This window comes from Hordeum vulgare, chromosome 4H (genome assembly GCF_904849725.1).
Source record: "Hordeum vulgare subsp. vulgare chromosome 4H, MorexV3_pseudomolecules_assembly, whole genome shotgun sequence".
Taxonomy (NCBI): domain Eukaryota; kingdom Viridiplantae; phylum Streptophyta; class Magnoliopsida; order Poales; family Poaceae; genus Hordeum; species Hordeum vulgare.
The window spans coordinates 333,567,901-333,639,989 of NC_058521.1; the positions used below are offsets into that span (position 1 = coordinate 333,567,901).

General features: G+C 44.7%; 1 protein-coding gene across 1 annotated transcript; it reads right to left on the bottom strand.

Moving 5' to 3' along the window:
• Nucleotides 1-22,994: 22,994 nt before the first annotated feature.
• Nucleotides 22,995-24,604, bottom strand: LOC123450501 (peroxisomal adenine nucleotide carrier 1-like). Its single transcript, XM_045127714.1, has 3 exons — nucleotides 24,368-24,604; nucleotides 23,420-23,649; nucleotides 22,995-23,309 (listed from the first exon to the last, which is right to left on the bottom strand). The coding sequence occupies exons 1-3, from the start codon at nucleotides 24,602-24,604 to the stop codon at nucleotides 23,012-23,014; spliced, it is 765 nt and encodes a 254-aa protein (XP_044983649.1). The 3' UTR covers nucleotides 22,995-23,011.
• Nucleotides 24,605-72,089: the final 47,485 nt, after the last annotated feature.

Genomic DNA, 72,089 nt, shown 5'->3' on the forward strand with positions numbered 1-72,089 from the left:
CACCTGTATCACATCCGTCAACACACAACCAGAATCTCAGACCTTCATCTACAACAGACCCTCGTGACCACAACGATACAAAGTATGGCAGTACTCCCGAACAATCTGCACCAGTAATGGGGACACCGGGGTTATCTCGCCACTACTAGTATTGAAGCAATTACGAACATCATTCGTCCTGAGATACTAAGAAATCTGAATGATAACGATGTGCTCAAGAATCCCTTGGAGCTCAACTCCCCGGAAGAAAATCAAGTCAGACAGGAGGCACCAAGACAGAACTCCGTCACATCGGCATCATATAGTTTCCAAAAATATCCGCGTGATCCTAAAAAAAATTTGAGTGAGAAGAGGAGTAGAATTAAAATATTACGTCAAGATTCCTCACCAGAGCATAGAAGAGGAGAAAACAAGAATCCTACTCTCCGATATATAACTAAAACTCAAATAGTTTTTCACTAGACTCGACTCGGCCAAGTTCGATCAAGCAAGGGGGCTCCTAGGTCGGTACTTCTCTGATACCAACTTGTCACGCCCAAGATACGACCCTATCCTCAATTTGGCACGAGGGCCTCGTCAGGGATAGAAGCGCATCTCGTCGTGTCGCAAGAATGGATATCGTTACAAGTACATGTACTGAAAAGAAGAGATATAAAAAGAGTTTGGCTTACACTCGCCACAAGCTACAACAGAGTCACATCAGTACATTACGTAATCATCAAGAGTAAGAGCAGGGTCCGACTACGGACGAAAACAAACGAGAAAATGAAACGACGTCCATCCTTGCTATCCCAGGCTGCCGGCCTCGAACCCCTCCTAGATCGATGAAGAAGAAGAAGAAGAAGAAGCAACTCCAAATGGACAATCAACGCGCTCGCGTCAAGTAACCTTTACCTGAACCTGCAACTGGTGTTGTAGTAATCTGTGAGCCACAGGGGACTCAACAATCTCATTTCCAAAGGTATCAAGACTAGCAAAGCTTAATAGGTGAGGCAAGGTTAAGTGGTGAGGTTGCAGCAGCGGCTAAGCATACATTTGGTGGCTAAACTTACGAGTACAAGAATAAGAGGGGGGAGATCTACGCATAACGGACGTGAACTACAGGTGATCAAATGAATGATCCTGAACACCTACCTACGTCAGCCATAACCCCATCGTGTCCTCGATCGGAGAAGGAACTCACGAAAGAGACAGTCACGGTTACGCACACAGTTGGCAAGTTTTAATTAAGTTAACTTCAAGTTACCTAGAACCAGTGTTAAACAAAGCTTCCACGTTGCCACATAACCACGGGCACGGCTTTCCGAAAGATTTAACCCTGCAGGGGTGCTCCAACTAGTCCATCACAAATTACCACAAGCCGCATAGAAATCCTCAATCACGAAGCTCGCGATCTCGTCAGATTCCCTAGTGGAAAACCTCAACTCTGAGATTACCCAAAGCATCACCGGAATCCCGATGCACAAGATATCTCGTCAAAGGTAAAACTAATCCAACAAGGCCGCCCGACGTGTCGACGATCCCGATGGGAGTCGTGTACCTCGTTCTCAGGACACGACGGATGAGCGATGGTTACCACGCCAAATGCCGAGTTCCCCGGGTAGCGTTAATAAGCTGCTCTGTTTTGGACCAACACTCATGAGGAGCACTGGCCCGGGAGTTGATTAAAATAGTCCGCGGGTGCCGGCGGGTCCCTATGCAATTTTATTAGGTTATTAGGCAAATGTAGTACCAATGTTGGGCCTTGCCAGACCAGCTTTAATCTAAAACGAATTATCAAGGGGGTCCCCATAACAACCCCGATCGTGTTAGGAGCGCTCGATTATGGAACATAACACCGGTAGCCGGAAACTAAGAGGGGCAAAGGTGGAACAAAACATCATGCTAGAAAGGCCGAGCCTTCCATCTTTTACCAATTATATAGGTCCATTAAATTAAATAGCATTAATATGGTGATATAACAAGGAACCCATGTTTACACATGGAAGCATCTACACCTGCAACTAGCAACGCTAACACAGGGTTAAGCAAGCAGTAACATAGCCAATCAGTGGTTTGCTAGGTCGTACAGGTTGGAGGTGATCATGGCATTGTTGAGAGGCTAATATTTAACAGGTGGTAGGCAACGAGGCATAATCGATAGAAACGGTAAAACTAGCATGGCATGATAGTAATGGTATCTGGGGAAATGATCATCTTGCCTGAGATCCCGCTTGGAAGAAGAATGCCTCCGTGAAGCAGACGAACCGACGTAGTCGAATGGGTCCTCACAATCCGGCATGTTGTGGAACTCTATCGAGACGGGGAAAACCGAAAACAAGCATCAACACATGATACTCACCACACGATGCACAACACAAATGACGCATGAGCAGCTGAATACATGCAAGTCACGACATGACAATTCACACAATAAAACACTACACATTAAGTGAAGTTCAATATGCAACGAGTTGCATATTGACGAAACTCCACATTTAATTGGTTAGTTCACTCCCGATTAGGTACACGGCAATATTAATTGTGGTTAAACATGCAAGAGGTTAAGCGGAAATTAAACTACCTATCTAACTATTTTAAATGAGGTCGGAAATGTCATATAGCACCTCCGAAACGACCTCACATGTTAATTTACAATTCTGTCCAGATCTGAACTAACACATTTAATTAGTTGTTAAACAGAAAAACAAATAGGTTCACGTGATTCTACGCGTCAAGGCAAGCAATCTACACATAAAGAACATCTCCAACGGAGCTACAGATCAAAAGATACAAGCATCGCAAGATATGATGGCATGAATGCAATATGTGTGCAACGACGGTCACGAACACTTCAAAACAAGCGAACAGCACGAGAACATGAAACTACGCGAGATTCTAAGCAAGTTTCATGTAGGACACGATCAAATCGGAGCTACGGTTCAACAACTACGGGAAAAACAAGAAATTACTACAATCTGCCAAAATCAGCCACATATCATTTTCTACGCCCCACAACTACGGCTACACAACTCCGATAAACTCAAGCAAGGCATGGCACGAAAGAGGGCAAGAAGCGAACAGCTAACAACAACTAGCATGGCAGCAAGGAGCACTAGAACAAGAAGACACAAAACGGCATCTCACACACTATTTCAGACTTTGTGAAAATTACACCTCATGAAAGTGCAGTTTTCGATCTGAAGCTATATTGACAGCAGAAATACTATAATATACAGGCCTCCAAATGGCATGAAAATTCACAGTATGCTAGAGAAACACAAGGGGTACAACTAACTCCATTGGACCAACCTCAAAAGAGCTACAGAGCACAAGATACAAGCAAGACAAGACAACAACAAAATATAACAGATTCCAGACTTAGAAATATTTCAGCACGTCCAAAACAGCACTATTTCTAGCAACTTGAGGGCAATCAAAACACACCTAAACATGCATTTCTATTGCAACTAAAAATACCAGGGGCTAGTCTAAACACCCAAGAACAACTCCCTAGTTGACAACTTCGTCAAACGAAGAACGGAATAAATCCTACGAATTAAACAAAAGGGCAACATGGCAAAATATCTCGCGAACTAACTTGCTCTAATGCTAAAACTAATTGCACAGGAAAATCCATGGGATTTTTCTACCCCGGAAACATATAAAATATGTGGGGTTTGCAACACAAAATAATGCCGCATATTAATGCGAGATAAACACCTAGATACAGGAAAATAAACTACCGGCAAATCCTACGCGCAAAAATATAATTGACCGCTCTAAAATACATGCAAAAATGATTCCTAAAACATGGGCATTTAATCTACGGTATACGGGCAGTCCGGACACGCACGAGAAATTATACGGGTCGGAGACATAATAGGACAGCATGTGTTTCTAGGAATCCGGCACGCCAAACGACATCAAACAATTATGCATGTTTCAAATTCGTATTCTACGCGCGAAACTACCACAAAACCATATAAGATACGCCTCGTTCCGACTTACGGATTAAAAGATACGCGCGTTTTAATATCGTAATATTTTCTAGAATTTAATTACAATTCAGAAAATACCTAATAAACTATTGGGCCGAACAGGGGCGCAAAACAACAACATGGTGCACAGGCGCTAGATAGCATGAGGGAGGAGCTGCTCACCCTTGGGCTTGGCCCAGATCTGGGGAGGAGGCAGGCCTGCTCGGAGGCGCTGCTGGGCCGAGGCGGGAGGAGGCCTGCCTGGGCGAGGTAGGTCCTGGGCCGGCTCGGCTTCGTGGCCAGCTGGACCTGGGGGCGCGGCCCAGCGCGGGGGGAGCGCTGCTCGCGTCGTGCACCTCCGCGGGACGAAGGCAGTAGGCACGGCAGCGGCATTTGGCTGCGGCGGCGGGGAAGGCGAGGTGGAGGGGCGCAGCACCGGGGAAGATGGTGGGATCGCCGCATCTAGCCGTGGGGATCCCATTCCCTATGGCGGCGATTCGAGGCAACACCGGGGCGAGGAGATCGGGAGCTCGGGATCTCGAGGTCCGGCCATGGCGCTGGGTACCTGCGGGGAGAGAGAGAGAGCCGGGTGAGGGAGAGAAGAAGAGAGGAGAAGAGAGGAGGGAGGAGGGAGCTCCGGCCTAGGTCCGACGGGGTTCTCCGGCGAGGCGCGGGCGACGGGGCTGGTGGCGCAGATGGCTTGGCGGCGGCGCAAGCGGGAGGAGCTCGGGCAGGGAGGAGAACGGGGGCGGCGGCCGGATGGGCTCGGCGGGCCCGATCTGGGCTCGGCGGGCCGCGGCGGCTGGGGGGAGGAGACAAGGAGGCTAGGGTTTGGTGGGGTGGCGCAGAAAACGAGGAGGGATTAGGGAGAGGCTGTCTAAAATGCACGGGGAACTATATATAGACAAATGGGGGGCTAGGTTTAGCGAAATTTCGACCCGGTTCCAACCGTGCGGTCGAATTCGGACGTTTCCGAACGCGGGAATGGGTATGCGGCCGTGTAGAGGGGATATCCGGAGACGAGAGGGAGAACGGGCGACGCGGCACGAATTTTAAAACACCGACAAACGTCCGACGGTAGACCGAATACGGTGCCGCTACGGGCGACCGTTCGGGTACCAGACGGTCTCCGATCGCGACGAATTTTGACAGGCGGCCTAGCTATAACTAATCACGACCGCATGCCGAGTTTCACCTCGATCAGAGAAAGTTTAACGCACACTTTTAAAACAGGGTTTCGACGGTGCCGCGGGCGCGTGCGTGTGCGGTCAGGCTCGGAACGAACAACGACGAACGCGAAGAGAAGCGACAACTAATAACGGATGCAAGTTTTGAAAACTGGCGGCAATGGGATGCCGATGCAATGCTGATGATGCGCATGATGCGATGTGACAAAACAAAATAGACACACGACGAAAACGGAAAGAAGGGGGAATCTTCTGGAACGTCGGCATCGGGCTGCCACAGTTCCGCCGCCGCAGCGCTTCCGAGATCGGGAGCGTTAGGAGAACTCTTCCTGGCACCCTGCCGGAGGGAGGGTTAACCTCCGGGAGCTTCTCCACCGCCATGGACGTTTCCCGGACGTGCCGTGAGTAGTCCTCCTTGGACCATGGGTTCATGACCAGTATCTATGTGATGTCTTCTCTCCAATATTGTGCTTCAATGGTTAGTCATTATGAGCTGCCCTACATGATCAAGGCATCTATGTATTTCTCTTGCTATTGCTATGCTCGGTTTGCTGGGATCCGATGAATAATGAGATTACGTTCAGATTGTTATGAGTTATATATTTGATTATCCTTTTATATTATGTTCCTTGGTGATTCATGCATGTTCTCCATTGTTATTTATTACTTTGACCGAGTAGTAGATTGTAACTCCAAGAGGGAGTGTTATGCCTAATTGTGGGTTCATGCCCCTCGATGTCTAGCTTAAGTGACAGAAACCTGAGACTAGGGGATGTGCTCTTGCCACCAGGGAGAAAACAACGGTGCTTGTGACCACGGTTTGCAAGGATTGTTTACCTTACGCATAGTTCGTTAATGTAGTTGTCCGTTGCTTTGAGTTTACACTTTGGGTAGGGCTCGCAACTTAATACCGGAGAGATGTTCTGGATAGATATCTCAAGGTGGACGATAAGTAAGTAGATGTTGTTGAATAAACGGTCTACTTGTCTTGGCGTACTACCCATTACCATTGAACCTCTAACTATCAAGTAGCATAATTAGCATTGCGTTGCGTTCATAATTCTGACAACTGCTCAACTGTGATTTGTTTACCCAAGCATAGTTTTTTATTGTCTTTTGGGAGAGAGACATCACTACTGAACATCATGTGGCTCCGGTCCATATCACCATCATTGTTTACACCTCCATCATTTACCGCTTTCATTTACTTTTCCGTTGCAATCACTATTACTTTCCCGCTTGTGTTTTGATCCTTTGCAAACTACAAGGCCTAAGAGATTGACAACCCCTCTGTACTCATTGGGAGCAAAGTTATTTGTTGTGTGTGCAGGTCCACGTCTTCTACTAGCGCCAGGGTGTAAGACACCTACTTGTTCATCCTAGGAGTCCTCCTGGTTCGATAAACCTTACAGTTCCCGTGTGAAGGAAAACTTGTTGCTGACTAGATCTCAACCTTCCACTTGGGGTAACCAACAAGGTGCGAGAAGTATATACATCATCTCGTCATCAAGCAAAGTTGTCTGGCGCCGTTGCCGGGGACTCCAGTCTTCAAGATAGGGGAGTTGCACACTATCTTTTACTTTTGCTTCTTACCCTTGTTAGTTTGCTTTCTAGTTTTTGGTTTAGAGTCTTATACCAAAAACCACAAAAATTTAGTTGCTTTGTTCTTTCTTGTTGCCGCTGCTACGGGTTCCACTGAGAACACCAAGTTGTGTGACTTCACTAGTCACAACAACAATGACTTTATCTGCACTCCTATTGCTGCTCCCGCCACTGGAGCCACGTCCTATGAGATTAAACCTGCTTTACTGAACCTAGTTATGAAAGATCAATTCTCCGGTGCTGGAGATGATGCTGCCTTGCACTTGAACAATTTTGTTGAGATCTGTGATATGCAAAAATATAAAGAAGTAGACGGTGATATTGTTAAACTTAAGCTTTTTTCCTTTCTCCTTGAGAGGAGGAGCTAAAGTGTGGCTTCAATTTGTGCCTAGGAATAGCATAGATTCTTGGGATAAGTGCAAAGATGCTTTTATTGAAAGTATTACCCGCCTGCTAAAATTATGCAGTTGAGGAGTAACATTATGAATTTTAGGCAATTGGATAATGAACATGTCGCTCAAGGTTGGGAACGTATGAAATCTCTTATTAATAATTGCCCTACACACGGTTTGACTACTTGGATGGTTATCCAAACTTTCTATGCAGGATTGAACTTTACCTCGCGGAATCTGTTAGACTTGGCCGCGGGAGGAACCTTTATGTCAACTACACTTGGTGCTTCCACAAAGATATTGGATGAGATGATGACAAATTATTCTCAATGGCACACCGAGAGAGCTCCAACAGGTACGAAGGTAAACTCTGTTGAGGAGATCTCCTCCCTTAATGATAAGGTTGACATGATCATGACTCTACTTACTAAGCAAGCTCCTATTGATCCTCATGATGTCCCTTTAAATTCTTTGGTTGCTCAAGAAAGAGAGCAAGTGGATGTTAATTTTATCTCTAGGAACAACTTCAATAATAATGCCTATAGGAGTAATTTTGGTAGCAATCCTCGACCGTTTCCATCCAACAACTATGGGAACAACAACAATTATCCTAGCACCAAAAACTCCACTTCTAAATTAGAGAGCATGCTTAAGTATTTTATCACTTCTCAAAAGGCCTTCAACAAGAGTGTAGAAGAGAAACTAGAAAAAATTGATAGTCTCTCTTTGAAGGTGGACAACATAGCTCATGATGTAGAGATGCTTAAAATTAGAACTCCCCCCCTTGAGGAAAGGAACACCACACCCATGAATGCTATCCAAGTAGAAATTAATGAGAACATAAGAATGCTAGCCAAACTTAAAGATAGATGGGCTAGGGAAAAAGAAGAGGAAGAGGGAATTAAGAGCCTTCCTACACACACTACAATTGCTACTATACAAGTTGTTGAGGACCTCAAAAATTTTAGCACCCATCGCACTCCTAGTCCCAATAGACCTATTAATGTTGATGCTAATACCACAAATATAGGAAAAGAAGGTCCTATGAAGTTACAGACTACCAAAAGAATGAGACTAAATGACATTACTACCACTTTAATTAATGGTAGTAACTTTGATTTTGACAATTGTAGTCTTTCCAAAGTCATCACCTTTTTGCAAAGAATGGCTAAACACCCCCACACTAGTACACTCAATATTGCCTTCACCGAGCATATTACCAATGCTCTTATCAAAGCAAGGGAGGAGAAGCTCAATCTAGAGACTTCTATTCCTAGAAAACTAGAAGATGGTTGGGATCCTATGGTCAAAATAAAATTGAATAATATCTCTTGCTTTGCTTTGTGTGATGTTGGAGCTAGTGCTTCCGTTATGCCCAAAAGAATGTATTATATGCTTGATTGGAAATCTTATGATCCATGTTCTTTTGGTGTTCGTATTTTGATTCTTCCATAAAGAAACCTTTAGGGAGAATTGATGATGTGCTTATTGTTGTCAACGAAAATTAATTTCCCATTGATTTTATTATTATGGACATTGAATGTGATCCTTCATGTCCAATTATTCTGGGATGTCCTTTTCTCCGCACCATTGGTGCTATCATTGACATGAAAGAGGGAATCATTAAATTCAAATTTCCTCTTAAAAAGGGAATGGAACACTTCCCTCGAAAGAAGATTAAGTTACCTTATGAGTGTGTTACTCGGGCAAGTTATTCTTTCGGAGTTGATAACACTTGATCTTCTTGCATTATGCCTAGCTCAAAGGCATAAAAGAAACCGCTTGTTGGGAGGCAGCCCAATTTTTTTTACTTTCTGTTTTAGTGTTCTTCATGCTTGTTACTACTATAGCAACATCATTGTATCTTTATTATTAAGCTTTGTGTCAAGTTATAGCCTTCGATTGCAAGAAAGTTCAAAAGTTGTGACATGCTACCGAGAAACAGATTTTGTCTGCATGACGGAAAAAATCGCCAAAAATCACCAGATCATCCATTTGATCTGAATTTTTTTACAGTATGATATATATAATTGCCTTTCTAGCATCTATTCTGAGATTTTTTACTTGAGTTTCATAAGTGCCTCGAATAAATTATTTACTACATGATGTTCTGTTTTTCACAAATTCTGCCATGTTTTGCGTTTCCATTGTTTTGCAAACCTTAAGCTTACTTTTTATTTGCAAAAACCTTTTGCCAATCATGATAAGAAGTATCTTTTCATGAAAATATTTATTTCCAGCAGGTAATGAATTATTTTCTTAAGGGTACTAACCACTCTAATCAGCTTATGATGAGTTTCGCATGAAGGGAGTTTTCAAGTATGCGATGGGAGATGATGAAAGAAGATACATGAGTGTCAAGTGCTCAAGATTGGGGATGAACCCATGCACCCCAAGAAATATTCAAGGAGACTCAAGCGTCTAAACTTGGGGATGCCCCCATGCATCCCCTTCTCTATCAACAATCATCAGTTCGTGCGTCTCCATGCTATATTTTTATCACTTCATATGTTATGTTCTATGCTTGGAGCGTCCCGCTATTTGCTTTTTAGTTTGTTTTAGTTTTGCTTGTTTTTCATAACAAGTTGGAACCTAGCCTACCTTGTTTGGGAGAGAGACACACTCCATTCCACTCTAGAACACAACATAGGTTTTCATGCTTACCTTTTTGTGTGTTCTCTATCTTTTCGTAGCTATTGTCATGCTTAGCTCTTAGTTTTCATGTTTATCTTTTTAAGAGCTTTTATTTAGGTTGCTTTTGGAACTCTCTTTTGTTATCATGCTTATCATGTTTAGAGAGTTGGCTCGTTGCACTGAGTTGTGTGTCTTGCATCAGTAGGTAACTGAGGTTGCTATTTAAGTATAGTAGTAACTTGTAATAATTTTGAGGTATTGATTTGAGTAATGTTTGGACTATTCGTGCCAAGAGCTTGAGCCTATTAGTGATAGATGCCGTATTTTTGGAAATCTGTGTGTTTTTCGAAAACTAAAAATTAGTTGAGAACTCTAGCTACTAAATTGATCGCTAACCTCTGGAGGGGTTGGAATATATAAAGTACCCTCACATTACCATGAGTCGAGGATGCGCAAGGATAACCAAACCCCCAAACACTCCTCCTCGGGGTACTTGTCTCTTTATGAATTTCCTAATTAGATAGAGAGTTACCGATAATAAGTGTATGAGTTCTTCAGACTAATGCGAGTATTCGATTGTTGGCACTTCCACCATCCATATTTTGCTAGCCTCTTCGATACCGTGCATTGCCCTTTCTCACATTGAGAGTTTGTGCAAACTCCGGCGGTGCGTCCAAACCCATGACATGATACGCTCTGTCATACATAAGCCTCATTATATCTTTCCTCAAAACAGCCACCATACCTACCTATTAAGGTATTTCCATAGCCTTTCTGAGATACATTGCCATGCAACATCCACCATCTCATGACTTGATCTTCATGTCATACATGTTTTTTCTTGATCATAGAGCCGCATGATAGTTGGGCCTTGCTCCAATTATTGCTACATGACGCGCTAGTGTCATTGCATATCCTGCTACACTGGCAGAGGCATACATTTGCATACATCATGATGGTTTTCACTTGTCTTTATGTTGAGTACTTCCTATAAAGTGTGATGATCTTATTTTTATTCATGTAAAACATAGAGTGTTGCCCTTAAATGAGGAAAAGATCCCAAAGAGGACAAATGAAAAGATCCCAAATAGAACAATTAGAGATAAATAGAAAGAGCCAAAGAGGCCACAAAAAAAATAAAAAATAAAAGAAAAAGAAAAAAATAAATAAAAAGAGAGAAGGGAGCAACACCACTATTCCTTTTGAAAGATCCACACTCGTACTCCATTGTTATATTTGTACTCCATAGAGATTATTATTCATGCATAACTATGTGGGGACCCCAACACTATAGAACTTGGCTTGTATATTCCAATGATGAGCCTCCTCAAATGAGCTCTAAGTATTCATGAGCAAGCAAGTTGGATGCACCCCCACTAGTTCCATTGGAGATCTTACCTTAGCTCATATGTGCATCCATTGCATGGCAATCCCTACTCCTCACATCATATCTATCATTTGGCTTTCTCTCGCCTATGGTTGTCCTCATTGATGTGAGCCTTTCACACCCTTTTTGTCTTCCTTCCCCATCATTATTCTCTTTGCCATGCTAAGTGCCAACATATCTTGCTTGCGCTCATCCATTGCATGAGTGCTCAAAATCAAAAGGGAGAGGATCATTTTGACTTGTGCCTGACTAGTGGTCTGGGGATGAGTCAAAATAAGATTCCAAAGGAGACCAAGTGTGAAGTTTTAGTAGATTGAGTTCTCGATTAAACTATAACATTTTTATGATCTAAACCCAACTCCCACTTATTGCACGCAAACACCATTTGGAGACATTCGAGTCACGGACAACGAGAGCTCTTGCACCTTTATGTTCTTACTTTGCGATTTTCAATACTAGATATAGACTCTTGCTTGTTATTGTCTTGACTTGAATTGCATATCTTACTTGCTTTACTTTGAAGTTCTTATATGTGTGTTAGCATGTCACCACAGAAATTATTTGTGTTATCATTTACCTACTCGAGGATGAGCAGGAATTAAGCTTGGGGATGTTGATACGTCCCAAACGTATCTATAATTTTTGTTTGTTCCATGATGTTTTGGTGACATTGTTATATGTTTTGCTACACTTTTATACCTTTTTACACATATTTGGACTAACCTACTAACTGAGTGCACCCAGTTCCAGTTTCTCTCTACTAATTTCTTTTTTGCACGGACTTTTACCCCAATTTACAAAGCCCCTAAAATCCCGAGAAAAATATATAAAAATCAGTGTGATGGAAGCTTCACGAGGCAACAAGGTGGGCCATAGGGGAGCCACGGCCTATTCAGGCAGCCTCCCTGCGCGGCCCCCTCCTGGCCGCGCCACCAAGTCACCTGGGTGGGGCCCACATCCTTTGGTGCCCTCCTTCGGCCTATATTTACCTCTCCGACCGAAAACCCTATCATAATATCCAGAATCGCAAATTTCTCCATAGTTCCGCCGCCTCAACGCTTCCGAGATCGGGAGCGTCAGAAGTCCTCTTCCCGGCACCCTGCCGGAGGTAGGATTGACCTTCGGGAGCTTCTCCACCACCATGGACGCTTCCCGGACGTGCCGTGAGTAGACCTCCTTGGACTATGAGTCCATGACCAGTAGCTATGTGATGTCTTCTCTCCAATCTTGTGCTTCAATGCTTAGCCCTTATGAGCTGCCCTACATGATCAAGGCATCTATGTAATTTTCCTACTGTTGCTATGTTTGGTTTGCTGGGATCAGATGGATTATGAGATTATGTTCAGATTGTGATTAGTTATATATTTGGTTCTCCTTTTATATTATGTTCTTGAGTAATTCATGCATGTTCTCCGTTAACTTTTATTGCTTTGGCCGAGTAGTAGATTGTAATTCCAAGAGGGAGTGTTATGCATGATTGTGGGTTCGTGCCCCCTGTCTAGCTTGAGTGACAGAAACATGAGACTAGGGGATGTGCTGTTGCCACCAGGGAGAAAACAACGGTGCATGTGACCACGGTTGCAAGGATTTTTTACCTTACACAAAGTTTGTTAATGCAGTTGTCCGTTGCTTTGAGTTTACACTTTGGGTGGGGCTCACAACTTAATACCAGTGAGATGTTCTGGATAGATATCTCAAGGTAGATGATTAGAGAGTAGATGTTGATGGATAAACGTTCTACTTATCTTGGTGTACTGCCCATTATTTTTGAGCCTCTAACTTTCTAGTAGAATGATTAGCATTGCGATGCGTTTATAATTCTGTCAATTGCCGAGGTGTAATTTTTTTACCCAGCATAGTTGTTTATCGTCTTTTCGAAGAGAGACATCACTACTGAACATCATGTGACTCAGGTCCATATTTCCACCATTGTTTACACCTCCACCATTTACTATTTTTATTTACTTTTCCGTTGCAATCACTATCACTATTCCTCTTGTGTTTTGATCCTTTGCAAACTACAAGGCCGGAGAGATTGACAACCTCTCTGAACTCGTTGGGAGAAAAGTTATTTGTTGTGAGTGCAGGTCCACGTCTTCTGGTAGCGCCAGGGCAGCGGACTGCTACTTGTTATTCCTTGGAGTCCTCCTAGTTCGATGAACCTTACAGTCCACGTGTAAGGGAAATCTGCTGCTGACTACATTTCCACCTTCCACTTGGGGTAACCAACAAGGGGCGAGAAGTATATCCATCAACTCGTTATCACACATGAACGGACGTGAACTAATAATTATCAAGAAGTAAGCCTTAGCACCCACTTATGAGTCAAACATAACCCCACGATGTTCCCTTCTTGGTTCAAACCTCACTAGAAAAGATGGTCACGGTTACACACACAGTTGGTGTATTTAATTTGAGTTTACTTAATAGTTGTTATAACCGGATGTTAAACAATGTCCAATTTGCCACATAACCGTGGGCATTACTCTCAGAAAGATTGAACCTTGCAGGTGTGCTCCAAGTCGTCCATTATAAACTAGCCACAATATGCGGTGAAAAACCTGAACCTAAAGATAGCCCAAGGTATCCTCAGATTCTCCGTGGACAAGACATTCGACAAAGGTAAAACAAATCCAGAAAGGCCTCCCGGCATGCAGAAAATCTCTTTACGAGCCTCGTATCTCATTCTCAAGGCATGACCAGATAGGCAAGACGTTGGGTTGGCTGAGACCCCGGGTGACCACGGGCTCCGGACATCGCTCAGGTTGGACCAACACCCATGAGGAGTAGTGGTCTGGTTTGTTCATTAATTATCCGTGGGTGCCGGTGGGCCCATATGCCATTTTAGTAGTTTTTAGGAAAATGTAGTACCAATGATGGGCCTTGTCGGAAGAGTTTTATCCAAAAACGAATAATCAAGGGGTTCCCCATAACAACCCCAAGCATGTTAGGAGTGCTTAATATGGAACATAACACCGGTACACAAGTAACTAGGGTGGAAAATGTGGAACAAAACACCGAGCAAAAGGCCAAGCCTTCCACCTTTTACCAAGTATATATGTGGATTAAATTAAATAGCAATAATATTGTGATATACCAAGATATCCGTTATCATATGGAACAACCTGCACCTGCAACTACCAAAGCTATAAGAATAGCTGAGCAAGCATTAACTTAGCCAAAAATGGTTTGCTAAGATATGGAGGGTTAGAGGCTTATCATGGCATTTGGTAGGCTTGACAAACAAGTGGTAGGAAGCGAGACATAGTGATAGAAATGAGATAACTAGAATAAAAATGATAGTAGTGGTATCAAGGGAAATGATCATCTTGTGCGAGATCCCGCATGTAAGAAGAATGAAGCCATGAAGTAGACAAACGGGACATAGTCGAATGAATCCACACACTCTGAATTGGTTTTGGAACTCTATTGAGAAGAAGCAAACGAGAAACAAACAAATGAGACGGTAAGCACACAACATATTCTTGACATTTTGCACAAACATGGATGATGCTATTAATGAAACTCCACGTTTGAACCTTTTAATTCACTCGTTTAATTACATGAAAAGTTTAATGTTGTTAAACATGGCAAGAGGTGAAGCATTAATAAACTGCATATTTAGGGAAATTGAAATGTGGCAGGAACAACAAATAACAACTCCAGAAAGTCCCACATGTATTTTTCGAAATTGGTCCAAATCTGTCCTAAATGTATTTTATATTTATTAAACATTAAAATAAAGTGCACCATGTTATTATACACATTTTCCTCATCAAGTTACATACGCGAATCATTTTAATCGGATCTACTATTATTTAGTTATGAAATAAATCATTTTAACATGGCATTTATGCAAATTAATGCAAACAATAGGTTTAAGCATTTTAAACATGCATGAAAGTTGGATATTGTGAATCTACACAAAATTCTAATTATTTTATATATTTAAATCATTTCGATCCGATGCACGGTTCATGAGTTATTAAATGCATGAGGTCTAGGTTTTTTTCATGCAAATCTATTATTCACTTGATAATTAGGCAAATTATTCATCAACCCGTGTGCGTGCACGGGCTAGCCTACTATTTAGATAGATGTTTATGAGTTTTAGTTTTATTAATATTTACTGCATGTAATATTTCTAAGAAATGGATTTTGAAATACTCCCTCCGGTCACATTTATAAGACCTTTTAAATAGCTTAGACAACTCCCAAAACAGTTCAAAATCAGCTGTCTAAAACGTCTTATAAAAAGGAACGGAGGGAGTAATGATATTTATTTAGGTTTAAATTATTACAAACACTGAAAAATGCATATTCTATATCGCATGGAAAAATAATAATAATATTTGTATATTTTACATAAATCTATGCTTTACATAATTTTGTTAGAGTAATGTTGTGTTGTCTTCATCAATATATAAATATAGTACACGACAACATGACAATATCCACCAATATATTCATCGGTATATTTACTAAATGAGTGTCCTGAAGCCCAAAATTATTAATTAACATACTTTAGAAAGGATATATTTTGTCAAACACAAAAAATATTATCTTTGTCGTAACATTTGACATATGATGTGAAATGTTGTGTGCTTGCCACAACAATTTTCTAAAACACAATGACACTAATGTATCATGATATCATGTAGAAACCCCAAGTTTCCCATAAATGTTGTTCTACATGTGTACTCCCAAACTTTACACCATATCATAAAATATGTTTAGTTCTATGTTACACTCGAAGACCAATGTATATACAGTTTTATCTACTGTTTGATAGTATTTCACATCCACAATAAGTAGTTTTGTTCCGTAACCCACAAATAAAGTATTGTTTTAGTTGAATGTTTTATTAGGGGGGTCTAGTTGAATATTACATACACATGGACATTCGCATGTTCCAAAAATCTATATTTTCCATATTTAACAAAGGGATTTCCTTTTTTTATGTTTTGGCTAAGCCGAGTAGCAAGAAAATTGCTCTCTACCTGGTGTTACAATTTTCTATGAAAGCTAATGGAGAAAACTAGTATGAAAAGTTAATATAGAAAAAAATATTTTTCATAAAAAAATGCCATCATGTGTTTCTCCCTGCATTAATAACCGCACAATCTTATTTCACTTATACCCAATTAAACTGGAAGAACGGACAATCTCTCATCATCCTAGATTATTCTATGCAATATAAATTATAAGGAAAAACTACTCGCTTTAACAAAATGTGATTACTTGGTTTTTTCATTCAGATCATGCCTAGTGTGTTCTGTAAATGTTCATTTCTTCGTTTCTAATTCGTGAAATAATGTTTAGGCTTGTAATCATGAAGTATATGCATATGTGGTTGTTTAATCTGTTAAATTACTTCCGTAGATTTTTTTAAATAAGGGTACATTTGCACATCGCATCGGTATAGAATTCCATATAGCTATCACGCACGCATGTATTACTACTACGTAACATGTTGCATAGTACATCTATGAGGAGCGAGTACCTGTGGTGAGTGGCTGAGTGCCAACCACATCACCATACATGAACGATGTCATAGCTGGACAAAACGGTGTCCTCTTATTATTGTTTCGTTAACAATACAGCAGCAAACCGAGCAATAGCAATTAACGAAGTACTGCTTTTGTCCGGCGGTTAGGTGTGCTTGCAATCCTCTTGTATGTCCCAATAAGTAGGACTTTGCTCCTGCAGTAAGTATCTGTGCAATGTCCACCTGACAAAACTGAAGATCATTGTGTTTAGGGACAATATAGTAGAAAGAGAAGGGGGGAGACGAAATTTGTCAAGAGAGAGAGAGAGAGAAAGAGAGGATTGCTGGCAGCCATGCAGACTTCCCAAGCAGCAGGTTAATCGAGTCCGGCTAAAAGAGAAGCATCGCTTCCCACGTACATGTAACCCAGATTGAGAGGCTGCTACCACACGCCAAGGAGAACACATGATTGATGGCAATGGGACTACGATAGTATTGACCTGCGACATTGGCTTCTGGACGGTGATGTAGCAAAGTGGATTGATTCCTCCCTGAAGAGATTCTGCATGAAGCTTGTCCTGCAAGATCCACATGTCGAAGACAACCTATAATGGTGACGGCGGCGACGCCAGATTGACACACGTATAAGGGAGATACCGAAGAGAGATTGATATTTGAAACCGTTCCAGGACCATCATCGTACTGCCTTGGGGGCATTGGCCTGTAATTGGTGATGAAGCAAGCTAGCACATCGTTATGGACCTTGGGGAGAAATATCAAAGAGAGATTGATATTTAACACTGTTATGGACCTCCAGGAATATTACAGTTAAAGGATTCATCTCGGCTATTCGTCTAGCTAATAATCAAGTTGTTAATAGTTGTTTAGATGTCAGGCTCGGAAAGGTGCTTCTAATAAGGGAAAAGCTGGTGTTCAACCGACCGATCTTTCTTCGTACTTCCACTGTATAGTATGCTCGCCACGCGTCTTGATTAGGACCACACACACCGCATTTCTCTTTTAGTCCTTATCTCTTTGGAGCCCTGGCCACTAATGCGTTCTGTACCTACTCTTATTCCTGCAACTGGTCACCTGTTTCAGGAAGCAAACCTCGTCGGCGACGGGGACGGGCGAAGCCTCTCCTTCCTCAGCACCGTTCGACGGAGCTCTCGATGAATGACAATTGTTATTTTCTTGTAACATCCTCCTTGTTGCAAGAAAATTTCTGCAACTTTAGTTATGTTTCAAAACTCTATTCGTGAAAAAAAAACTGCAACATTAACTTGGTTGCGGGAAAAAAAAAGCTGCAACATCCTTCTTGTTGCAAGAAAATTTCTGCAACAATAGTTATGTTGTAAAAAGATGATGATAAAAACAAATTCGTAACATCACATTTGTTCGCTCATACGACACGTCTCCTGCGTGACATATGCCCCTGGCTTCTCATGACTCCCCTCAAATTTTCTGCAACAACATGAGTGTTGCAGAAGTTTCTTCCGTAACATAAACTATGTTGCAAAAAGGTGAGGACAATTTTTTTTGCAACAACACCAATGTTGCAGAAGTTTCTCCCGTAACATGAGCTATGTTGCATAAAAGTGAAGACAACCTAAACAAATTATGCAACAAGTCCTCAGTTGTAAAATATTTTTGTAACACGAACCATGTTTCAGAAATGCAAATAGCGGTTTGGACTTTTTGCAACAAGCAACCCGTTGCAGGGTTTGTTCTATAACACAGTGCGAAAGAAGATGATGCTAGTGGATGGATAGATCGGATGGTCAACCCCGCATCCATCCATCGGCCACTGAGGCGACGGATATTTTTACGTTATCGTCCGGCTGACGCGTAGCGTGGCCCTTCTAATAACTATCGATATAAGTTTTTTATAGGATATATATACTACAAATATAAGTTTGTTACGTGCTGGTTGTCTCTTTTTTCAAGTCCAAAGTAACGTGAATCCTGGAGTGGAGATATTTTAATCACATAGATCAACGGTTAAGATATTTCTAATGATGTGGATTAACATGGAGACTCGTATGGTGCATTAAATTAGTACTAGTTAAATGCCCGTGCGTTGCCACGGCATATGAAATATGATGTGAAAAGATTACTTGATAAAATAATAGCATGGACTCTGGATATTTTAGACGAGTGTTTTTTATTGAATGCCTGTTTGTAGGCACGGCGGTCCACAGGCCCGTACTCTTTTCGGCTGTTGCACGTGGCATAGCTGTCGGAGCTAGCTAGCTCACGTGTGTACCATGGCTAGCCGGAGCGAACCAGCTCACGCGATCACGGCCGGACGAAGCTAGCTAGCTCACACACCCATCGGAGCTAAGTCACTCGCCGTTGCATTAGTTGATGCATACCGCGGCAATTGGTCGCCACTCGCCGCTGCTACTGCATGCCGCCCCTCATCGCTACTCCCTCCCATGCTTGAGCTGCTCGCACCGACTGCTACTGGAGGGCGTCCGGGCCGTTTCAAAGTTGTTGTTGGAGGGTGTCCGGGCCGTTTCAAAGTTGATGTTGGAGGGCCGCCGCAGCCATGGCGGGTGGCGCCATGCCCGGACAGTGGTCAGGGAAGAAAAGGAAGGAAAAAATAAGGGAGAAAGAGACAGAGCACAATTACATGTGGGACCGACATGTAAGTTTACGGTCAAACAAATGATCAACAAATGGTTTGTTTAGGAGCGGTTCCAACCTACTATAAACCACATTAATTCTAAATTACATCGTTATTTGTGTTTTTTGAAACAAGGTACCACTTTTGTGGTAGTTTTTTGAAAGATTAAAAACTGATAGTTTTCCGTGATCAACGCGTGTAATGTGGTAGTTTTTTGCATATACTCCACAAACTTTGACCGAGTTTGTGAAGAAAAACATTTATATTTAGAATACCAAACATATACCATTAGATAAATTATAAGATGTCTTTTCATATTTGATATTTTGGGATTATATATGTAAATAGTTTCTTCAATAAACTTGGTCAAAATTTGCAAAGTTTAACTTAAAAAAATCTATAAATATTACATTTTGGAACAAAGGAAGTCTAAAAATATACCTTTTGTATTATCATGTACAACAACATATAAAGAAGAACAATTATTTGTATGCATCTCATCTGGTGGTTGAGTACAACTTGATGATATCGTTACATCAATTCCTATGTGAGTCTGACATTTTCAAAACATCATCGGAATCCATTAGTTGAAGAACTTATGCACAAAAATGAAACATATAAATATATAAACATATAAATGACATTTTAAACTTATAAACAAAATCGAGACAAACCATCTTTTTCCCACCTACACACTAAAAAAAACTTATCCTCACCGTACAACCACTCCTTAGGCCGCGTTTGGATTGTCGGTGAAATCTTACAAACGTAAATTATTACAACTGTATAATACCAGTGTTCAGTAATATACAATCGGTAATATTTTCCGCTTGTAAAATCCCGTGTGTGGGCAGTTACCTGAAATCCAGTGAAAGGAGCAGCAAGAGGCAGATGGAGCACGAAGACAACGAGCTACCAGCATCCTCACCTACCAAATCCTCCTCCCTCCGCTCACCAGATCGGCGGTGCCGAAGGAGCACAGAGAGGCAGATGGAGCACGAAGAGGCAGATGGAGCTACCAGCATCCTCGGCCACCAAATCCTCCTCCCTTCGCTGACCAGATCGTCGATGCCAACGGGCTCGCCGACGCCGACGCGTCGCTCGATGCCGGCCAGCGATCCGCTGCGCCAACGGGCTCGCCGACGCTGACGCGCTGCTCGATGCCAGCAAGCGGCTCGTCGTCTTCGCCGGGCTCGCCCATGCAGACGCACCGCTCGATGCCGGCCAGTCGCTCATCGTCTTCGTCAGGCTCGCCTGTGCTGACCAGGTCCGCGGCACCAACGAGCTCGCCAGCGCCGACGTGCCGCCCGATGCCGGCCAGCCGCTCGTCGTCTTCGCGGAGCTCGCCTCCGTTGACCAGATCCGCGGCGCCGCCGACGCCGATGCGTCGCTTGGTCTCGAGCGAGAGGGAGGTGGGGAAAACGATGGTCAGTGGTCTGTAGCGGATACAGTCCTGTTACGGGTGTAAATAAGAAAACCGATGTATAAATTACACTTCAAAAACGACATACCAAGCCCTGACGTTAGATCCATCCGTTTTTATTTTACAGGGGTATATTACACCGGTGTATTGGGCATCAAACCGACGAACCAAACGGGGCCTTACTTTCTTCACTCATAGTCATTCCTGTCAAGGCCTCACCTTATCCACTCACAGCTACTCCCATCCATGGTGCCTCCCCTTCCATCGACGGCGCCTCCACTCCCATCGACGGCGCCGTCCGGCCCCTCCTCTGCACGCACGAATCCACTCTTTGCTTCTACACTCCCCCCTTCTCCGCATCCGACAAGTCCACCCCTCCCCCCTCGTCGTCGACCAGCTCTAATGAAGGCGGAGCAGCAGAAGCCGCAGCGCTCGTAGCGCAAGGCACAGAAGGGCATGATGTCTTGGCCGCCGTCGCCGTCGTATCTTCTCCGCTCGGAAGCGTCGATGCCCATGGCGACAACGAGGACAATGAGGGCTCCGTCGGCCCCGAGATCTCCTGCCGCTACTCCCAGAAGGTGGTCTCCTGCGAGGTCCGCCGTCCGCGCGCAGGTCGACGCCATCCACCACTGCTTCTCGTGGCGCCACGCCGACCGCGCCATGGGCATCCTTGCGGAACTCCCAAAAAACGGTAATTATTACTGTTTCTTCATTGCTTAGTAATGTCTTGTTTTCTCACACACATTTTGTTAATTTTAGAATAATACAAACCAAAGTATGAGGTGTTTGTTTTTGGAGTCAATCAAAGTTCACCTGAAAGGACTCTGGAAATCAGAATACCTGTGTGGCCTAGATATTGCTTGTGTCAAGGATATAAGGTTTGTAAAAGAAAACAACATAATGACCTACTGTTCTTTTCAAGAAAACTCAATGAGCATTATTCTCGTTGTATTAACGATTAGAAAACTGTACATGCCTTAGTCAAGGCCAGCTAAACAACTGAAAGAAAGAGCAAAACGAACACACTAAGAAATACTCAGTGCCCCAGCGGCAAAAGAGCATCCCTGGATTTGATCTTGTCAATTAAACATAATAATGAACTCTAGGAAGCACTCTTGACCATCCAGTTTGATATTCTATAACTGATGGAGTGATTTTTCTGGTACTTTATTTGGAAATTGTTTATAGAGTCTTGTGTTCATCTTCATATTTTTCGCCTAACTTTATATAGGGCATCAAAAGAGTTCAAGAAGGGTGCATTGATTTTGTAATGGCGTATGAGGGTCCGGGTAACCTTTTTGTATAACGATGAATTTTTTTGTATCTCAACTTTTTATGTAGTCAAGTCTATGATCTATCACTTTTTTCATCCAATGGATCTAACTTGTATAATCTCGAGTCTTTCTTCTTGTGTATGTGCTCTCCTTTTTCTGGTCATTAGGAATCGGTCTTTGCCATTTGCATGTTGGCATAAATGTCTCAATGGCTAATTATTTATTAAACAAACTATTTACATGGCTTAAAATTGTTATTTCTTTATTCCATTGTTAGTGTCAGGTAATTTGACTTTGTTTGTTCTGCATAATGTACACCATAACAGATGAATGGAACATGGAAAGCTCACTTTTCCCATGTACAGGTGCATCTCTGGATTTGGTCAGGTTGCTGGAAATATGTTTATTCCATTGTAATTAAAAATATCACATTTTTTGTGAACCATAGAGCCTGAAAATCCTGTGCCCGCACCCCTGGCAAGCTGGGAAGACTACTATCAGTGGAGATCCCTTCCTTTACATTCACCTGTGGCAGTTTTACTTCACTTGGTATGTGCAGTATAATATCTTATGATATACTCCCTCTGTCCCAAAATAAGTGTCATTGATCTAGATGTGCTGTGACCCTTCCTGCCCTTTGTTAAATTATTACTGGTTCTAGCACAGTGATTTAGGTGCCTGTATTTGTACATTTGCTTTATCCTTTTGTCCTTGTCCCTGTGATTCCCTTTCTAGGACATCATTTCAGTGGGATTCTGTTGCTCTGCTCAGCTTTCACCGTGCTTTGTTAATCGGACATTAAGGCCATCAACACAAAACAGACCCCCATGATTCACTGTATTTCCATTCCAAGTACATATCAGATACTCAGAGCTACAAGAAAAAACAAATGAATTTATTCAGAACATTCCATGGCGCTCTCAGGACGATTGTGTTCTTCTGCATGCTTCTGTACTTCTGTTATTTGGTAGTATAAGATCTTGAAATACCGGTGGACGATTCGACTGGTTTTCTCAAGGTCTGGCATATGATACAATTATGCACTCTTGATTCTCTTCCGAGAAACAAAGACATATCGCCGCAGGGCTAGCAGCGAGATCCAGGTGAACTTTGAAATCTTCTGTTTTATCATCAGCAGTAATGCAGAGCTCAGAACCGTCTTTAGTATCTGAGCATGTAATCCTTTGAAGAAGCCTGGGATGCCTTCCTTGTTCCACATTGCATGCATAGCACCCAACATTGTTTTGGTGTGCCTTGAATTGCCTGGCCCTGTCCTTTCAGATTCGTCCTCATCGTCATCATCGGGGTCTGCAGCCTGAATCATGACCTTGCACCTGTTTGAAAAATTGATGTCAGATAAATGCAGTGGCGGTTGAATTTATAGGCCACATTGACAAGCAAAAAGCAAGTAGAGAAGTCTATATAACAAGTGAAGTATCGATACCTGATTAATGGGTAAGTCAAGATAGTAGCAACACTTTTTGAGATGGCACCAAGGAGGAATGCCGAGAATGCAGAAAGAGCAACCGGGGAAGAATCACTTGCTGATTCTGCATTTTTACGCGTCTGCCTCAGGATTAGCTTTTGCTTAAGCTGATCAAACACTGTGTACTGCAAAGGATTAAACACAAAACAAATGTTAACACGTGCACGAAAAGAAAAAAATAAATAAAGCTTATATACATTTGTAAGTTACACCTGAAAGTGGTACTGTTAAGGTGGTAAGAATTAGACTAAGAATACACTGCATTATACTTTTCAGTTCAAGTTGTGGTAAGGCACACAATCTATATCTATACCTTGATGTTTTATGGAAATAGGTGTTCTTAGTCCATCATGCTATTTTATGGAAAACCCCTTGATGTTTCTGACATTAAACCCGCAGTACATATTAAATGTTTTTTCTAAATACTCATATCTTCTAAATCGTAACTCCAAATTTAAAATGTTATTCTTTTTCCCGTTGCAACGCACGGGCCCTTTTGCTAGTATATTCTTAATATTAATACAACCTAAATTTTGGCAACAAGACAATAGTTAGTATTTTTGTTCTTCTTTATCAAGTCACTGTCCATGCATCTTTCTCCTGCATTTGGTCGAACCTTCACGCTGTCTCTTGTTATTTCCAGCTCAAACAGGTGCAGCTTTGACCAAGTATAGGATGGTGGCAGATGTCGCAAAAGGAGTATAGGATGGGCAGATGTCGCGAAAGGAATATTCATGCTTTTTGAAGACTGACAATGCACCTTCGAGTACTACACAACAAAAAAACTCAGGTCAGTGTGCATTAAGATCTACAATAGTGAATGTAATGCAGAATTGAACATACTTTACCTTCAGTTGTACTTAATTTGATCCGACTACTTTATGTGCTAAGGACTTCCTTTTATACTATGTTCTTCATGGTCGTTAATAAGGGCTCAAATCTTTTTCGCTTCTTGGAATTCTTGCTTTGTTCCTTGCCCTTGCCTTTACCCTTGTCGTCGTCCTTGATGGCGAGAATCTTAATGTTCCTCTTCGCGGTGGCTCTAGACAATGCAACGTAGAGCTGACCGTGAGAGAAAATCGGATCTGGTAGGTACACCCCGAAAATCGGTATGGTATGTCCTTGCGCCTTGTTGATCGTCATGGCAAAGCTGAGCCTAATAGGGAACTACTTCCTCTTGAACTTGAAACGGAAGATATCATCATCGGATGGACAGAGAGGTATCCGAGGAAGGAACACCCTCCTACCAGCATGTTGTCCTAGCACGATTTCTGCGTCGATGGCATTCCTCTGGAAACCCCGGACCACAAGCCTTGTGCCGTTACATAACCCATTAGCTGGATCTATGTTTCTCAATAGTATAATGGGGCAATTTATCTTTAGTTTGAGGGCATGCGGAGGCAGCCCGTTGGGAGTCAGGTTGTTGAGGAACTCGGGGGCATAGTAGCCGTGTGGGTCATCCTCTGCACTATCAAAACTATGGTAGATCTTCTCTTCACCCTGGGAGCGCTCTATCATGCGTGTGTTTATCTTATCAACGTTGTCGTTCTTGGTGGAGAGGATCGCTCGAGATGTCATGTAATTAGGATCAGGCATGTTGTGGTCTAGAGAAGGAAATACATGGTCGATTAGCTTCTCTAGGTCAACGCCATCTCCAGTTGGCGGCACACAAATGTCTTGAGGGAGCCTGATGTTGCCTTCCTCGTCTGTTTCTTCGGTGCCATTGCCTACCCTTAGCAAGTAATATGTGAACCACGGGTCATTATGCGCCCTCATGTTCGTGACGATCCTTAGCTGGCGCATACCCTTCCAAAGGTACGAACTTCGCAGGGTCGCATCGATTATCTGACCCCGTGAGCCTTTCCTGACGACTGGAAGCACCTGCCTGAAGTCCCCACCGAACACGACAGTTTTCCCCCAGAACGGTTGGTGCCGTCGTCCCATAATGTCCGGATGCTATTATCTAGTGCCTCAACAGCTTGCCGCTTCGTCATGCTGGCCTCGTCCCATAGGATGAGGGAAGCCATGCGCAGGAGCTTGGCCGTCCCACTTTGCTTGGTGAAGCTGCACGACGCCCATCTTCAATGTTGAGTGGGATCTTGAACCTCGAGTGGGATGTCCTGCCTCCAGGCATGATGGAAGCCGCGACGCCCGACGTCGCCGTAGCCACCGCTATCTTGCCCTCCCCCTGAACCTTTGCGAGCAGTGCCCTGTATAGGAAGGTATTCCCGGTGCCTCCCGGGCCATCGACAAAGAATACACCCCCATCACCAACATCTACTGCTGCCAGGATCTCGTCGTATGCAAGCCTTTGCTCATGGTTTAGCGAAGACGCTAAAGCAGCGTCATGTGCGTCAACCTCGATGGTGGACTCCTCTGTGACTTCTCTGGCCTCGCCTCCAGTAGTGTCATAGGTCTCGTCGATGTCCGGAAGAGGGAACAACGCTATGTCTTTGCCCATTGATTCTAGCATGCCCCTGATGTCTAGCAACACCATCTGCTCCACTGCCTTTGAGCAGGTGTGTGATCGGCGGTAGTCATCAGACATCGCCTCTAGGTGCCTATCCCATAGACCACGCACGTCACCTGGCTCGCAGAATACCAAGATTGTTGCAAAGAGCCTCCTGAGCGAGGCTGGCATCGCGAATTGTGTTGACTCTGTAAGAGACTTGTCAAGCGTGTTGTCGGCCTCGATGAGGCCCAATCTCTCGGCAGCCTCACGGAAGGTATCACATAGCACGCCGTCCATGGTCCTAAGGTCCTCGAAGGATGTCTTGCCTGGTACGTGGTTGAGGAGCACTCGTAGAAAGTACCGCTCCCCCTCGGCTGGATGTGCTGACACGATTCGACCTACTTGGTGTTGCTTTTGCCTCGGCCTCCAGTACTTTGATCTCTGCCATGTGAAACTTCCCGGAAAATCCTTGTACAGGAGACCTCGATCCCAAACATGCTGTTGATTAGCAAGGAAATACTCCGTCAGCATTGACTTAGATGCTTTATCACGGGCGACAACATCGGTCAGGTCCTCTCCTGCTTTGAACATGACACTATGCATATTTGGGAGATGAAGCGGCAACTGTAGGACCGACGGGAAACTCTCGGAAAGATTGAAGCCAAATATCCTCCACATCTCCTCCGGTGGAGTAACACATCTCGCATCGATGTACCTTTTAATCTCGTCTACAACGCCTTTGTCGTCAGGCTGGTCGATGCTGATTGAAGCTCGATCGCGTCCCTTGTATACGTATTTGTAAAGGTACTTGACGGCCTTGATGCTGGAGCACACCTCGACATTTATGTGGCAGTTGAACATCCGCAACAGATAAGGGTTGTAAGGCACGACCCATATGTTATCCAGCATATGACGTCGGACCTTAGCCTGACGACCATCGTCCCGCCGTCGATACACATGGTATGAATCCTTCCCCTGCAAGGTGTTCTGGTTGAATGGTCGTGGGTACTGGCTCTTGCACTTCAAGTCTTGCATACACACATTTTTGGTATTTAGATTACTGCATGGGCCGTGCATCATATGCTTCACGACCATGGCATAGAGCTCTGGATACTTATGCTTGTCCGGGAGCTCTGTGGATATGATGCGGTCATACTGCTCTGGCACCACAAGTTTATATTCTCTATTCATGATCAACAGGAAGTGCGCATGGGGGAGGCCCCTCTTCTGGAACTCGACGACATACACATGCGCCACCACAACACCTAGGATGTGCTTCTTGAACAACATCTCTTTCATGGTCTCCAACTTGGCCCTAAACACGCGTGCGACAAGATCTGGCCGGTCTTGGGGTGTCTGGCCAGGAAGTAGCTCATTCGGTATCTCCTCCCAGCTAGTATTGCACGTCATAGTCAAAAAGATGTCAGGCTTCCCATAGGTTTGCACCAGTGCCATAACGTCCATATGCCTCCCCTTCATGTCTCGGTTGCTCCCCTGATGCGTCCCTGGGAGCACGATCCTCTTGCCAATAGCGCTCGCTCGCACCTCCCCAACCGCGATGCTATCCACAAGGCCTTGATATAGATCGGCACGTATCTGCGTTTTGTGGTCCCTGATCCACTTCAGCCTACAACCCTCAATCTTGATGAACATGTCCACACCCCACTGCTGGAACAAGCGTGCTCCGTGAAGTACGGGGTTGAATATCGCAGGGCGTGTCTGTAGCCGGTAACAGTAGTAATCCCTGACAGAGACGCACAATCGGCTGTTCCCCTCTGTGCATAGACGTGATAGAAGAAGGTTAGTTACCATATGGGAAGGATAGACAATGTTATTTTTTTTGCATATAAGCATACCAAACGGGCAAACCTGAATCGTTATCGTGGTTCCGTCTTGGTTGTTGTGCAAGATCCAAAGGGACATTGCGCTTCGGGATATTTGGAGACCAACCAAGCTCCCCCCTTGGGAAAAAGAGGGGATACGAGAGCGGGTCATAGCAGCCATCTGTGGCATGTATACTATGCTTCTCATTGTTGTCCGCATAGAGTGTAATGTTGCGGTTGAACCTGTTTGCTAGATCGTTTCCCTCGACCCAAATCACAGCCACCTCAGATGACACAACTCTGTTATATCTCCGTTGATCTAGCTTCTGGTCAATGTTGAGGTCTATGCGGTACTCCTCCAGGTTTTTCTTGTGGGCACCCAAACTTCTAAATTGTTGCGAGTAGGGGTTGCCCCTGAGGATGTCCACTAACTTGCTGACTACGCGTTGGTCCAATTTCTTGGTAGCCTCCTTGCGATGGCTTAAGTTGGGGTCGTCATCATAGAAGTACAACTGCAGATGCCCAGGAAGAGCTGTTGGACCGAACGAATGCACTTTGTGGTAAATAGTGCCTTGCGCCCGAAGCGTGTATACCCCAGACTTCATGTTCGTATAGTTGTTGTCTAGGGTGACGCCAAGGGTAGTGAAGGAGAAGTGACCGTTGAAGAACCGAATGCTCTCCCGGAAGTGCCGAGAGTCTGCATCTGCGCTAGACCATAACCTCATCAGCTCTGGAATAGGCTCTAGTTCGGCCAACTCTATTTCCTTGTTTCGACAGCAGAAGCCATCCGTCTCGTACTGGAACTTCTTGGCTATGCAATGGTCGCAGTTTTCCGCGTGCTTCAAGATGTGCGTGCTGTCTGGGATGTTGGAGTAGACATAGTCAAAAGGATCAAAGTCGATAGGTCCCGTTTCGGAGGAGTCCACGGGCTGATCGATGTCCGTGCCATCAGCGTCGTATACTGCAAGCATCGTCGAGACATAACATGTCATGATAGGATTCACATGCAAAATGAATAGTATACAGGGACGAGAAGTGAAAGGCGCCTCAGAGTACCTTCACCGGCAAACAGGTAGTACTCATCATCCATGAGGCCATCGAAGAGTGCATTATCGTCCATTATGCCGCTGAGAAAGGCTTCCATATCAGCTGCAACATTGTTGCGACGGTAAGACGGCGTGCTTGATGAAGTGGGAGGAAGGTTTAGTGAGACTGGTGACATGGTGGACAGTAAAGATGATAGGGTTACCATCGGTCCCTATGGTGTAAGACGGCGTGCTTGATGAAGGGGGGGAGCCAGTGAAGCAGGTACTGTGGGTGGTGAAGATGAGCTTGTTGCTGATTTGTTCACATCTAAGGTACTCGCCTCTTGGCGGGGAGTCCTCCGCTTAGCTTCAAAGCTTGCATTACGACGATCTAGCAATGCTGACTTCTTACCTTCTGGTATGTTCTTCCGGCGCGCCGTTCGTTTTAGGGCATACCCTTGAATCTTATTTACAGTCATACCTTCTTTGTCAGCTCGCTGCTTAGCCCTACGCTGTGCTCTGGTCTCATGCCTCTGCTCATGGGCATGATTCTGGTTCTCGTATGTTCGCTGATCATTGCTTTGCTGCGACGCATTTATGTGCTCTTCCTGTTGATCTCCATTGCCCAGGGTACGACTAAGGTACTCGCCTGCACCGTTAGGTAGCTAGTAAATACTTGTTGAACACACATGGACATATCAAGTAGTGTAAATATGGGGGGATTACCGTCTGATTCCAAGCCGTGACCAGCCTTACTTGCTGGCCCGGGGGCATGAGATGAAGCGGCGGGTTCCCCGACTACGAATGGATGAGTGGTCGACATATGGTTGGGGGCAGCTAAGTTAGATGCATCTGGTCGCGGCATTGCGATGGATTCAATGCAAGGGGTGTTGTGCCTAGCCGCGAGTTTTGCGTTTTGCTGAGCTCGCATATTCTGCTTCTCTTCGGGTGACATGTTTTTCACACGTGCTCTTCGGCGGGAGTTTGTGTCTTGCTTCTCGTCAGCGGTCATATTTTGGTACGCGGCCCTTGCATAGCTATTCCTATCTTGCCTGTTCTCGACCGATATATTTTGGTAGGCCGCCCTTCGAAGTGCGTTACTCTGTTCCTTCTCCTCTGATGTGATATGTTGCATCGCTTCTCTTTGACGGGAATTTCTCTCCTCAGCTGTTTTTGTTTTCCTAGCTGCTCTGCGACGTGCATTGATTTCCTCCTTCTCTTCAGGTGTTAACATATTTCGCCGAGCTATATATTGGTCTCGCCTTTTCTGTTTTTTGTCTGATGTAATGACTGCGCTTGAAGCAAGTTGTTGAGGACCAGTCTGTGAGGTGTTGAGCGTTGGTGCTATATATGAAACAATATCATGCTCAATGGTGCTATGTGTTCCTCCAAGTGATGCATGATGATCATTCTAGGTGGCTTCACGAGAATGATTTCCTGAAGATCCATTTTATGGACCACTTTGGTTATGAAATGTAACACTGCTAATGGAAAATATGTGAGTGGGTAAGGGCGATACCACTTGGGGTTTCGACATGCTGCACTGGCCGAAAGGCCGTGAGGTTGCCGGCTATGGGAACCATCATACGGAGTTGGGTCGGCATATTGTCATCATCGTCGGAAGACGAAACACTGTTGTTAGTAGTGTCCGTTTGGTTGCGTATGAAAAAACCAGACAGTGGTCGGTGGGTAATGGTGGGTTGTCGCCTCGGTGTCCTCTCATATTCAACAACTGATAATAATTAAATGTAGGATAAGTTGTGTAATATTACCGTATACCTTATATGCAGACATGTGATTCCATAGACGTACCTGCTTTTCCTTTATCATACATATTTCCGCTTTCCCGTGTCATCTTCGACTCCTATATGTTATTCATTAAAACTGCATTATTTTGCAATAAGAAAATGTTAAAATATGATGAATGATGAATGCACTCTTGTGCAATAAGTAATTAGACTGAAGATCATGCCACTTTGTGAATAAAAAATCTACTTGACGCTCAACATTATGAGTGCATAAGAAAGATTGACGCTGTACTTTGGCAACCCATAAGGTTGTTTATCATGAAGCTACTCGAACTTTTCTTATGCTCTAGGCCAACTATTATGAAGCTGACTCTACTTAACAAATGGTGAAGAAACTGATCCCAATGACCATTCTGTAGGTAAGCAAACCTTCTGTCCTTCTTAGGTTTCCCTTTGCTGTATGGACATGTGTCTATTGACCTCACGATCTTGGCCTTCTCTTTGTTCTCGTTTTCTTCCCCTCTTAATTCTTCAAAAGTTCTTCAATGATATGTATTCCTGTTATTGTTCATATATAGATACATTCAAACCGATATTCTTGGGACGAGTTTTAATTTACATTTTATTTGCGCGGCAACTGCGGCAGCATATTAGGCCACATCGGCTTACAAATTAACCTCCCGCCACCCCAATAATTCTGATATTTGTTTGTTCAGATGTTTTAATCCATGCCGGCAAGGTCTTTGATGCCAGTATTAGCATGTTGCAGTCGAAAATAAATGTCTTGCATGGTAAGAATAATATCCGATGTCTCTTCTTGATAGGTATGATATATTTCTCTTCCTGATCTTTATCATTATGTAGATTGAATGATTACCGCCACATTTCATTATTTGTGCAATAGTTATCTCTGTTGAGAAAAGCTTTGTTGTATATTTGTATTATTGTACATGTTCTCTGTGTAGGATATTCTCTAATATCATTGACAAGTTGGTTGATGAGAAACAATGTACGCCAAGCGATCTTGCTTAATATAAGTACATACTACGGTCACCTACAATTGTTTTCCTTATGTCTGATGCAAACATGCATGAAGCATATACCGTTTTAAAAGTTCTTGCCCAAATATACCGACACAATTAGAGTCGTGTTGTGCTCAGTCCTATTCTTCTTACACCCCCGTATTAAGGAGACCTCTTTTGTATTATCCACCTTATATTCCTTAACAGTAAAAATATAGTATAACTGAAACTCAGACAACCAGGAACAAAGACTGAAGCATGCAAGCAGACTTGCCAACATGGTGTATATTTTTCTTAAATACTTGTCCTGGACATTATATTAAACTAAACTTTGCTAAATAAGGGTAGAGCTCACTTGGAAGTGGTCCCAGTTGGCTGGATGGAGACCACCCAGTCTGGTCTTGTTCTTTCTTTTCCTTTTTACATGTTATGCAAGGATCTGCTTTGTATAGAACTCGGAGGTCTCTTGTGTAGCTATATAATATATGACACATGCTAGAGTAGGTGAACTCGATTCTGATTTGTGAACCGGGGAAGTATACTACTTAGAGATGACTATCAAAGTTTTCTTATTGATGTTTGGATTCAGAATTTTTGCCAATTCAGTTGCTCCTAAATTCATTTAAATGTCTATAAGGACCTAAAAGTGGTTACCGTAAAAATGTTGGGATAAGTATTAGTTTTGTTAGGGACAGTATGAGTAAAATTTAGTTTCAGTAGAACCGGAAAAGTGAGTTTTAGTTTCTCTAATAACAAGTTTGGCTAAACCTATTCAATGAGGCATGGAATGACATTGATCGGATTAAGCAAATACGCCTCCATCACTTACTCGGTGACCTAAAAGTGGTTACCGTAAAAATCTGGGGATAAGTATTAGTTTTGTTAGGGACAGAACAAGTAAAATTTAGTTTCAGTAGAACCAGAAAAGTGAGTTTTAGTTTCTCTAATAACCAGTTTAGCTAAACCTATTCAATGAGGCATGGCATGACATCGATCGGCTTAAGCAAATACGCCTCCATCACTTACTTGGTGCTGCTTCTGATTTCTTTGATATCAGCCGCATGGTTGTTAACAACTGATATAGATGTTGCTGCAAGGAACCTTGCTGGCATTGGTGGGTGGGTGGGCACATGGTCGTCATCATCATCAGAAGAGGTAACATGAAGCTACTTGAACTTTTCTTATGCTCTAGGCCAACTGTTATATGAGTGCGGATAGTGAAAGTAATTAGACTGAAGATCATGCCACTTTGTGAATAAAAAATCTGGCTCTGAATCATAGAATTTCAAAGTAAATGTGTTGTTAATCCCCTTTTCAAATATGAACATATGAAAACCAACACAGTCTCTCCCCCAATTATCAGACACTCATGTCCTGATTTCCTAGCGATTTAGTATTACGATGAAACTATAGTGGTACTACAAGCTGACACCACCCAAGTATGCCAAGTCATAAATCTTCTCTTACACATCACCGCTCAAACTGGACTGGGAGTGTACCCATTAACTGAATTGATCTATTTGTTCTTAAAATATTTATTTCAAGTTTTCTTTCAGATATTACTGTATTCTATTCTTATCTACATTGTAGAATTATGTATTCTCGATTATACTTGCTTCTATTTGTTTCCTTGACTACGAAACCGTAATTGATTTGAATTCTTTCCATCGGTCTTTTTGTTAGATCTCATGACACTGCATCTGTTGTTGACACCAAACACCAATTGTGGCCATATATGTTCTCCCTCATACATGGCATCAGTGGTGTGTATGTATGATCAAGCAACAAGTGTTCGCTCTTTGATGAGTCTTCTTATCTGCAATTTATGCCTGGTCCATCTTCATACTACACATGGGTCTCACTTTGACATGGGCATCAGCACGACAGCAATCCACTATAATTTTATTCAAGCTAGCTAGGTTGCTAGATGATGGGTGTCGAAATAATTCTATCTCTTAAATTTGGAAGTCTTGACAAGGTAATGATGATTCCCTCATTTGTATGGAGTCGTATTTAGAATATTTGTCAGCTAGCCTGCTATCTTTACTTGCTCTATTCAATTATATTTCTGCAATGCTTGACCATTTATCTCATATGTAATGTCAACTGGATCATGCAATTGTTACAAAATTTAAGAAAATGCATCTTTTAGCAGATAGAGTGTGACAGCCCGAAACCGACGCCCAGAAGATTCCCCCCTTTATTCTGTTTTCATCGTGTGTCTATTTCCTTTTGTCGCATCATCATCGCATCATTCGCATCATCTGCACTGCATGGGCATTTCGTTGCCGCCAGTTTTCAAAACTTGCATCCGTTGTTAGTTGCCGGTTCTCGTCGTTGTCCGTTTTGAGCCCCCGACCGCACTCGCACGAGCCCGCGGCCTCGTCAAATCTTGTTTTCAAAAGTGTGCGTAAAACTTTCTCTGATTGAGGTGAAACTTGGCATGCGGTCGTAATTAGATATAGCTAGGCCTCCTGTCGAATTTCGTCGCGATCAGAGTCCGTCTGGTACCCGAACGGTCGACCGTAGCGGCACCGTATTCGGTCTACCGTCGGACGGTTGTCGGTGTTTTTAAAAATCATTGCCGGGTCGCCCGTTTTCCGTCTAATCTCCGCCTAGCCCGTCTGTACAGTGCACCGACCCTACGAGCACCCTAGTTCGAAAACCTCTCGGTACCCGAAACATACGGTCGTGACCGTTGTATCCGGATCAACCCTGTTTTACCGCAAGCCGTCTTCGGTTTGTCCATTGGGCTCCCTAACCTAATCATCTTGACCACCCGATCTAAATCTGAGGGTCCAGATGTCCCTAAACCTAACCCGCTAGCTACATGTATTTAGACCATAGTCTAAAATAGGCCAAACCCTAAAATTTAGGAGGTTTGTCCCTCCTCCGCCGCCAGCCTCTCTCTCGGGATCGCTTCCGATCCAAAAGTCCACCAAGCACAGCCTCCTCCCGATCCATTCACCCCTCTCCTCATTTTCACCCTTCACAGAGGCATTCTTCTTCCAAGCGGGATCTCAGGCAAGATGACCATTTCCCCAGATATCTTTACTATCATTGCCATGCTAGTTATTTCGATGCTATCGATTATGTCTCGTTGCCTACCACATGTTAAATATCACCCTCTCAACAATGCCATGAAACCTTCAACCTGTTCAACCTAGCAAACCACTCATTGGCTATGTTACCACTTGCTTAACCATGTGTTAGCGTTGCTAGTTGCAGGTGCAATGCTTCCATGTGATAACATGGGTTTCTTGATATATCACCCTATTAAATGCTATTTAAATTAATGCACCTATATACTTGGTAAAAGGTGGAAGGATCGGCCTTTCTAGCCTGGTGTTTTGTTCCACCTTTGCCCCCTTAGTTTCAGCTACCGGTGTTATGTTCCATAATTGAGCGCTCCTAACACGATCGGGATTGTTATGGGGACCACCTTAATAATTCATTTTAGATTAAAGCTGGTCTGGCAAGGACCAACATTGGTACTACATTTGCCCAACATAATAACTTGTTAAAACTGAAAGCATAGGGCATGATGAACCCGAGGAGTAATTTCACATAATACAGCGAGGGCCAGTGCTGGTCCAAAACAGAGCACCATGCGGGGCCACCGCGAGGAAACTCGAGGTTTGGCACTCGTACGCGTAGCTTATCCGTCGTGTCCTGAGAACGAGATACGTGGCTCCTATCGGGATCGTCGACACGCCGGGCGGCCTTGCTGGATTAGTTTTACCTTTGACGAGATATCTTGTGCATCGGGATTCCGGTGATGCTTTGGTAATCTCAGAGTTGAGGTTTTCCACTAGGAAATCCGACGAGATCGCGAGCTTCGTGCTTGAGGATTTCTATGCGGCTTGTGGTAATTTGTGATGGACTAGTTGGAGCACCCCTGCAGGGTTAAATCTTTCGGAAAGCCGTGCCCGCGGTTATGTGGTAACGTGGAAACTTTGTTTAACACTGGTTCTAGATAACTTGAAGTTAACTTAATTAAAATATGCCAACTGTGTGCGTAACCGTGACTGTCTCTTTCGTGAGTTCCTTCTCCGATCGAGGACACGGTGGGGTTATGTCTGACGTAGGTAGGTGTTTAGGATCATTCATTTGATCATCAGTAGTTCACGTCCGTTATGCGTAGATCTTCCCCCTCTTATTTATTGTACTCGTAAGTTAGCCACCATATATATATGCTTAGCCGCTGCTGCAACCTCCCCAATAAACCATACCTCACCTAATAAGCTTTGCTAGTCTTGATACCTTTGGAAATGAGATTGTTGAGTCCCCTGTGGCTCACAAATTACTACAACTCTAGTTGCAGGTACATGTAAAGGTTACTTGATGCGAGCGCGTTGATTGTTCATTTGGAGTTACTTCTTCTTCTTCTTCTTCTTTATCGATCTAGGATGGGTTCCAGGCCGGCAGACTGGGATAGCAAGGATGGACGTCGTTCTTCTTTTGTCGTTTTGCTTTCGTCCGTAGTCAGACCCTGCTCTTACTCTTAATGATTATGTAATGTAGTGATGTGACTCTGATGTAGCTTCTGGCGAGTGTAAGCCAATTCTATATATATCTCTTCTTTGCAGTACATGTACTTGTAACAATATCCATTCTTGTGACACGACGAGATGCGCTTCTATCCCTGACGAGGCCTTCGTGCCAAATTGAGGATAGGGTCGCATCTTGGGCGTGACAAGTTGGTATCAGAGCAATACCGACCTAGGAGTTCCCTTGATTGATCGAACTTGGCCGAGTCGAGTCTAGTGAAAAACTGCTTTGAGTCTAGTTATATATTGGAGAGTATGATTCTATTTTCTCCTCTTCTATGCTCTGGTGAGGAATCTTGACGTAATAATTTAATTGTACTCCTCTTATCATCAAAAAAATTTTAGGATCACGCGGATATTCTTGGAATCTATATGATGCCGATGTGACGGAGTTCTGTCTTGGTGCCTCCTATCTGCTTTAAGTTTCAGGGGAGTTGAGCTCCACGGGATTCTTGAGCACATCGTTATCATTCAGATTTCTTAGTATCTAAGAACGAAGGATGTTCGTAATTTCTTCAATACTAGTAGTGGCGAGATAACCCCGATGTCCCCAGTACTGGTGCAGATTGTTCGGGAGTACTGCCATACTTTGTATCGTTGTGATCACGAGGGTCTGTTGTAGATGAAGGTCCGAGATTCTGGTCGTGTGTTGACGGATGTGATACAAGTGACGGGTTAGTATAGGAGTTGTGTGATATTACTCCTTGTATCCGTGTACCAGATTGCATGACCAGTTATTTCGGGAATTCATAGGTGGGAATTCAAGTAGTTACTTATAGGACATTCTTCCAACAAATGCATGATGTTAGGTTGGGGTTCGACATCTAGTGGATTCCTATCCACGAAAATATCGGACGAAATCTTTCTCATGAGTTTGTTCTGGCTTGTTTCATAAGCCTCACCGTTTGTTTTTGTTGGAATATGGTAATCCAAGTTGCTTCGATGTCAAGTGGTGATTTCAGATCTTTTCTAAGAGATGTTCTCATATTTTCATGTGAGAATGCAAATTCTTTTGTTCGTTCAATTGTCATGTCAATTATTGTCAAACGGAGTCATCTATCAATTACATTCAACCGGTGTGCTTCTCTTCAACTGAATTCAATCCTCTCTAAATTGTTGCAGATCATTCTCTCTTTTATGTCAGAGTTCATCTCATCTGTTCCAAGTCATCTTTGTTTTTCCCCGCCCTCCCACCCTTTCCTTCAGTGATTGGATTTTGATCCAAGAGTTTTCTTTTCTTTGTGCTTCCGCTATCTTTTCTTCTGTGTCGTATCCGGCGATTCATTGTGAAGATTCTCAGGAGCTTCATGTTCATCCTTATTTAGTCTTGTTATTTTTCCGGTGAATTCAATTTAGTTGTCCGTGTCATCTTATCCATTCATCCGTGTAATTCTTTCCTATGTTGGGAATTCTGATGAGCCTATCTTGTTATTTATTCCTCTCTTTTCGATCCGGAGCGTTGAAGCTATCTTAGAAGTTTTGATATCTTTGCTTTCATCTATCCTTGTTTTCTTTTAGTGGTTGGTTGTCACCTCATATTTGTTGATATGATTTTCATAAGCCCACTACTATCTTGTTTTTCGTTGGTGGTTTTCCAACCACTACGTCAATTCTCCGTCCGGAGGCTCTTCAATTCTATTGTGATGATAGTTGGCATTCTTTCTTCATTCTCTTCTTCCGCTTGAGCTAGTTACTATTCTATTATTCCGGAGGCATTGTGTTGTTGCTCTTTTGGGTCTATTATGTTGTTCTACCAAGATCATGGTGTTCCCTTGTTCTATTTACGTGTTTGTTGTGCATATTGTCTAATTCTCTCTTCTTATCGAATTTTTTGCCCCTTTTTCCTACCGAAGTGCTGCCGAAATTTTCCCTGAATTCTTGCTTCCTTCTCATATCAGTCATCATCTCTTTGCAACTTTCAAGGATCATTGGTTTCACTCGTTTGTCAAAGAAGCGACTAAGTTTTTACCTCGTGTTCTTTCTCACACTCTCCCCCCTTTCATTCTTGGATCTCGGGGCGAGATCCTCTTGTAGTGTAGGAGAGTTGTGACAGCCCGAGACCGATGCCCAGAAGATTCCCCCCTTTATTCTGTTTTCGTCGTGTGTCTATTTTCTTTTGTCGCATCATCATCGCATCATTCGCATCATCTGCATTGCATCGGCATTTCGTTGCCGTCAGTTTTCAAAACTTGCATCCATTGTTAGTTGCCGGTTCTCGTCGTTGTCCGTTCTGAGCCCGACCGCACTCGCACGCGCCCGCGGCATCGTCAAATCTTGTTTCCAAAAGTGTGCGTAAAACTTTCTCTAATTGAGGTGAAACTTGGCATGCGGTCGTAATTAGATATAGCTAGGCCGCCTGTCGAATTTCGTCGCGATCAGAGTCCGTCTCGTACCCGACCATCGGACGATTGTCGGTGTTTTAAAAATCATTGCCGGGTCACCCGTTTTCCCTCTAATCTACGCCTAGCCCCTCTGTACAGTGCACCGACCCTACGAGCAGCCTAGTTCGAAAACCTCTCGGTACCCGAAACATACGGTCGTGACCGTTGTATCCGGATCAACCCTGTTTTACCGCAAGCCGTCTTCGGTTTGTCCATTGGGCTCCCTAAGCTAATCATCTTGACCACCCGATCTAAATCTGAGGGTCCAGATGTCCCTTAACCTAACCCTCTAGCTACATGTATTTAGACCATAGTCTAAAATAGGCCAAACCCTAAAATTTAGGAGGTTTGTCCCTCCTCCGTCGCGAGCCTCTCTCTCGGGATCGCTTCCGATCCAAAAGTCCACCAAGCACAGCCTCCTCCCGATCCATTCACCCCTCTCCTCGTTTTCAGCCACCAGCCAACCGCATCCATCCTCCCATCCCCTCTCCAAGCAGGACAAGCCCCGCAGCCCGCAGGCGCCCTAGGCCTTGATCCGGGTCCTCCTCCTACGCGCGTAGCCTCGAACAGCAGCTCCCGCTGCACCCTGCTACCTCGGCCTCCAGCGCGACCCGACGGACACGCACCGGGTTGCCTCCCTCTCTTTCTCGAGTTCTCGTCCTGTGGTAACTCCTCTCTCTTTCTTCTCTGCAGACCACCATAACCCCCAGCTCGAGGAGGCAACCGTCAGCCTCTCTTCGCTGGTGAGGTGAGCCAGCCCCTCTGCCCTGCGCTCCTCTCCTCCTTCCCTCTCTCTTATCTCCTTCCTCTTTTCCCCTGCTCTTCCTCTCTTTTGCAGGAGCAGCAGCAGCCATGGGAGCCTGGTGAGCTCGAGACCATCTTGCCGCTGTCGGGAATCGGCTTCCCTCGGATGGATTCGTGACCCAGCGCCTCCATGTCCCTGCCGGACCTTCACCCCCTCTGCCCGTGCCATTCCCGGCCACCTAGCGACGCCCCGAGCACAGCCACGGCCGCACCGTTCCTGCAGGTTCAGTCGCAGCCCGATTCAGATTCAGATTTGCTTAGGTTCAGTTTCAGCGTGTATGTTCTTCTTGCTTAGGAACCTTTTTTTATAAGGAACCCATCGTAGCTCAGCTGGTCACACCATTGTACCTCCACACAGTAGACCAGGGATCGAATCCCAGTGGCTCCAATATATTTTTTCAGCGTTTTTGCCTTGTCTTTCACCAGCTTTGGGAATAGATATAACCAGGCGAATGTATTAAGTAGCACGAAGGACACATCTAGCCCACTGGCTAGCTCCAGCCTGTTTCATCCTATTGATCTGGGGTTCAAATCCCAGCGGCCACTATTTATTTTGCCCTTTTGGCTATTGTTTTGCAAAACAATGCTGGCTACTCTCAGTTCAGTGGGCTCTAGCCTGCAGTTTTGAACAGATTTGGTTGCAAGCCCCATTGGTTAGCCTACCATGGTTGCATCCAGGAGGTCGTGGGATCAAACCCCATGGGTGCTTCTCTCTTGCACACAACTGTCTTCGGCCGAATTCAACCCTGGGCCACTGCACAAAAGTGCAAATCGGTCCATTGTACTTTTTTTAATGTCGTGTGTTCTTCCCAATTTCCACGGCCTTAGCTAATTTCAGAAAAAAGCGTTGTTTTTCAAACGAGCGTAGTTTCTAAACCGTGCATCGGATCGGAGTGATTCAAATTCGTAACTTGTCTAGAATTTCGCGTAGGTTAAAAGTTTCCAACTCTCATGCATAATTAGAACTGTTAGTATGTTGTTTGCATCGGTTTGCGTGTCAACGTGTTAGAAACGGTTTAGGTCGTAACTATTTGTCCGTAGCTCCGTTGGAATATTCCATATATGTAAATGGGCCAGAACGACATGTAGTTTCAAGTGAAACACTTTGTTTCACTGTTTAACAAACTTAAAATGTGATTAGGACAAATCTGGAAAGAATTAGAATTTAACGCGTGGGGTCATTCCGGAGATGCTATAAGTTGTTTCTGACCTCATTTAAAATGCCTAGCTAGGTAGATTAATTTGCGCTTCACCTCTTGCCATGTTTAACAACATTTAATATTGTCGTGTATCTAATCGGGATAGAACTAAATAATTAAACGTGGAGTTTCGTCAATATGCAACTCGTTGCATATTGAACTTCACTTAATGTGTAGTGTTTGTTTGTCGTGAATTGTCATGCCGTGACTTGCATGTATTCAGCTTCTCATGCATCACATGTGGGTTGCATTTTGTGTTGTGCATCTTGTGGTGAATATCGTGTGTTGATGCTTGTTACCGGTTTCCCCCGTCTCGATAGAGCTCCGCAAGCGTGTCGGATGTGAGGACCCGTTCTACTACATCAGTTTGTCTGCTTCACGGAGGCATTCTTCTTCCAAGCGGGATCTCAGGCAAGATGACCATTTCCCCAGATATCTTTACTATCATTGCCATGCTAGTTATTTCGATGCTATCGATTATGTCTCGTTGCCTACCACATGTTAAATATCACCCTCTCAACAATGCCATGAAACCTTCAACCTGTTCAACCTAGCAAACCACTGATTGGCTATGTTACCGCTTGCTTAACCATGTGTTAGCGTTGCTAGTTGCAGGTGCAAATGCTTCCATGTGATAACATGGGTTTCTTGATATATCACCCTATTAAATGCTATTTAAATTAATGCACCTATATACTTGGTAAAAGGTGGAAGGCTCGGCCTTTCTGGCCTCGTGGTTTGTTCCACCTTTGCCCCCTTAGTTTCAGCTACCGGTGTTATGTTCCATAATTGAGCGCTCCTAAAATAATAGGGATTGTTATGGGGACCCCCTTAATAATTCGTTTTAGATTAAAGCTGGTCTGGCAAGGCCCAACATTGGTACTACATTTTCCCAACATAATAACTTGTTGAAACTGAAAGCATAGGGCGTCATGAACCCGAGGAGTAATTTCACATAATACAACGAGGGCCAGTGCTGATGGTGCTGGTCCAAAATGGAGTACTGTGCGGGGCCATCGCGAGGAAACTCGAGGTTTGGCACTCATACGCGTAGCTTATCCATCGTGTCCTGAGAACGAGATACGCGGCTCGTATCGGGATCGTCGACACGCCGGGCGGCCTTGCTGGATTAGTTTTACCTTTGACAAGATATCTTGTGCATGGGGATTCCCGTGATGCTTTGGGTAATCTCAGAGTTGAGGTTTTCCACTAGGAAATCCGACGAGGTCGCGAGCTTCGTGATTGAGGATTTCTATGCGGCTTGTGGTAATTTGTGATGGACTAGTTGGAGCACCCCTGCAGGGTTAAATCTTTCGGAAAGTCATGCCCGCGGTTATGTGGCAACATGGAAACTTTGTTTAACACTGGTTCTAGATAACTTGAAGTTAACTTAATTAAAATATGCCAACTGTGTGCGTAACCGTGACTGTCTCTTTCGTGAGTTCCTTCTCCGATCGAGGACACGGTGGGGTTATGTCTGACGTAGGTAGGTGTTCAGGATCATTCATATCATCATCAGTAGTTCACGTCCGTTATGCGTAGATCTTCCACCTCTTATTTCTTGTACTCGTAAGTTAGCCACCATATATATATATGCTTAGCCGCTGCTGAAACCTCCCCACTTAACCATACCTCACCTAATAAGCTTTGCTAGTCTTGATACCTTTGGAAATGAGATTGTTGAGTCCCCTGTGGCTCACAGATTACTACCACTCCAGTTGCAGGAACAGATAAAGGTTACTTGACGCGAGCGCGTTGATTGTTCATTTGGATTTAGTTCTTCTTCTTCTTCTTCTTCATCAATCTAGGATGGGTTCCAGGCCGGCAGCCTGGGATAGCAAGGATGGACGTCGTTCTTCTTTTGTCGTTTTGCTTTCGTCCGTAGTCGGACCCTGCTCTTACTCTTAATGATTATGTAATGTACTAATGTGACTCCGATGTAGCTTGTGGCTAGTGTAAGCCAATTCTATATATATATCTCTTCTTTGCAGTACTTGTACTTGTAACGATATCCATTCTTGCGACACGACGAGATGCGCTTCAATCCCTGACGAGGCCTTCGTGCCAAATTGAGGATAGGGTCGCATCTTGGGCGTGACATAGAGTAACTCAAGTATATAGCATGTGTTGTAGCAGTCTTATTTTTATGCAAAAATTGATATTTGATTTGCAATGATTTGATCATTCATTTTGATTCCATGTTCTTGCTGATGATCTTGATTTTAACCAAGCAGTCCAAACATCACCAGAAGTATACTGATAAACAATGTAGGGTTTTGTTGGCTCGGTATAGCGGGTTGAATTGAACAATTTGGCCTCTAGAAAAATGATAAAAATCATTCCCTTCCAATCCAAGTTTATGCTTGTTTTCCCTTTATGTTGTTGCTGATGGCCTTGATTTTAACCGAACAGTCCAAACATCACCAGAAGTCTACTGGTAAACAATGTCTGGATTTGTTTGCTTTGTATAGGGGGTTTGATTGAATATCTTGCTTCAGTACCTAAATATGGATCCTTTTCATGGACCTTGCCATCTTTATTTGCCCTCCATTTTGAACTATTTGACAAACATGAAGGGAAGCTCAAGCAAATACATCATTACCTTGTAGTTTTATTTTCGAGTTGTTGGAATTAGCCTGGAAAACATCTTCAGGCAGACGATGGAGGCGAGGGAGGCCGCACCAGGCGTGGGCAAGGTCTTCCCTTGTGCGGCGAATGGCGAGCAGGCGAACGGCGAGGGCTCCTCTGGTGCGGTGGACGAGCAGGCGAGGCTGAACCAGGCGATGGAGGGGCGTGCGTGCGGCGAGCAGAGGTCGACGGCGAGCAGGCGAGGCAGCACCAGGCGATGGAGGGGCGTGCGTGCGGCGAGCAGGCGACCAGGCAATGGAGGCGAGGGCTCCTCTCGTGCGGTCGACGGCGAGCTGGCGAGGCAGCACCAGGCGATGGAGGGGCGTGCGTGCATGGAGGGGCATGCGTGCGTGGGTCTTGAAACCTTTTTGTATATGAGGTGGGGAGGTACAGGTTTTGTCCTGGGTGAACCGGTTTGGTTTAAGCAGGGATGAAAAAAATCGATTGGTTTAAGGCGGGATAGAAAAAAATCGGTGGAACTGTGGCTGGTATACCGACGGGGGATCTGCCGTGGTCGAACCATCACGACAGACGGCAGATCCCCCTATAATAGTAGAGAAATAGTAGAGAAATATATAAGATTTGCAATAGAAAGAAAGCACTAGATGGGCAAAAGTTGAGCAAGCGCAACATAATATACATTACACCGGGTGAGGTTTAGAGAGGGAGTGCTCACCAAGGTCCATGTACCTTTGGTTGGAAGCAGAAGAGGCCGATGTTGGCTGGGCCTTGGAGCTGGCTAGGTTGGGGCTTGGCTTGCAACCCAAGGCGTGGGCCAGGACGGCTTGGGCGAGGTTGATACGATTTAGGCCTGGGTGCTAGAAAGGCCCACACGGGCGAGGCAAGAGGCGTTGTCATCCTCCTAGTCTCGCTCGAACGGCGCACACACACAACGATAGGTCAACAACGGGACTCCGATGAGGCACTATCGTGGCGGAACGGGATTCGGCAGGGGGCCTCTCGGATCCGGGGGATCTGAGTCAGGGGACCCCATTCCCACTGGTGATGGGGCATGAGCTTCAAGGGCGGCCATTGAGGATCCCTATGGGGACAGGGAGAGATAGATTGTGGTGAGAGAGAGAGAGGAAGAGATGAAAGGGGAGGAGGAGTAGAGAGGGAGGCGAGGTTCGGGCCAGCTTGGGACCGGCTGGGCTCCAGTGGTGGTGGTTCTGACAGTCGCCAACGTGGGCCGAAGCTCCGACAAGGTGAGGTGGGGAGGCAGATGGGAGGGACGAGCTCCTCTCGATCCAATAGGGAGGAGGAGCTCGGTCAGGCTGTAGAGGCAGCGGCGCAATTCGAGCCTCGGGCGGGCTTTCCATGGGCTTGACGGGCTTGATGAAGTGAGGAGGAGAGAGGAGGCTGTGGGGGTGGCGTCTGTGGGGTGGCTGTGTGCGGAATTCGATGCAGAGAGCTAGGGTGCCATATATGGATGACTATGGTTGCTTAAATAGGCAGGTTTAGGGTTAGGGGGTTTTGCTCCGTTTTCGGACCATCCGATCGCTATCGGACGGCTTTGACATGGGGTTAGGCTAGGTGGGTTGTGTAGATGGGTTTGAGCTGAGATGAGAGTAAGAACTGCTGCTCGTGACACAGTTTTATAAACCAAAAAATTCGACGATTTAACCAGTTATAGTGTCGATATATGTTTATCCGTTGGCGTATTGAACGACCTACGAATGTAACAAAATTTTGTAGGCCATGTACCTACACTATATTGAGATCGCACGCCGACTTTCAACCCATTCCGATAATATTTATCCCACTTATAAAGCAATATTTTAAAGATGTCGCGGGCACAAGCAAGTGTGTATGGCCTCCAACGGCCAACGATGAGAGCGGGAAGAAGTGACAACTACGAACGGATGCAAGCTTTGAATATTGACGGTCACGGAGTGCCGATGCACTGCGAAGGATGCGATGATGAATTTGACAAACAAATGAATCACATGGAGATAACAAAATTAAATGGAAGACATATGAAGCGTCTCTCTCGGGCTGTTACAGCCCGACACCGCGCCTAACTTATAAGCCTCGCCGGCCAATCTCCCTGCCGCCAATGGCCAGAACCACCGACCTCATCGTCTGTGCCATGCCATGGCCTCCACCCCAAGCTCGCCGAGGATCTGGAGAACCAAGCCGTTGTCGGAGCCCCTTCTCACCGGATCTACACATAGGTGCCATGCGGCATCCATTCCCGACATCGCTGGACTTAGCGTCGCCCTGCCCGCCTCCTTCGTCGGTGTTGACCGCGACGTGTTACTACTCTGCCTCCATGCGAGGACGAGGATGAGCGCCCCATTCATGTCTCCATGTAGGCCATTCTAGGGCCCAGCCGTAGCGTTGCGCCAACCGTGCTCACTTCCTATGTCGTTCAGTGCCACCCGCGACCCAAGCAACACAAGGCCTAGCCGAGTGCCACCGGCGCCAAGGCTTGCCTCCATCCGGCCTGATCCACCTTCCCTAAGCCCAGCCTCGCTGGTGCAACCCTGCCACCGTCATGGGCTAGGCCCGCGAGGTCAGCTCCCCCCTTGAATATATGTCGCCCAGTGTGACACGTGCTATCAAAGTGTCACCTGCTTCATCCCCTATGCGAGATTCAGGCCGTGTAGTGTTTTTTTTCTATTGCAAATTTGTGAATTATCGAGGGACTTGCATATTTGTAGAAAAATCCCTCTAGTTCATGTATATAATACCTCATCAACCGTTCATCACTTGTAAAAGATTTATATGTGAAAATGCTTAGAATTTCGTCTAGATTAACAATATCCAACTATCTCACATGTTTAAAAATGTTGAACTTGATTTTTGCATTTATTTTTCATCAATGCCATGCTAAAACGGTTTGTGTCCTATGTAAACAACCGTAGCTCCGATTTTAATGATCTATATATGCAACTTGATTAGAAAAATGTGTAGAATAACATGGTGCACTTAGTTTTCCCGTTTAAAAATATATAATATGTTTAGTATATATATGTACCAAATTCATAATCTGCATATGGGTCATTCCAGAAATACTATATGTTGGTTCCGACCTCATTTTAATTGCCTAGATAGATAGTTTCATTATGCTTCACCTCTTGCTATCTCAACAAGATTTAAACTTGCCGAGTAGATAAACGACAGTGAATTAAATAATTTCAATGTGAATTTCACTTAATGTGTAGTAGTTGATTGTTATGCTTGCCATGCCTTGCATATTGAAACTTGACATGCATCATCCTTGTTTGTGAATCATGTCATGAATATGTTGTGGGTTTTACCTGTCCTTTTCTTGTTTCAGGATTGTTTCTTCTCGAAAGAGTTCGCAAATTAATTTAGAGTGTGAGGACTCGTTCGATTACGTCTCATTCGTCGACTTCACGCATGCATTCTTATTCCAAGTGGGATCTCAAGAAAGATGATCATTACCCTGGATACCACTAGTATCATTTTCATGCTAGTTGTCTTGTTTATATTGCTATGTCTCGCTTCCTACCGGTTGTTTGTCAAGTCTCCTTGTGACAGCCCGAGAACGACGCTCTAGAAGATCCCTCTTTTATTCCGTTGCCGCTGTGTGATTAGATTGTTTGTTGCACTCATCATCGCATCATCCGCATCATCCGCATTGCATCGACACTTCGTTGCTGCCAGTTTTCAAAACCTGCATCCGTTATTAGTTGCCGGTTCTCTCTGTTATCGCCGTTCACCGTTTCAAGACCAACCACACACGCACGCGCTCGCAGCAGCATTTAATTTTTTTAAAGTGTGTTTAAAATATCCTCGGATTGAGTTGAAACTTGGCGTGCGGTCTTAATATAATGTAGGTAGGCCGCTTGCCAAATTTCATCGCAATCGGAGTCCGTTTGATACCCGAACGGTCGACCGTAGCGGCACCGTCATCGATTTATCGTCACACGTTTTCGGTGTTTTAGAAATATCTCGTCGGGCCGCAAACCTCCCTCTCTTCCCCACTTAGCCTATTCTACACAACCCACTCGCCAATCCAATCCTAGCGCACAACCGGAGCCGTTCGATCGAGATCGGAGGGCCCGAAAATGCCAAAAACTGCTAACCCTAGCCCCTTTCCCTATATAAACACCTCCCCTCCCTAATTAGACACACCCTTGTCTTCCCCACCTCGAAACATGTACCAACCACCACATGGTCGCCTCTCCTTGCACCTCCAACCGACCAGAGCCCACCGAGCCCATCTGGAGCCCACCCCAGGCCCAAATCAGGCTGCGCTCCGAGCTGCAGCCGCCATCCTCGTTCCTCCCCTGCTCCTCGTGAGTTGCACCTCCATCCGCCGCCCTCTACGCCCCATTCCACCGCTAGAGAACACCACTGCTGGAGTTGGCCACTGGCCAGCGCCTTCGCCGAAGACAGAGCCAGCTCCTCCCGGCTCCTCCTGCGTAGCCGCACCCACCACAGGACAGCAACCCGTGCCGCCTCCCGCCGTGATGCGCCGCGGTCGGCCGATCCCGCCGCTGCCGGAGTCCCAGCCACCACCACTGGAAGTCCTCCCCGCCGGCGCCTTCCGCCGCCGCCGCCGGTGGCTCTGATCTATATCGGATCGAGGCACTGCAGCGCCTCGCTCGCCCCCGTTTACCGAAGATGGGCCGGCTTGCTGTGCCAAGCCCACCAACCGCCTCCGCAGCCTCTAGCCGGCCCAGCCTCCTCTCCAGCCGGCCCGAAGGCCCAAGGTGAGCCGATCCCCCGCTGCCCTATCCAGCGCCTGTGCGTGACGCATGCCTCTGTTTAGGCATGTAGCAGATTTAGGTTCGTTTAGTTTTTTTTTGGTTTGCGAATTTATTAATTTCAGAAAACATGCATATTTTCAAATTCCCGTAGTTTTTAAACCGTGCGCCCGATCGCGATAAATTATATATGTAGAACATGTCGAATTTCCTGTAGATTAATATTTTCCAACTCCCATGCATATTTAACACTGTTAGACATGTTTCTTTCTATTGGTTTGCGTGTCGACCTGATAGAGATGGTTTAGTTTGTAGTTAATTAATCGTAGCTCCGTCGGAGATGAGCCATATATGTAAATGGACTAGAATGATGAGTAGAATCACGTGAACCACTTTGTTTTACCGTTTAACAAACATAATATGTGGTTAGGATAGATGTGGACAGATTTCAAAGTTAACACATGGGGCTAGTTCGGAAATGCTATATGATGTTTCCGGCCTCATTTAAAATGCTTAGTTAGCCAGTTTATTTGTGCTTCACACCTTGCCATGTTAACAACATTTAATATGGCATGAACCTAAACATGAGTGAACTAAATAATTCATATGTCGAGTTCCGTTAATATGCAACTCGTTGCATATTGAGCTTCACTTAATATGTAGCGTTTGACCGTTGTGAATTTCCATGCAGTGCCTTGCATAATTAAACTGTTCATGCATCATATTAGGGTGTGCATCATGTCATGCATATGTGTGGAGAATATCGTTTGTTGATTCTTGTTTCCGGTTTTCTTCGTCTCGATAGAGTTCTGCAAGCGTTTCAGAATGTGAGGATCCGTTCGACTACGTCGGTTCGTCTGCTTTATGGAGGCGTTCTTCTTCCAAGCAGGATCACACGCAAGATGATCATTTCCCCAGATATCATTACTATCATTGCTATGCTAGTTGTCTCATTTTTCTTTTGCTATGTATCGCTGCCTACCACCTGTTAAATATCAGCCTCCCAACATTGTCATGAAAACCTCTAATCTTTCCACTAACCAGCAAACCTTGTTTGTCTATGTTACCGCTTGCTCAGCCTTTTGATAGTGTTGCTAGTTGCAGGTGCAGTTGCTTCCATGTGCAAACATGGGTTCCTTGTTATAGCACCATATTATGCTATTTAATTTAATGCATTTATATACTTGGTAAAAGGTGGAAGACTCGCGTTTCTAGCCTGGTGTTTTGTTCCACCTTTGTCGCCTTAGTTTTGTCTACCGGTGTTATGTTCCATAAATGAGCGCTCCTAACATGCTTGGGGTTGCTATGCCCCCCCTAGATTCTCGTTTTGGGATAAAACTCGTTTGGCAAGGCCCAACATTGGTACTATATTTTCCCAACATAATTATTCTATTAATACTGAAAACATAGGGCGTCATGAACCCAAGGGGTAATTCAACATAATATAGGGGGGCCAGTGCTGATGGTGTTGGTCCCAAACAGAGCAGCTTATTAACACTACCTGAGGCAACTCAGCGTTTGGCGTGGTAGCCATCGCTCATCCGTCGTATCCTGAAAATGAGATACGCGGCTCCTATCGGGATCGTCGACACGTTGGATGGCCTCTCTGGATTTGTTTTACCTTTCTCGAGTGTCTCGTGCGTGGGATTTTGAGGATACTTTGGGCTATCTCGAGGTTGAGGTTTTCCAATAGGAACCCGAGGTAATCACGGGTTATCCGTGATCGAGGTCATTCCAGCGCAGCGTGTGGTAGTTTGTGATGGACTAGTTGGAGCACCTTGCAGGGTTAAATCTTTCGGAAAGTCATGCCCGTGGATATGTGGCAACGTGGAAACTTTGTTTAACATCCGGTTCTAGATAACTTGAGGTAAACTTAATTAAAACTTGCCAACTGAGTGCACAACCGTGACCGTCTCATTCATGAGCTTCTTCTCCGATCGTGGACACGGTGAGGTTATGTATAACGTTAGTAGGTGTTCAGGATCATTCTTTGATCATTAGTAGTTCACGTCCGCTGTGCGTAGATCATCCCCCTTTATTTCTTGTACTCATAATTTAGCCACCTCAAATAATACTTAGCCGCTTGGCGCAGCCTCACCACTTAACCATACCTCACCCGTTAAGCTTTGTTAGTCTTGATACCTTTGGAAATGAGATTGTTGAGTCCCTTGTGGCTTATAGATTACTACAGCACCAGTTGTAGGTACAGGTAAAGAGTTACTTTGACGTGAGCGCGCTGATTGTGCTATTTGGAGTTTCTTATTCTTCTTCTTCTTCTTCGATCTACGATGGGTTCCAGGCCGGTAGCCTAGGATAGCAAGGATGGATGTCGTTCTTTTATCGTTTGTTTTCGTCCGTAGTCGGACCATGCTCTTCTTCATGATGACTATATGTTGAGTGTAAGCCAAATACTTATACTCACCTTTTCAGTACATGTACTTGTAACAATATCCATTCTTGCGAAACGACGATATGCATTTCTATCCCTGTCAAGGCCTCGCGCCAAAATAAGGATAAGCCCGCATCTTGGGCGTTACACTCCCAAAATGCAACGATAAGCCTCTACCCCCCCAACACACACATCCCAACAAAACATTGTTTGGCTATGTTACCACTCTCTCAGCCCTTCTTATAGCGTTACCAGTTGCAAGTGCAGGTTGTTCCGTGTGATAACATGGATATCTTCGGGATATCACAATACTCTTGTTATTTCATTTAATACACATATATACTTGGTAAAAGGTGGAAGGCTTGGCCTTTTGCTTGATGTTTTGTTCCACCTTTGCCACTCTAGTTCCATTTACCGTTGTTATGTTCCATATTGAGCGCTCCTAACATGTTTGGGGTTGTTATGGGGACCCCTTGATAATTCGTCTTTGAAAAAAACTCTTCCAGCAAGGCCCAACATTGGTTTTAAATTTTCCAAACATAATAATACCAAACACCATTAATATTGCATAGGAAGTTATGACTACCCGTGGATTAATTCAACATAATACAAGTGAGTCCAGTGCTAATTGTGTTGGTACAAACTAGAGCATCATGCGGGGTACCTAGGGCAACTCGAGACATCAATTACTATATGCTTAGCCCATCTACCCTTTCCTAGGAACGAGGTATGTGGCTCCTATTGGGATTGTCGACATGTTGGGCGGTCTTCTTGGACTTGTTTTACCTTAGTCTAATATCTTGTGCACCGGGATTCCGAGGATGCTTCGCGCTATCTCGAGGTTCACGTTTTCCACCGCAGCTTGTGGCAAGTTTGTGATGGATAAGTTGGAGCAGCCATGCAGGGTTAAATCCTTTTGAGAGTCGTGCCCACGGTTATGTGGCAACTTGAAAATTTGTTTAACACCCGGTTATACCTAACTTGAAGTAAACTCAGTTAAGATTGTGACAGCCCGAGACCGATGCTATGACAGCCCGATGCCGACGTTCCAGAAGATTCCCCTTTATTTCCGTTTCTGTCGTGTGGTTATTTTATTTTGTGGCATCATCATGTAGTTTGCATCATGCCTTCTTGCATTGCATTCCTTCATGTTGTTGTGGTTGTGTTGATGTGGGTGTCCTTGTTGTGATGTGCAAGTGTTGTGTTGATGTGCTTCGTGTTTGTTTAGGTGTAGGGGCAACAAGTGCATGTCAAAACCCACATGTTGCTCCACTAGGGAAAAACCCTTCTCTCTCTCTATGTTATTTGTGGCGGGTTTAAAAGGCTTTGTTTCTCCCCTTTTAAAAAAATGTTCATCTTTCCCTTTAAAAAATCCTTTTCATATTGTGGAGGCAACCCCTCTGGTTTCTACTCTGTTTCTCCTTTTGGTTTTAGTTAAAAATTCGAGTCCCATTTTATATATAAAGAAAGAGGTTTTATTTTATTCATAAAAAAAGGTTTTATTTTTGTTCGTTAAAAAAATGCCCAACTGTTTCTTATAGTTGGGGTATGGTTTTTAAAGGAGCCAAAGAGTATTTTTTATTTGTTAAATCCTTTTATTTTTGTGTGTGTTTTTCTGTTTTAAAGAGAAAAAACCAAAGAGTAGAGGGAGAGAGGTGCCTGCCCAGGCTAGCCGGCAAGGCCCAGCAGGCCACCGGCCCAACCCTAGCGAGCCAGGAGCCCTCTCCCCTCGTTCCCTCTGTTCGACCTAGCGCCGTCATCCCCTCCCCGGGCTCGAGCTCCCTCTGTCCCGATTCCCTTGGCCTCGCCCTTGCCCGAGGTGCTCGAGCCCCCTGGTCAACCATGCCCTGCGTCGCCCGCCGAGCTGCCCCGTGCTGGCTCCCGCCCCTACACGCCGCCGCTGGCCTCGACCTCGCCGCCATGGCCTCGCCCTCGTCATGGCCACGCCGCCGCCTGCAGTTCTCCCACGCGCCACCCTCGCTCCCACCTATCGCCGCCTCTAGTTCCCCGTCGAGCCGCCTCCCCTCGCCCTCGGCCTCGTCCTCACCGGTGGTCTCGTGTCGCGCCTCCCCGAGGGCCTCCTGTGCCGCCCTAGCCGTCTCCCGGGCACGTGCGCGCCTCCCGAGGCCCTCCACCGGCGCCGCCCCATCGTGCTCGCCCCCGCCGGTTGCCAGCCCGCCGCCAAGCTCCCTCCAGGACCCCGACCTCCTCCTATCATTGCTCCTGTTGCCGTGTTGCTGAGCTAGCTGCTGCTGTTGCCGCGCTTTGCTGCCGGATGTGACCGTTGCTGCTTGTCATTGCCTATTGCTGTTGCTGTTCATGCTGCTTGTGCCAATGCTCTTGCCGCTTGCGTGCTTGCTGCCTGATGCTTTGCTAGTTGTTGTGCTAGCCGATGCAAGCTAGCTGATGCTTGCGAATCGGGCGACCTTGCCTATTGTTACCTGATGCTTGTAGCCGAGTCTGCTGCTGCTTGTAGGTAGCTAGCTGCTATAGCTAGTTGCTGTTGGATGTTGCTTGTGCTGCTGTCGTGGCTGTTGCCTGCTGGCTGCTGTTGCCGCATGATGCTGCTAGCTGTATGCTATAGCCGGTTGCTGCTAGTAGCTCCTGCCTGCTGCCGCTTTGCTTAGCTAGTTGCTGCTGTTGCCGCGTGCCTTTGCTGCTAGAGTGTTGCTGCTAGTTGCTAGCCGCTGCTGCCAGCTGATGTAGCTTGCTGCCGCATTGTTGCTGTTGTGTTGACTGCCGTCGCCGCTTAGACCTTCCCCGTCATCGTGGGTCGTCGACAAATTCGCCGAGTCCACAACATCCTCGATGACACCCGGACATCTACAGAACCGTGTTCGACTACCGACGCCGAAGACCCGTGAAACACAACGCCAAGCGAACGACTACCATCGACGAGACCCGACTACCACGACGACAACTACGACCACGACGACCCATGTTCTTCTTTGCCGCAACGATCTGATCCGCTCCGACACGCACGCTTTGAAGGTATACCAATGGGACGTGTCGTGTACCGTATGTTTGCGCCATATGTTTGCCCGTTGCACATTGTGTTCCTCTTTTGTTGTGCCCTCGACACATGGGAACCCGATAAACGGGATCACCCCATCTTTATTTAGCGTTCCCGCACGCGCTCCCTACTCGTTGGCACCGATATCTCGTTGAGTTATCGTGATAGGAACGTTGTCGTGGCTTCGTTTCCATTTTGCTGCCATGGTTTCCTTTCGCTCGCCGTGGTGACACATGCTTCTTTCCCTTCATGCCGTGGTGTTGTAACTCGCATGCATGACACATTCATGGCATGATATCTTGAGATGGATTTCTCTTGTAACCGTAGCTCTGTTTTAAGTCCCGTGTGTTAAGCGACTAGGATGACAGGTAGAATCACCGCTTCACCCCTTGCCATGTTAACAACAATTTAATATCGCCGTGTAAATAAATGGGAGTGAACTAAATAATTAAACATGGAGTTTCGTCGATATGCAACTCGTTGCATATCGAGCTTAACTTAATGTGTAGTGTTTGTGTGAGATGAATTGCGATGCCATCCCTTGCATTTTGATCTGATCATGCATCATAGTAGGTTGTGCATCATGTTGTGCATCGTGTGGTGAACATCTGTGTTAATGTTTGTTTCCGGTTTGCTCTGTCACGATAGAGTTCCACAAGCGTGTCGGAATGTGAGGACCCCGTTCGACTACGTTGGTTCGCCGATTTCACGGAGTTCTTCTTCTTCTAAGCGGGATCTTAGGCAAGATGACCATTTCCCCAAATACCATTACTATCATTGCCATGCTAGTTTTACCGTTTCTACCGTTTACGTCTTGTTGCCTACCACATGTTAAATATCAGCCTCTCAACAATGCCATGAATCCTTCAACATGTTTGACCTAGCAAACCACTGATTGGCTATGTTACCGCGTGCTTATCCATGTTGTTAGCGTTGCTAGCTGCAGGTGTAGTTGCTTCCATGTGAAAACATGGGTTCCTTGTTATATCACCATATTAATGCTATTTAATTTAATGCATCTATATACTTGGTAAAAGGTGGAAGGCTCGGCCTTTCTAGCCTGGTGTTTTGTTCCACCTTTGCCCCCTTAGTTTCGGCTACCGGTGTTGTGTTCCATAATTGAGCGCTCCTAACACGATCGGGGTTGTTATGGGGACCCCCTTGAAAATTCGTTTTAGATTAAAGCTGGTCTGGCAAGGCCGAACTTTGGTACTATATTTTCCTAATAATTAATGAACTACATAGGGAGTAATTAATCCAAGGAAATTTAATCAACCCCCGGGCCAGTGCTCCTCATGAGTGTTGGTCCAAAATAGAGCAGCTTATTTACGCTACCCGGGGCAACTCGATGTTTGGCATGGTAACCATCGCTCATCCGTCGTGTCCTCATAACGAGATACGCGGCTCCTATCGGGATCGTCGACATGTACAGTGATATGTCTCCATCGTATCTACTTCTCCAAACTCTTTTGCCCTTGTTTTGGACTATAATTTGCATGATTTGAATGGAACTAACCTGGACTGACGCTGTTTTCAGCAGAATTGCCTTGGTGTTATTTTTGTGCAGAAATCAAAGTTCTCCAAATGTCCTGAAAATTTACGGGGAGCAGTTTTGGAAAATATCAAAAATATCTGCGCCAAGTTCCATCTCAGGGGGTGGGCCAGTGGGCCAAAGGCCATTGCTCCACCACCACCCCCTGGTGGCGGTGGGCAGGCTTGTGGGGCCCACAGGCACCTGCCGCCCCAACTCCAGCTCTATAGTTGTCTTTCGTCCGAAAAAAATAAAAAGAGAAGCTTTCGTCGCGTTTTAGATACGGAGGTGCCGCCACAACCTGTTCTTCATATGGAGGGCAGATCTGGAGTCCGTCTTGGGATCCGGAGAGGGGAAATCATCGCCATCGTCATCATCAACCTTCTTCCCTCTCCAATTCCATGAAGCTCTTCGTCGTTCGTGAGTAATCTATTCGTAGGCTCGCTGGGCGGTGATGAGTAGGATGAGATCTATCATGTAATCGAGTTAGTTTTGATGGGCATTGATCCCTAGTATCCACTATGTTCTGATATTTGATGTTGCTACTACTTTGCCATGCTTAATGCTTGTCACTAGGGCCCGAGTGCCATGATTTCAGATCTGAAATTATTATGTTGTCACCAATATATGTGTGTTTTAGATCCGATCTTGCAAGTTGTAGTTACCTACTATGTGTTATGATCCGGCAACCCCGGAGTGAGAATAATCGGAAACACTCCCGGTGATGACCATAGTTTGAGGAGTTCATGTGTTCACCAAGTGCTAATGCGTTGGTCTGGTTCTTTGTTAAAAGGAGAACCTTAATATCCCGTAGTTTCCCTTTGGACCCCGCTGCCACAGGAGGGATGGACAATAGATGTCAAGCAAGTTCTTTTCCCTAAGCACGTATGACGACAGACGAAATGCATGCCTACATCACATTGACGAACGGGAGCTAGCCACTTATCTCTCCGTGTTACAACAGTTGCATGACGAATATCGTCAAAAAAAATCACCGACACATTGCCTACGAGTTTGTCCTACTACAGTTGTTACTTGTCTTGCTCTGCTGCTCCTACTACTGTTGCTATTGCTGTTACTTGTTTTGCTCTGCTGCTGCCACTACTGTTTCTACTGTTGTTACTTGTCTTGCTCTGCTGCTGCTGCTACTACTGTTGCTACTACTGTCGCTTGCTACTGTTGCTACTTGCTACTTCTGTCACTACTGTTGTTCCTTGCCACTGCTATTGCTCGTTACACTGCTACTACCTGCTACATTGTTGATTCGCCACACCGTTGACGGGAATTGACAACTTCCGTCAACGCGACAACGGAAGCGCCATTGATACGATCGTTAGGAATAGTCTGCCATCAACAGATTGTTTCTGACACCATTGTTATCATATTACTTTGCTGTTACTATTGAGCCTGCACATACTAATCTTTCAGGTGTGGTTGAATCCGAAAAATTCAGCTGCTAATACTAGAGAGTATTCTCTCACCTCCTTCAGGCGATCTACAAATTTGGGTCGAATACTCTACCCTCGAAAACTGCTGCGAACCCACGCTCTGGTGGGCCTTCAACAACATTCTTCCAGTTTCATTGCAGGGGAGTGCTATCAGCATTCTTCTGGTGCCGTTGCAGGAGAAGGTTTGTTGTAATAAGCATTCGTCTAGTTAACGCCAGAGATTGCATGATCAGAATTTTTCTAGCACCGTTGCCAGGGAGTGCTATCAGCATTCTTCTGGTGTCATTGCAGGAGAAGGTTTGTTGTTATAAGCATTCGTCTAGTTAACGCCAGAGATTGCGCAATCAACATTTTTCTGGCGCCATTGCCGGGGAGGTATTGCTATATTCTTTGAGTCACTTGGGATTTATATCTGCTGATGACTATGAAGAATCTGAAGGATCGGAAGACCAAAGTCTTGCCCTCAACTACGAGGGGAGGTAAGGAATTGCCATCTAGCTGCGCACTTGATTCACCTTCAGTTATGAGTAAGTTTGAGACTTCACCTCCTGCTAGAAATCTTGATATGACGCCTGTGCTTGATGATGCTTTTGATACTACTGCTAGAGATGCTATGCTTGATACTATGCCTGATGATACTATGCTCGATACTATGCTTGATACTGCTAGAGATGTTATGCTTGATACTGCTAGAGATGCTATGCCTGATACTAATTTGCCTGATGATGCTAGAGATGCTATTTTGCCTGATGATGCTATGCTTGATACTGCTAGAGATACTCCTTTGCATGATGTTCCACTAGGAGTGTTCCTTGATGCTCATATTTCTAGAGTTACTGCCAATGCTCGTGATCCTTCTGATACTGCCGATACTATTGAGATAGAACCTGCTTTTGCTCATGTTAGATCTAGCTCTCCTAGATATGAATTGCCTGATATACCTGAGGGTTACGTTATGGAGGGAGAGATAGGTGAGGATTTTCTTGCGTGTAAGGACGCCTATGACGCTGAGAAATTACTTCTCAAGTGGAAGGAAAAATCTCGGGAAGCTAGGATGAAAAATGATCCGAAGTTTGGCACTTCGCCTATCTTTGTAACCGATAAGGATTATGAATTCTCTGTCAACCCTGAGATAATATCTCTAGTCGAATCTGATCCTTTTCACGGTTAGGATTCTGAGACGGTCGTAGCCCATCTTGCCAAACTATCTGAAATAGCCAACCTTTTCACTAATGAGGAGAAGATCCGCCACTACTATATCCTTAAGTTGTTTCCTTTCTCTCTAAAGGATGACGCCGAAGCCTGGTTCACCTCTCTTGCTCCTCGATGTGTGCATAGTCCCCAGGAGATGGTCTATTAGTTCTGTGAGATATATTTCCCTGTCCATAAGAAGCAAGCTGCCTTGCAGGAAATATACAACTTTGCTCAACTCCAAGAAGAGAGTCTTCCACAAGCTTGGGGGAGGCTCGTCCAGCTACAGAATGCTTTGCCTGATCACCCGCTTAAGAAGAACGAGATACTTGATATCCTCTATAACGGACTTACCGATGCCTCTAGAGACCACCTAGATAGTTGTGCCGGTTGTGTTTTTAGGGAACGAACTGTAGAACAAGCTGAGACTCTACTGAATAACCTCTTGATCAACGATAATGCTTGGACTATTCCCGAACCACCTCCTAAGCCAACTCCTAAGAAAAGAGGTATTCTATTCCTCAGTCCCGAAGATATGAAAGAAGCCAAGAAATCTATGCAAGAGAAAGGCATTAGATCTGAAGATGTCAAAAATCTACCACCTATCGAAGAGATCCATGGTCTCGATAACCCGATACAGGTAGTGGAAGTGAATTCTCTGCGTAGGTTTGACAAGAGTGATATTCCTTTTGATAAACCTGCTAGCCTATGCTTTGATGAATTTGACAACTTTGTTGCCAAACAACAGAGTTTCAATGATTATGTTAGCAGACATTTGGAACAAAGTGCTCGTATGCTTAGCCATTTAAGTGCTTGCGTAGACAGAAATGTCAATGATCTGAAGCTTCTGAGTAAACATGCCTCTATGATTACTACTCAGGTAGAACAAGTACTTAAAGCTCAGAATGACCTGCTCAATGAATTAAATGACAACTCTGTCAGAGTCATTACTAGAGGAGGCAAAATTACTCAGGAACCTTTGTATCCTGAAGGTCATCCTAAGAGATTTGATCAAGATTCTCAAGGAATCAATGCTGATACACCCAGTCATCCTAAGGAGAATAAGAAGGATGATAGAAACCTGCACGCCAGTTCACCAAATACTGTCACACCTGAAGAACCTAATGATATTTATGCGTCTGATGCAGAAACACAATCTGGTGATGAACATGAACCTGGTGACAATATGGACGGTGATGTTCATAATAATGCTCAACCTAGCCATGACGAGGATGTGGAGATTGAACCTACGGTTAATCCTGATAATCCACAACCTAAGAGTTACGACAAGAATGACTTTACTGCTAGGAAGCATGGTAAAGAAAGAGAGCCATGGGTTCAGAGACCTATGCCCTTTCCTCCTAAGCCATCCAAGAAAAAGGATGATGAGGATTTTGAGCGCTTCGTTGAGATGATAAGACCCGTCTTTCTGCAGATGCGGTTAACTGATATGCTCAAGATGTCTCTGTATGCCAAGTACATGAAATATATCGTGACTAATAAACGGAAGATACCAGATCTTGAGATCTCCACCATGCTTGCCAACTACACTTTCAAAGGTGGAATTCCTAAGAAACTTGGTGATCCCGAAGTGCCCACTATACCTTGCTCAATTAAAGGAAACTACGTAAGAACTGCCTTATGTGACCTTGGAGCCGGTGTTAGTGTTATGCCACTCTCTCTTTATCGTAGACTTGAATTGGATAAGTTGACACCTACTGAAATTTCTGTGCAAATGGCCGACAAATCAACTGCTTTCCCTATCGGCGTTTGCGAGGACGTGCCTGTTGTGGTTGCTTATACCACTATCTTAACAGACTTTGTTATCTTGGATATTCCTGAGGACGATGCCATGGCTATCATCCTCGGAAGACCCTTTTTAAGCACTGCAGGGGCTGTTATAGATTGCAACAAAGGCAATGTCACTTTCCATGTCAACGGTAATGAGCACACCATGCACTTTCCAAAGAAATGATATCCAGCACATTGCATCAATTCTATCGAAAAGACTTCATCGATACTCATTGGGAGCTTTGAATGCCCTATTCCTTGTGTGAAGATGAAGTATGATTTGCTTGTTGGGGAGATACATATCCCCATTGATGTGACTTAGTGGCTATTCGAAAATTCTCCGTTCTCTCTTGCGATTCGAGAAGGTTTTGTCATAAGGACTTGATCAACCCCAATGACGGATTTCTTTCGATGACCATGAGACGGATGAATCAGAGAGTCACATACCTCTGTTTTGAGTTTTCCTTTTTTGTTGCTTAGAAGAAAAATGATAGAATTAGTTTAGTTTTTCCTGTTTTCTGTTTTAGCGTCCCGGAGAAAAATACCTCGGAAATAAAAGTTCTCCGATGGTCCTGAAAATTTAGTATGATTTTTTCTGGAATTTTTGAAAATTTCTGGGCCTGAGAGCTGGTGAGGGGGCCTGACCAGTGGTCCACAAGCCCCCCACCGCCACCTACCCCCCTCGTGGCGGGGTGCAAGCTTGTGGGGCCCACATGCACCCCCTCCACTCATTCCAGCTCCCAGCCTCTTCTTCCACCTCTAGAAAAAATTGTTTCGCAGCTCAAACCCGTGTTCTTATTCATTTGGCTGTGATTTTCTATCTCCTTGCTCAAAGCAGCATTCTCCGAACTGTTCTGGGGAAATTGCTCCTTGGTAAGTGACTCCTCCATTGGTCCAATTAGTTTTTTCTCTAGTGCTTTATCCTTCACGAATTCTTGCTACCTTGGTGACCCTGTTCTTGAGCTATAAATGTTGATTTTAGCTGGTCCTAAGTAGTTTTAGCGCGTGATACGGTCTCTAGGCACTAGTAGGAGTAGTTGCCACAAGGTATGGTTGGTCCTCATTCACTTTTCTCTTCAACTTCATAAATTTCAGCAAAAGGAAATTATGTTAAGTAGGAAGTTTCATGGTGATTCCTCAAGTAAGAAGGGTCCTCGTCTCTCCTTTCGGGAGCCCGAACCTTTTCAACTTAGGGACGCACCAGTGCAACCATGTGAATGGCGTTCCAATGAGTTCATGATCAAAGCAGGCTTCAAGGATGAGTTTGATGCACTTGTCCGCAATGCCGGGTTAGAAGAATTCCTCTCAAATAAATGTGAACAATATGCTATGGTCACTGCCTCTTTCGTGCGTAGATTTAAATTTTTAGTTGGCCGTGAATCATCCATACTGTTTGATCCGTAAGATAAATCCTATACCATGGGTCTGGAGGATTTCAATAGGATTTGCAAGATACCCGATGGAGATAGTGTTAATGATCCTCCTAAGTCTTCGGTGAGAGACTTTGTCTCCAGTATAACTGTTGGAGAAACCAGAGATATCACGCAAGACACCATAGGAAGCATCCATTTCCCTGCCTTGCACTACCTTGCCCTCTTCATAGGTAGGTGCATTAACGACAAGGGTGCACATTGTCACATATGCGCTTCCGACCTTAGTATCCTTAAGAGCGCAATAACAGGTGACATGAGCTTCAATATGGGAGCTATTATAGCAAGGAGGCTGAACAAAAATGCTAGTGAGGGGGATTTCTTTGATGGAGTTTATGCTACACGCTTAGCAAATTTTCTTGGAGTATCCATCCGTCCAGAAGACCCTCCTCTCTGTACAACCAACCTAGATCGTGTCGCTCTAACATGCTACCAGTTCCTTGAGAGAGATCATGGATCCCTCCTATATCGCTTGATATTTAACCGGAGCGTGTTTTCCATATTACCCTTCCTGCTCCTGCTTTCTTTGACTTTCAGGTTAAACGAAGATACTACATAACCATAGGAGAGGCAGAGGAGTATGAGAGGGAGGCGATGGCTGCTCGACTTCGTGAGGCAGCTATTCAGGCAGTGGTTGCAGCACTCCCGTATAACACCCATTATGACTTTGGGTTTCTCCAGGATCATCCATGGGAGTAGACCAAGCTAGCCCAAAAGCCTAAGCTTGGGGGAATTCAGCTTAGTCCAATGCGCTTATTATCGTTCTCATTGTTTGATCGTGCAAATGAAAGGCAACAATGATGATATATGATGAAGTGACTGAGACTGAAAAGCTGGTATGAACTCTATCTATTTTGTTTTTGTAAATATGACTAGCTTGTCGACCCAGATTTAGCTTTGTGGTGAGAGAACCATGTTTGCAATGACAACTTAGAGATCATAGTTTCTGATGCCATGCTTATTTAGTTGAGAGCTTATAATGGTTTGTCTTGATTGCCAACATAGATTTTGAGATGACTATGATGTAGTATGATAGGATGGTATTCTCCTTTGAATGTTTCAAGTGGCTTGACTTGGCACATGTTCATGCATGTAGTTGAAACAAAATAAACATAGCCTCTATGATGTTCGTGTTCATGGTGATTTATATCATGTTCATGCTTGCATTCAATGTTAGTCAAACTCATTGCATCTTGATGACCGTTGTCGCTCTCTAGTTTGTCGCTTCCCAGTCTTTTGCTAGCCTTCACTTGTACTAAGCGGGAATACTGCTTGTGCATCCACTCCCATAAACCGAAAAGTTTTTCCATGAGAGTCCACCATACCTACCTATTTGCGGTATCTACCTGGCGTTCCAAGTAAATTTTCATGTGCCACTCTCTAAACCTTTAAGAAATAAATTTGTTTTGCATGCCCGAACCACTCATGTGGAGAAAGAGGGCTATTGGTATCTTCCATGCTAGGAGTGTTATCCTCGACATGTGTTTATTCACAAGCATTCATGAGAAAGGGGTCGGTATTTGGGATGCCCAGTTCCATGCTTAAATCGAAAACATAAGTGTAAAACAAGACTCCCCCGAGATTGATGTTAGTATGGATGGTACCCGAGGATTCGGCTAGCCGTGGAGTGTGATTGATTGGTGGTGGGGGAGTTAAAACTTCACTTTTCTGTTTGGGAACCGCCTATAGCATGAGTAGCATGGAAGATATTGAGAACTCTTGGTCATTGCGTTGACAATGAAAGCATGCCACCCAAAATTAGTATCTCTGTTATCAAAGCTTGAGCTCTGGCACCTCTGCAAATCAATGGTTCCCTCTGCGAAGGCCTGTCTATTTATTTTCCTGTCGAGTCATCCTCCTGTTATATAAGCACCAATTAGAGAGCACCTCTGTCATTTTTATGCTTTGCTTTTGATTCATATTGAGTATGACTATGACTGGATCTTCGTTGTTATGAATTACAATGTTTAGTCAGCCCTTGATCTTTGAAAGTGCTCTGCATTTATGTTTTGCGGTCTCAGAAAGAGCTAGCGAGATAGCACCTATTCATATTGCTTCATGCTTGTTTTGATTGAAGTGTTGGTATTTAAAACTCATTATTATTTTCTCGTTGGCTGATTATGCCATTGATATTAGTTTACCGTGAGACCTTTGTGTCATTTGCTTATGTGGTTAACTCGTGATCTTGCTGAAATTCTGGTTATGAGTTAGACATAGTTGCAACAACAAGATCAAACATAGTTTGTAAAAGTTTTTCTTTCTCTCTCAGTTTGGCAACTGAGTTGCTTGAGGACAAGCAAGGTTTTAAGCTTGGGGGAGTTGATACGTCTCCATCGTATCTACTTTTCCAAACTCTTTTGCCCTTGCTTTAGACTATAATTTGCATGATTTGAATGGAACTAACCTGGACTGACGCTGTTTTCAGCAGAATTGCCTTGGTGTTATTTTTGTGCAGAAATCAAAGTTCTCCAAACATCCTGAAAATTTACGGGGAGCAGTTTTGGAAAATATCAAAAATATCTGCGTCAAGTTCCATCTCAGGGGGTGGGCCAGTGGGCCACAAGCCCTTCTCCGCCACCACCCCCTGGTGGCGGTGGGCAGGCTTGTGGGGCCCACAGGCACCTGCCGCCCCCAACTCCAGCTCTATAAGTTTTCTTTCGTCCCAGAAAAAATAAAAAGAGAAGTTTTCGTCGCGTTTTCGATACGAGGGCGCCGCCACCACCTGTTCTTCATCTGGAGGGCAGATCTGGAGTCCGTCTTGGGCTCCGGAGAGGGGAAATCGTCGCCATCGTCACCATCAACCTTCTCCCCTCTCCAATTCCATGAAGCTCTTCGTCGTTCATGAGTAATCTATTCGTAGGCTCGCTGGGTGGTGATGAGTAGGATGAGATCTATCATGCAATCGAGTTAGTTTCGATGGGGATTGATCCCTAGTATCCACTATGTTCTGAGATTTGATGTTGCTACTACTTTGCCATGCTTAATGCTTGTCACTAGGGCCCGAGTGCCATGATTTCAGATCTGAAATTATTATGTTGTCACCAATATATGTGTGTTTGAGATCCGATCTTGCAAGTTGTAGTTACCTACTATGTGTTATGATCCGGCAACCCCGGAGTGACAATAACCGGAACCACTCCCGGTGATGACCATAGTTTGAGGAGTTCATGTGTTCACCAAGTGCTAATGCATTGGTCCGGTTCTTTATTCAAAGGAGAACCTTAATATCCCGTAGTTTCCTTTTGGACCCCGCTGCCACGGGAGGGATGGACAATAGATGTCATGCAAGTTCTTTTCCCTAAGCACGTATGACGACACACGGAATGCATGCCTACATCACATTGACGAACGGGAGCTAGCCACTTATCTCTCCGTGTTATAGCTGTTGCATGATGAATATCATCCAAACAAATCACCGGCCCATTGCCTACGAGTTTGTCCTACTACTGTTGTTACTTGTCTTGCTCTACTGCTCCTACTACTGTTGCTACTACTGTTACTTGTCTTGCTCTACTGCTGCCACTACTGTTGCTATTGCTGTTACTTGTCTTGCTCTGCTGCTGCTACTACTACTGTTGCTACTACTGTCGCTTGCTACTGTTGCTACTTGCTACTGCTGTCACAACTGCTGTTCCTTGCCACTGCTATTGCTCGTTACACTGCTACTACGTGCTACACTGTTGATTCGCCACACCGTTGACGGGAATTGACAACTTCCGTCAACGCGGCAACGAAAGCGCCATTGATACAATCGTTAGGAATAGCCTTTCATCAACAGATCGTTTCTGACACAGTTGTTATCATATTACTTTGTTGTTACTATTGAGCTTGGAGATACTAATCTTTCAGGTGGGGTTGAATCCGACAAATTCAACTGCTAATACTCGAGAGTATTCTCTCACCTCCTTCACGCGATCTACAAATTTGGGTCAAATACTCTACCCTCGAAAACTGATGCGAACCCACGCGCTGGTGGGCCTTCAACAACATTCTTCCAGTTTCATTGTCGGGGAGTGCTATCAGCATTCTTCTGGTGCTGTTGCAGGAGAAGGTTTGTTGTCATAAGCATTCGTCTAGTTAACGCCAGAGATTGCACGATCATCGGGCGGCCTTGCTGGATTAGTTTTACCTCTGACGAGATATCTTGTGCATCGGGATTCCGGTGATGCTTTGGGTAATCTCAGAGTTTAGGTTTTCCACTAGGGAATCCAACGAGCTCGCGACCTTCGTGATTGAGGATTTCTATGCGGCTTGTGGTAATTTGTGATGGACTAGTTGGAGCACCCGTTCAGGGTTAAATCTTTTCGGAAAGCCGTGCCCGCGGTTATGTGGCAACGTGGAAACTTTGTTTAACACTGGTTCTAGATAACTTGAAGTTAACTTAATTAAAATCTGCCAACTATGTGCGTAACCGTGACTGTCTCTTTCATGAGTTCCTTCTCTGATCGAGGACACGGTGGGGTTATGCCTGACGTAGGTAGGTGATCAGGATCATTCATTTGATCATCAGTAGTTCACGTCCGCTATGCGTAGATCTTCCCCCTCTTATTTCGTGTACTCGTAAGTTTAGCCACCAAATATATGCTTAGCCATTGCTGCAACCTCACCACTTAACCTTGCCTCACCCATTAAGCTTTGCTAGTCTTGATACCTTTGGAAATGAGATTGTTGAGTCCCCTATGGCTCACAGATTACTACAACACCAGTTGCAGGTATAGGTAAAGTTTACGTGACGCGAGCGCGTTGATTGTTCATTTGTAGTTGCTTCTTCTTCTTCTTCGTCATCGATCTAGGATGGGTTCCACGCCGGCAGCCTGGGATAGCAAGGATGGACGTCGTTCTTCTTTTCTCGTTTGATTTCGTCCGTAGTCGGACCCTGCTCTTCTTCATGATGTTTATGTATTGTACTGATGTGACTCTGATGTAGCTTGTGGCGAGTATAAGCCAATTCTATTATATATCTCTTCTTTTCAGTACATGTACTTGTAACGATATCCATTCTTCCGACACGACGAGATGCGCTTTTATCCCTGACTAGGCCCCCGTGCCAAATTGAAGATAGGGTCGCATCTTGGGCGTGACAGATGCTCCGAAAGATTCCCCTTTTATTCCGTTGCCGCCGTGGGATGAGATTGTTTGTTGCAGTCATCATCGCATCATTCGCATCATCCGCATTGCGTTGGCACTCCATTGTCGTCAGTTTTCAAAACCTGCATCCATTATTAGTTGTCGGTTCTCTCTGTTATTGTCGTTGAGTGTTTCGAGACCAACCACACACGCACGCGCCCGCGACATCGTTAAAATCTTGTTTTTAAGGTGTCCGAAAAATATTCTCGGATTAGGTTGAAACTTGGCGTGCGGTCTTAATGTAATGTAGGTAGGTCATGTGCCAATTTTCGTTGCATTCAGAGCTTGTTTGATACCCGTACTGTTTATTATATAGCGGCACTATAGTTGGTTTAATTGTCGGACGTGCGGTGTTTCAAAAACTCTGTCACGGGCTACACCATTTCCCTCTCATCTCTACATACCCCAACTACACAACCCATTAAACCCATCTAGCCACTTCCTACGTTCGTGGTCGTCAGATCGCGATCGGACAAACGAGGTCCATCCCACCTTAGACCAAACCCTATATAAGAACTACCCCATGGAGAGAGCTCTCACACTCCACTAGGGTTTCCCCTAGCCAAATTTGCAGCCACCCCCTAGAAAACCCCACTTGCAAGTCCGCACCCTCCAAATCTGCAGCCCTAGCCTCTCCAGCCATTTTTAGCCACCAGATTCTGATCCCAAGGCTCAGATTAGCCCAATTCCCCACCTACCAGATATGTTCGCGGCCAACTCGGACATGTCCGGGTGTCCACATAGAAATTGCAGCCATGGAGGAGGAGAAGAAGACTGCAGCCCCAGCCACGTGCCTCGTCTCCGACTGGTCGTTCGCAGGAGCCGCCACCGGCCAGCCGCCGCCTCACCGGAGTGCCACCAGAGGGGCTCGCTGGAGCAGTAGCAGGTCTTCACGCGGGGTTGCTCCACCGCGGCCGGCCGTGGCCGCTCGTCCCACCGTCGTCAGGGCCCCGCCGGCCACCGGCCGATCCCTGCCGCGGACCGTCCCCGATCTCCGCTGCCAGCCCGTGCTCCGGCCAGATCCGGGCCGGAGCAGCGATCTCCGCCGCCGCCTGTGCCGCCCCGGCCTCCTCTCGGCTCCCGTCGACGAGCCGCCGCTGCTACATGCGGATGGCCTCGCCTCCCTACATCGGGACGAGGAGCTGCCTCGCTGCCACTCGATCAGCCAGGTGGGCCTCGAGCCGGCCCGGCTACTTGCTGCACCTAGGGCCCAGGAGCACCCCGAGCAGGCCCAGCCTGCCTCCGCGGCCCAGCTCCAACCAGCCAACCGGCATGCCTCCTCTTCAGCTAGGCCTAGCCCACGGGGTGAGCCCTCCTGCCAGCCCTGTCTATTCCATGCTCGTGCGTTGTTTAACTATCCAGTGTCCATCAGATTCGGCCCGTAGTTTTTATACCATGCGTTGGATCGCGAAAAATTATATATGTAACCTGATTAGCATTTCGCGTAGAATAATATTTTTCAACTCTCATGCATATTTAAAACTGTTAGACATGCTGTTTGCATCGGTTTGCATGTCGACGTGATAGAAACGATTTAATTCATAGCTAGATAACCGTAGCTCCGTTGGAGATGAGCTATATACGTAAACCGACTAGAATGACGCATGGTTTCTCGTGAACCACTTTGTTTTGTCGACAAACATAAAATGTGGTTAGGACAAATCTAGACAGATTTCAAAGTTAATGTGTGGGGTCAGTTCGGAGATGCTATTGTCGTTTCCGGCCTCATTTAAAATGCCTAGATAGGTTGTTTAATTACGATAAACCCTTTCCATGTTTAACAACATTTAATATTGTCATGTACCTAAACAGGAGTGAACTAAATAATTCGTATGTGGAGTTTCGTCAATATGCAACTTGTTGCATATTGAGCTTCACTTAATGTGTAGTGTTTGATTGTTGTGGATTGCCATGCCATGCCTTGCATAATTGAACTGATCATGCATCATATGTAGTGTGCATCATATCATGCATATGTTGCGGTGTTACCGTGTGTTGATTCTTGTTTCGGTTTGCTTCACGGAGTCGTCTTCTTCCAAGCGGGATCACATTCAAGATGATCATTTACCTAGATACCATTACTATCATTGCCATGCTAGTTGACTCACTTCTTTCGCTATGTCTTGTTGCCTACCACCTGTTAAATATCAGCCTCCCAACACTGCCATGAAAACCTTCAACCTTTCTAGAACCTAGCAAACCACTGATTGGCTGTGTTACTGCTTGCTTAACCATTGGATAGCATTGCTAGTTGCATGTGCAGTTGCTTCCATGTGCAAACATAGGTTCCTTGTTATATCACCATATTAATTCTAATTAATTTAATGCACCTATATATTTGATAAAAGGTGGAAGGCTTGGCCTTCTTGCCTGGTATTTTGTTCCACCTTTCTTGCCTTAGTTTCTGCTACAGGTGTTATGTTCCATAAATGAGCGCTCCTAACATGCTTGGGGTTGTTATGGGGACCACCTTGATTCTCGTTTTGGAATAAAACTCGTCTGGCAAGGCCCAACATTGGTACTATATTTTCCCAACATAATAATTATGCTAATACTGAAGACATAGGGCGTTATGAACCTGAGGAGTAATTCAACATAATACATGGGGGCCAGTGCTGATGGTGTTGGTCCCAAACTAGACAACCGTGCGGGCTACCCGGGGCAACCCGATAATTCACTTACCGTACGCTTCGCTTATCCGTCGTGTCCTAAGAACGAGATACGCGGCTCCTATCGGGATCGTCAACACTCCGGCCGGCCTTGCTTGACTTTTTTTACCTTTCTCGAGTGTCTTGTGAGAGGGATTCCGAGGATACTTTGGGATATCTCGAGGTTGAGGTTTTCCAATAGGAACCCGAGGAGCTCATGGGTTTTCCCTGATCGAGGTTATTCCATCGTAGCGTGTGGTAGTTTATGATGGACTAGTCAGAGCACCCCTGCAGGGTTAAATCTTTCAGGAAGCCGTGCCCGCGGTTATGTGGAAAACTTGGAAACTTTGTTTAACATCCGGTTCTAGATAACTTGAAGTAAACTTAATTTAAAACTTGCCAACTGAGTGCGTAACCGTGACTGTCTCTTCTGTGAGATCCTTCTCCGATCGAGGACACGGTGTGGTTATGTCTGACGTAAGTAGGTGTTCAGGATCATTCATTTGATCATCAGTAGTTCACGTCCTCTATGCATAGACCATCCCCCTCTTATTCTTGTACTCGTAAGTTATCCACCTCAAATAAATGCTTAGTCACTTGCTGCAGCCTCACCAGTTAACCTTACCTCACCCATTAAGCTTTGCTAGTCTTGATACCTTTGGAAATTAAATTGTTGAGTCCCGTATGGCTCACAGATTACTACGACACCAGTTACAGGTATAGGTAAAGAGTTACTTTGACGTGAGCGTGCTGATTGTGCTATTTGGAGTTTCTTCTTCTTCTTTTTCTTCATCGATCTAGGATGGGTTCCAAAACGGCAAGCTGGGATAGCAAGGATGGATGTCATTCTTTTATCGTTTGTTTTTGTCCGTAGTCGGACCCTCCTCTTGTTCATGATGACTATATATTGTTGTATTGATGTGATATTGATGTAGCTTGTGGCGAGTGTCATACAATTCCTTATTCTCATCTTTTCAGTACATGTACTTGTAACGATATCCATTCTTGCGAAACGACGAGATGCGTTTCTATCCCTATCGAGGCCCTCGGCCAAAATAAGGATAAGACCGCATCTTGGGCGTCACAAGTTGGTGTTAAAGTAGTAGCGACCTAGGAGCCCCTAGATTGATCGAACTTGGCCGAGTCGAGTCTAGTGAAAACTAATTTGGGTCTAGTTATATATTAGAGAGTAGGATTCTTTTTTTCTCCTCTTCTATGCTCTGGTGAGGAATTTGGACGTAATAATTTTAATTCTACTCCTCTTCACACTCAAAAAAAATTAGGATCACGTGGATATTTTGGAATCTATATGATGTCGATGCGACGGAGTTCTGCCTTGGTGCCTCCTGTTGTGTTTATTTTATTCCGGGGAGTTGAGCTCCAGGGGATTCTTGAGCAGATCGTCATCATTTAGGTTTATTAGTATCTCGGGACGGAGGATGTTCGAAATTGCTACAATACTAGTAGTGGCGAGAGGAGTGTGGCTTCCCCAGTACTGGTGCAGATAGGTCCGGATGTATCACCATACTTAGCATCATTGTGATTACGAGGGTCCGAGATAGATGAGGTTACGAGATTCTGGTTATGTGTTGACGGATGTGATACATCAGACGAGTTAGATGCTAGGAGTTGAGTGATGAATTCTCCTTGTATCCGTGGACCTGATTGCATGACCAGAAATTTTGGGAGTTCTTAGGTGGGAGTTCAAGTAGTCACTTATAGGATAATATTCCAACAGATGCATGATGTGAGGTTGGGGTTCGATATGTAGTGGATTCGTTTGTTCACGGTCGTCTTACAAGGGTTCTCGTTGTGTCTTAAAGAGTCCTTGTAGCTTGCTACGACTCGGGGACGCTTCGTATGTCGTGTGCACTGCCGTGTACATGATGGCTACTTTAGGATAGATCCCGTACGATCCTATCCATGAAAATATTGGACGAAATCTCTGTCATGAATTTGTTCTAGCTTGTGTTGTAAGCCTCATCCTTTGTTTTTTTGGAATATGATAATTCGAGTTGCTTCAATGTCAAATGGTGATTTCATATCTTTCCAAGAGTTGTTCTCATATTTATATGGGAATGCTAATTAGTTCTTTTGCTCAATCCATTTGTCTTATGAATTCTTTTCAACCGGGGTCATCATATTAGTTCTTTTCCACCCGGTGTGCTTCTCTTCAAGTGAATTCAATCCTTTCCAATTTTGCAAGATCAATCTCTCATTTCTTGCACGAGTTCATCTCATCTGTCCCAAGTTGTCTTTGTTTTTCCCGCGCACTCGCCCTTTTCTTCAGTGATTCAATTATCATCCAAGTGCATTTCAATTCAGTTTTGCTTCCACTATCTTATCTTCTGTGTTGTTTCCGGTGATTCTTTGTGAAGATTCTTGGGAGTTTTGAGTCCATCTTTCTTCATTCTTGTTGTTTCTCCGGTGGATTCAATTGAGGTTATAGGTGTTCATCATATCATTATCATCCTCTAATTTCTTTCCATGTTGGTAATTCTTATCCAAGCCTTTCTAGTTTTTCATCTCTATCTATTCTATCCGGAGTGTTGAAGATATCTCAGAAGTTTCTTGTTTTCAATCCTTGCAATTATTTCTAGGTTCTCACCTCATCAAGTTTTTAGTTATACCGGTGCCATCTCTCTTCCTAATCAATTGTTTCAATGGTGCTTTCTTTTAGTGGGCCCATAACCCACACGTTTCTCCCAGGATCTTATCTGGCTCTTCTAATCTTTTTCCGGAGATCTCAAGCTCTTTTCATATATGACGTAAGTATGATTTTCATCATTCATATTCCTTCTTCAAGATCTATTAATTTTTTTTCATCGTTGGCTCAACCTTTTCTTCGTCATCATCCCGGAGTGTCTCAGTAATTCTTCTTGGTGATTCTTGCCATCGCTCTCAGCTTGCGAAGATTAAAGAAGTGTTTCTCTTAAATCTTTGAACATTTTGTCATCTCAGCTTCGTGTTATCTTATCAATTGTTTCCACTCAAGAGCAATTCTTTCCATATATAACCGGTGCATTTCAGAGTTGTTTTTGTTTCCCGATCCTCCAAAGTCCATCATTTCAGAAGAATTCTTCGTTCTCAGCTTTCACCTTTCATTCTCAAATTCTTCTCATTTGTTGTTTCTTCGTTCGTCTCTCAATTATTCAGGTGTGTTGTCGAAGTTTTCTTCTAGGTGGCTCAATATCTCTTCATTCTCAAGGTGTTTTTAAAGATTCTTGTTGTAGTACCTTAAGTAGTCTTTATCTTGCATTCCAAGTGCAATTCTTCTCCCTTACTATTCGAGGTGGTGTTATAACATTCTTGTTAGTGGAGGAGTCTCAAAGAAAAGTTGTTTCAAGAATGTTGTTGGCGTTCTGGGAATGGGGGTACCCAGACCTGCCTGCCTGCGGCCCAGTGTTGGCCCACTTCATCGACCAAAAGCCAATAGGACCGGCACCACTCAAGGCAAGGGCCTCACGAGGAGGAACAACATCAAGACCCGCAGGGGGCCTCCTCAGGACCCCTCCGGAGAGGCAGATATTTCATGGAGAGACCCGGACTCAGGAATCGAGGATGACGTGGGGGAAGGACAAGCGAGCAACAGAAAACAGGACGGTGCAGTTCCCCCTTTAGTGCAAAGGGGGAGAGGACGCACACAGGTCTCCAAGGCATCTCCCAAAGGTTTCCATTCTAGTGCAACAAGGCCACTACCGCCCGCCAGGAGGACGAACGTCATCCCTGGACCGTCCCTGCTGCGTTGA

Coding starts and splice junctions, on each gene's coding strand:
- LOC123450501 (XM_045127714.1), bottom strand. CDS start 24,604: ATGACGATCAACAAGGCGCAAGGACATACCATACCGATTTTCGGGGTG. Junction 23,650..24,367: donor TAACGACCATGAAGAACATA/GTATAAAAGGAA, acceptor AATGTATATAAG/CTTTATTTATTTTTTTCTTT. Junction 23,310..23,419: donor TTGACTTACCCATTAATCAG/GTATCGATACTT, acceptor TTTTTCAAACAG/GTGCAAGGTCATGATTCAGG.